We start from the raw sequence: 72,089 nt of genomic DNA, 5'->3' as shown, positions 1-72,089 counted from the left end.
TGCAGGTGAGGGCGTGGTGCCACACGGTGTCATAGGCAGCCGTCAGGTCTATATAGACGGCCCCAGCCTTCTTTTTGGCCAAAAAGCTGTCCTCGATGTCTTGAGTCATCAAAGTGACTTGATCTATGGTCGATCTCCCACGTGTGGGAGCAGCTGATAGATGATTGGTTCGACGCAGGCGTAGATGAGATGCTTGAGGATACATAATGAACAGATGGGGCAGTAACTCTTGGGGTCCCTGTCATGCTTGTTCAGCTTAGGGATCGCGACAACTAGGGCTCTTCTCCAGATTTTGGGGATCTTGAGTTGGCGCAAGCAGGAAGAGAGGAACACTCTTAACCAGGACTTCAAGGCATGCGCTTCATGGAGTATAAGCTCTGGGCAGATAGAATCAGGCCTCGGAGCTTTCCCTGGCTTTACATCCTGGAGGCAGCAGTGAACTCCTCCGGTGTGAATTCACAGATGTTACCGCCGCTAGGAGTTACAGCCTTCCAGAGGTCAGACATTTCTTTTGCCACGAGACGTGACGATTCGCGGCCTTTGCCCTCGTAAGTCCAACTTTTCACAAATTGTGATGCAATTTTGTTTGCATTAAGACTGAGGAAATTTAGATCCATCCAAGTCTTAATGTCGTTTAGACCAGCTAGCAGAGGCCTAAGGGAATCTTGACATTTTACTTTCAAAGCAAGGTAGATTTGGGCATCATCCGGATAGCAATGATAAGAGACATTGTGCTTACGAAAAATCGAACCCAGGGGCAGCATATATAAGGAGAATCATAAAGGGCCTAGGATAGAGCCTTGCGGGACACCACAGGTAAGGGGGGCTACATTTAAGGAGAACTCACCTAAATGGACAGAGAAACTCGTCAGTAATGTACGACTGAAATAACATGAGGGCAGCACCTTTAATGCTACAGTAACACACTGTTCTAGGTGGGATAGAAGGGTCTGTATCACTGCTGTATCAGCAAATTAGACGCTGGCATTGGAGTCGAAGGTAGCTGTACGGTATCGTGTGAGTGTCAAAGGAATAGGCTGCTCTGTGTACAGTACAGCAGATTTCTGTACAGTGTCGACTGTGGTGACTGCTCTGTAAACCAGAATATGGACTGACATCCTTAACGGACAGCTCTGTAGACCAGGATGTGGATGTGAATGTGTGTGCTTGCTGTTTAGTATTCCATCACAGCGCATAAGCCCGTGTACCACAGAGACTTCAGCCCACGGACCGGCGTGGGAGGAATAACTTGTTACCAGCCTAATGTCTTTGGTAACTTTTTCAAACCTCTCCAGCCATTGCGCTGTGGGGTTCCAAAGACCACAAAATGATTTTTTTTTCCTTTGGGGAGGGGGTGCAGAGATTGTGCATCTGTAATTCCCAGTATCTTGTGGGCATGTGTGTGTGTGTGTGTGTGTGTGTGGGGGGTGGGGGGGGGATGCTGTTGCTATAGCAACCCCAATTGTAGCATCTTTTTTATGATTGAGTTATTAGAGGTCAAACTAACTTTTGAACCCTATTTAGAAGTGGAGGGGAACCTGGTTCCTGTGTCATCAAAGCACAGCTGTGTTGAATGGCTTGGTGACAGAGATGGCGTCACACATTAAGCCTCACCCACCTGTTTACTGTATGTGTGCATATTCTGTATTCATATTCATATTCAAACCTTTATTTATTCTCGAAAAGACAATTGAGGTTTCCCTCATTTACAATGTCGCCGAGATTACAAACACAATGAAACAAATGAACACATTAAAGTATATGTTTTTCACTGTGTGTGTGTGCTTTTGTGTTCGTGTGTGTGTGCATGTTCTTCCATGTTTGTGTGTGTGTGCTTTTTGTGTGTGTGTGTGTGTGTGTTTGTGTGTGCTTTCATGTGTGTTTGTGTGTGTGTATGTGTGTGTGCGTGTGTGTGTATGTGTGTGTGTGTGTGTGTGTATGTGTGTGTGTGTGTGCCGGTAACAGATGATGGACTACACGGCGCCTCCGCTGCCCGCTGCATTTCCCCCTTCCCCATTTGTCGTAAAGCGTGCGCACTCAATCATGCCTACCCATGACCAACACACACACACACACACACACACACACACACACACACACACACACACACACACACACACACTCAGGACTCGCTGGCCCTCCGTCGTCTCCATGTGCTGATGCTGTCAGCACACACTACCGATTCCTTATCATGGGTCTAGACCATGGGTTCCCAAACTCCATCAATGTGGGCCTCCGCTCTGAAAACAGTGACACACCCGCGCCCCCCCAACCCCCCAAATTTGTCCATTTTGCAAGGCAGCGTTAGCTAGCCCATGATGTTACACAGCTAACTCGGTGGCACCTTCTGCTAGTTAATGTTATGACGTTTTCGCACAATACATTCATGCCTGCGGGGGGAGGCTCTCTCTGCACTATCCACACATTTAGTATACATCTCTCCCATTATTTATTTCGATCTTCTGACCTTTAAAATCACGTTTCATTCATAAAAACCATAGACATTTAAAAAATAAAAAAACATGTTTTTCCTTATTTTTTTTCTAACCATCCCTCCGCGCCTCCCCTGAATTTCTTTGGGGCACTGAAATTAATTTTCAGGCACTCTGGTGAATTTTTATGCGAGCCAGGGAGCTACTGATCATGGTCTAGAACATGCTGAAAACACCTGCATAGCCCCTGAATACACACCTAATCTAGGGCTATGTCCGTTAGATTGACCAATCATTAATATTTGGATGGTAGAAGTCTGTTTAAAGTGCTTATAAAGGTTTTTAATAGACCATGAATAAGAGACACTCTTTTTGGCTGTGCTGGTGGAGACGCAGTGAGATAAATCCACATCTCTTTTTCCCTGCGTTTCTGCACAAAAGGGCAGGGGGAGATTTTAGCGAGCCAGCCGTGTTGACCTGCATACTGTATGAAATGTGCTGCTGCCGCAGCTGTGGTGTTAACCATGGAGAGAGTGCAGGGAGGGAGGGAGAGAGGAGGGAGGGAGTGGGGGGTTGGGGGGGAGAAGAGGGAGAGGAGGGGAGGGAGGGTGGAGGCACAGCTGTAATTTACTGCGAGGGTGGGGGGGGGAGTGGGGGAGAGCTGGAGCCGGGTGGAACCCTTCAGTTAAATTATAATAATAAGCATTGAATCGATGCCGGACACCTTTCTATAAATAGCATCGTGAGCTGGACGGGGGCCCTGGCGAAACACACAGGGTTGGCGGTGCAAGTGTGTGTGTGCGCGTTTACGATTGTGTGTGTGTGTGCCCTGGGGGAGGGGGAACGGCGAGGTAAACAAGCAGCTGGACCTGTTCATCATACGATTTCCATCAATGACTTTTTGCCTCCAAGGCCCAAGTCAGCCCTATATTACAGTCTAATGTCAGTGTGCTGCACATACAAGTATGTTTGTTTGTGTGTGTGTGTGTGTGTGTGTGTGTGTGTGTGTGTGTGTGTGTGTGTGTGTGTGTGTGTGTGTGTGTGTGTGTCTGGCGTGTGTGAAAGAGTGAGAGAGAGAGAAATAGAGAGAACTGCCCATTTATGTTGCTGGAAATGGAAGACAGTCATAATGGTGGGTGACATTCCCTATCCCTCTCTCTCTCCCTCTCTCTGTCTCCCCCGCCCCCTCTCTGGGTAATATTGATGGGGGAACCAGGATGATGTATTTGGGGGAACCAGGATGATGTATTTGGGGGAACCAGGATGATGTATTTAGGGGAACCAGGATGATGTATTTGCAATAGTGTAATTCATGAACCTGAAATTCAAGGCTACGGGACTGCAGCTGTGTAGCCATCAACTATGGACTGTGTGTGTGTCACTGTTGTGTGTGTGTGTGTGTGTGTATTTGTCACTATGTGTGTGCGTGTATGTCACTACTGAATGTGTGTGTGTTTGTGTGTGTGTGACGGGTGTGTATCCTCACTTGGGGGGGGTGGCATATTGTCAATAATAGGGAGTAAACAAGCCCTGTTTGTTGTGCAGGGCTATTTTTAGCTGTGGGTTGTGTCAGGGCTCCCCAAAGCTATCCTGACAACAAGCTAGCCAGCTTCCTTCAGTGACTATGATGACACAAAGCCTCATGTCACCCCTTCACACATCTCCAACACACACACACACACACACACACACACATACACAAACACACAACCACATACACACACACACACACAAACAAACACACACATAAACACACACATGCACACACACACATCTGTTTCTATTAGGTCATGCGTACAACTCACAAATGTAAACAATGGGTGTCAGAGCTTGTGTTTATGTGTGTGTACAGGATGCATTTGTGTGTCTGTGAGTGTGTTGTGTGTGTGTTTGTGTGTGTGTGTGTATGTATGTATGAGATGTGTATGTATGTATGAGAGAGTGTGTGTGTGTGTTTGTGTATGTGTGCGTGGATGTGCGTGCGTGGGCATGCGTGCGAGTGGCCAGTGTTATTGCCCTAGGGCTTGGTCTGGAGCTTCTATTAGCTGGGGACAAATAAACTTGATGGATCGGTGACCTCACCCTGCTGGTTGCATTCAACTAACAAATTCAGGAGCATGGACCACTAATTGGATGTGTGCTTTTCAACAAACAAACCACACAAAAATTTACCCAAGGGCACATTTTTATAGTTATATTAACGTTTTTAGAATTCACAACTGTGTGACAGTATTTGTTACTGTGTCATAATCATAAATACCAGTATTTTCTGTGGCTGAATTTCACCTCCACCTCCAATTTGTGGGGAATATTCTCTCAATTCATCATCATGTAAATGACAGGGAATAATGCCGCCCTCAGCACTCAGTGGAAGACTGCACAGCTCACCTTTGGCGTTTGTGGCAGCAGGATTATATGAAAATGATGCACTTCCTTCTAATTGCTGTGAAAAAACTCCGGAAAGAGATCTGACCCCCCCCCCCCCCCCCCCCGACACCCGGTCACCACTTAGGTCATCTGTGCAGGTTTTGACGCGACAGCTCGATCGCACTCTGGCGTTCGCTGCCTGTTGTCCAATACTGTCAGGGACGAGAGTGTGTGAATATTGATGTTTGCACACTAGTGACTGGTCTGTTGTAGCTGGGACATAAAGAGGGTGGTGAGCTTTCTTGTGGCACACGCTTTACAGAACCTCAACTATTTTGTATATGTAAGCGAGATCATCTTCATGTTTTAGCTTTGCTTGGGTGATTAGTTGTTTTAGACACTACAAACTTTATGTACATCTAACAAACTTATAATTGTATTCAGATCCCCTCTGAATATCTTCCTGGCTGATATCAGACATGTTTTTTATTCAATAAGTCACAGTTCTCATTGATATTGCTGTCAACTTTGTAATTGGGCTCAAATTAGAAGTTGTGCTTTTCCCTCTGTAAAATAATGTGAAAGATTAATCATTTGGACAGCGAAGCAAAATGACTTCAGCCAGCCCAGTCAAACTGGGGAATTCTGTTTCTCGGTAGCAGGTATTCATACGGTGCTGTAGTGTGTGCCGTGTTCTGACCAGACTCTCATGTCAGCCTATGCCTTGTCGTTACACAGGCCAGGGGCGTAAAATGCATCATAACGACAGCACATTCCATTCTCAACGTCAAGAAGCACAAAATCAATTAAAACATTTCAAAAAATAGTCTGAGATTGTATGACAATCGACGATGGGATGAATATAGTCATTATCAAACTTTCACCAAGGTGCTCGCATGGCCTCCGTTGTCAGTGATGCTTATTTACAGTTGAGGTAGACGGAAAAGGCCAGATTGGGATTGACAGAATCAAAGACTCACTCTGTGTAATGGCGTTTCTGGCAGGAGACTATGGCTAAGAGACTCAGAGGGTCCTTTTTAGACTGAGTTTAATGACACCTCTCTCTCACATTCATTTATCTGTCCCCTCCTGTCATTCTCTCTCTCTCTCTCTCTCTCTCTCTCTCTCTCTCTCTCTCTCTCTCTCTCTCTAGTTAAAGACAGCTCCACGGTCCTGGTGTGGTTTCCCTGCCTCTTGTCTCCGGAGCTGGGGTGCATTCCCGCTCCTCCTCTTCCCCAGAGACTGACCAAGAGACGCCTAGTAGACCGGCCACGGGTGAAGGCGGCGGCGGCACCTCCTCTCTGCCCCCTTTCACCCCTCTAGGCCCTTCACCGTGGAGGTGGACGACTCTGGCCCCGGGGTCAGCGGAGGCCTCTCACAGCAGTCAGCAGCCGACCATTAGATGCACCCCTGCACCTTCTTCTCCCATCACTTCACGCCCGCTGAGGAGAACTACGACGAATCCGCATTGGTCCTCTTCAATCTGAGGTTCGACTATCGGCCGGACTCTCCTTTCCAGCACCTTACACTGTGTCCTAACTGCTTGCGACGCGAGCAACAACACGCGACATCGCACGCTTGCTGTCCTAACTGAAACCGTTAAATTTGTCTATTTTCCCAACTGACTAGTGTCTAGCTACTCTACTTTCGAACGCCTGTCAACGCGAGCGACAGGAGGAAAATAGGAACAGGGCGAGCATCAAATGGGCAGTTAAAAAGTTGCACGCTTCGCGCTGCGTCGCTCACGACCAGTTAGGACATAACAATAGAAAACAAACCAATGGAACACATTTTGTCGCTGACGCTCACTCGTGTCACGTATAGTTAGGTGTTAGAGTACACTTTCCATGGGAGGCTGAGTAATGTGATGCCTCTGTAATTGGCACACACCCTCAGTCTGCCACTCCTTTGGCACTGACCCGGACTTCCATGCAAAGTTAAAGAGGCGTGTCACCCAAGACAGCCCCTACTGTCATTGTGCATGGGAAAAATGAAATGAAATGAAACGTCAAATAAGAGCTTCTGCACAAGTCATTCACAACCAGCGAAGTCAGCACAGCTTTGCGAGTGAGCCTGCCTTCATTTCCTGCATCAGGTTGTGTAACTAGGCTGCTGGCTAATATGACAGATTCTTTAGAACCCAAAAGCACATTTGGGGTCGGTAAATCATTCCTAATGAAATTATTTTGATCTCAAATGTTTTTGGTGTTGCTTAAATTTTTGAAGATTTTTTTTTTATATATTCAAAATACTTCTGAGGGCCGGATGGGTAGCTTTGGGGGGCCGGATTTGGCCCACGGGCCGCCAGTTGATGATCCCTGTTCTAGGGGGAAGCTGTAGTACGTACTGGCAGTAAAAAGTAGGAGTATGTGAGTTACAACGCAGCCCTGGTCTTCTCAACCATCATCACCAGATCTTCCCATAGTATCCCTGTGGCAAGTATCGCTAGTTTAGGCCCTACCTCAACACACCGCCAGATCACCTAAACTTGGCAAGTATCGCTAGTTTAGGCCCTACCTCAACACACCGCCAGATCACCTAAACTGCTGTCTTGGTGTGCAGCGCCTGGCTTGGATTACGAGTTTGGATTTGTGGACTTAAATGTTTTATTAAATGTCTTCTTACATGTTTTATTAAATCACCCTTTTGGGCTTTGCATTTTGTTTTTCGCCTCCTGTGTAGTGCATTTGGGTCCAGTTTACAACCCAGCCATAACCGTCTTTACATTGGCACAGTTGAAATTAACTTGATTGGCACCATCTCTCCGGAGGTCTCGTTTCCATGAATTTCCGTCTGAATTCATTTCTCATGTTTTGATTGATGTACGCATGAGCGGTTTTAATTCAATTGAGTCAGATAGTCATGCCTGCAGTCTCCTTCTCTGGGTATAATTCGGGCATTGTTAGTGCAAAATTAACTTTTGAACAAAAACTCTAACTTACTTTTGTCTGCACAGCAGTTTAGGTGGTCTTTCTTTTGTCTGGACAGCAGTTCAGTTTATGAATGGATTTGTACTGTGATTGACACAAATGTATTCTATGTCTTTCCTCATTGACTGCCAATGGGCATCCAACACAAGTTCTTCTTCCTTTGTGCTCACTTTCTTCCACTGCTTTATTCTCTCTCTCTCTTTAGGGAAGCCTCCTGATGACGGTCTAGCTCCTCTCTTGCCCATCCACAGTCTCCCTCTCTCTCTCTCTCTCTCTCTCTCTCTCTCTCTCTCTCTCTCGGTACCTCAGTAATTGATTGATTGATTGATTGATTTTTATTTATTTTTAAGACAAGGACAAGGTACAGTAGATATTTACCCTATAGAATAGGGAGAGATGCACTGTACAAGGTTATAGCTAAACAGCTCATTTCCACCCGCAGTCCCTGGGCAAATAAATATACAGTCTTAAAATAGTGGGGCAAATAGTACACAGTAGGATAGTTACATACATAGAAGGAATACAAAAAAGTTATGTAGCAAAGATTTCAAGATTGCTCAGAAAGAGACACAGAACACATGCATGCATGTGGAGCACCATTACCTGGTTGGGTCACAAGTGTTCCTCATGACTTATTGAAGTCTTAAGTGCTGTAAACCCCAGGAGGAGCAGAGGGAGAGAGAGAGAGAGAGAGAGAGAGAGAGAGAGGGAGAGAGAGAGACAGAGAGAGAGAGAGAAAGAGAGAGAATAAGAGCAGTGGCAGTCAACAGGTTAGCGTGATACGTCACTGTTTCGAAGGCTTCATCTTGAAAATTGTCAATGAAAAAGTGTGATGACATCAAGATCTATGCTACTTGCAACGGAGAAGTGTCAGGTTCCTCTGCTGATCCCTGGGTTCCTCTGCTGATCCCTGGGTTCCTCTGCTGATCCCTGGGTTCCTCTGCTGATCCCTGGGTTCCTCTGCTGATCCCTGGGTTCCTCTGCTGATCCCTGGGTTTGCTGCGTGTGCCCTCATTTACGTCCTTGTGGGTATTGTGTCAGTTCGTTAGGGTATTTTTGACCCCAACAGTCAGGGTCATTCAGAAGGTGACCCCAACAGTCTCCTGAGGCGACGGCGATGAAGAAATATTCCATTCTCATGTGAAGGAGGCCATTTATTTCTCCGCCGTCAGACAGGGTTCCTGAACTTGTAAATCCCGGGTGACAAGCCAGCTTGAATAGGCCCTGTCAGGCCGGAGTCTCGGTCCCCCTCATCCATCACAAGTTCTCATCGCTCAAAACCCCTCCCCCCAAACCGCATCACTCCCAACCCCCCCCCCCCCCCCCTCTCTCTAAACATACACCCCCCCCCAACACACGCTGAAACCTGGGTCTGGTGGGGTTCTCAGACCCACAGCGTGACCCAGACTCTCTCTAGACGCAGTAACGCTATCCCTCGGTGTAACTCGCACCTGTGCGGAGGGTGAGCCAGTGCACGTCTCAACCCAATCCCCTTCATTACTGTGATAGAGGAAGAGGTGATTACATTAAGACAGTTTAATCATGCTGAGTACGACACACTCAATGTTTCATCGTATCCCCATAGTGAGTAAGTCTCAGTGAGGTACCTTAAATAGGTATCACTGGAGGGCTGTTTAATAGATGAGCCGTAACGGACACCTGCTACAGACCAGACAGACGCTTAACAGCTTTAAAACCAATCATGACACCGGACTGGCGGAGTGGAGCCGTTTGTTTACCTCTCGCAAAAGGCCTGCATCACTACCAACGCTATGCTCTATAACTATAATACTACCAACACTTGACTCTATAACGATGGTCACGTATATTGTAACCCTAGTTCTACGAGTGGAGCGGAGCCCCACGGGGCTAGCTCCTATTGGCTTGTGAAGCTAAGCCAGCTACAACTGACTGAAGAAAAAAAAATCAATGCATGCACCTGTGTTCAACCAGGTCCAGTGCACCGCTGTATAAGCAGGCTTCGCCTGCACATCTGCTATTAGCTGAGACTTTTACTTTCAGCGAGCAGACTGCGGCTCATAGAACTAGGCTTACAATACAAAACCATCGTTCTATTTCGTGGAGCTCCGCCCCACAAGGCTAGCTCCTACTGGTATAAGCATATGCAAGAAAATGAATCTCCGCCTAATGTTGTGAGTATTTGTACTAGCCCTGCCCAAAACAACATCATGGCCGCCCTGGTCATATTCCAATCTCTCTCTCTCTCTCACACACACACACACACACACACACACACACACACACACACACACACACACACACACACACACACACACACACACACACACACACACACACTGCCACTCTTTTTAGACACACTCAAGTATACACATGCACACATAGAAACATGCTAGTGTTGAATGTGTCCATGACACACACACACACACACACACACACACACAGTGGTGGCAGTGGAGTTGAGGGGTGATGAGATTACGAATGCAGGCCAGCTGATAGTCCATTGTACTAACTGTGCACCAAACAGCTGTGACTGTGAGTGATGTAAACATTAATGAAAATATTTGTATCCTTCTTTCTACTAGGGCCATTCATATGCATTGCCTGCATCTCCCGCTGATGGAAAGTCTAAACTCAGCCTTGGCTAGGGTGCAGAGTCTGGAGCGAGAGATGAGGAACCGAGAACGGAGGGCAAAGAACACAGTGCATCGTCTTCTGGAGGATCTGAGGGGGAAGAATCTCATAAATGAAGAGCTGAAAGAGAGGCTCAATTTCTATTCAGGTAAAATTAATGATTTTATGTATATTTTATTCTTTCTTTAAACTGTCCCATCTTTGTTAGACTTCCTAGTTATTATTTCATGGACACTTACTAATTAGTGTATGCTAACTGAATTTCAGATCTTCCAATACACCTCCTGTCAAAAGAGGGCCATGAATACACAAAAGACCAGAGGGAGTTTTCCATCACTCTCCACCTACCACATACCACTGTGACCAGTGTGGGAAGAACTTCACTAGAGTGGACAGTCTCAGGACACACCAGCGTGTTCATACAGGAGAGAAGCCGTACCACTGTGACCAGTGTGGGAAGAACTTCACTATGTCAAAAGATTTAAAGACACACCAGCTTGTTCATATAGGAGAGAAGCCATACCACTGTGACCAGTGTGGGAAGAATTTCACTAAAGTGGACAGTCTCAGGACACACCAGCGTGTTCATACAGGAGAGAAGCCGTACCACTGTGACCAGTGTGGACCATTGTAAGACTCATCTGGCTATAACGGCAGGCCGTTCACATCACTGTAAATAGACACTTTATTCAGAACACCTCGCTGAATATCGCACACTCAAGTGGACACGATCACTCATGCAAACACACACACACAAGCATGCACGCACCCCAGTGGCGTGCACAGACATTTTGGGGGGCAGGTGCTCAGTGAAAAATTAGGGCGCGACGAGATGTTGACAAGTCATGTTGACTCTAGTGAAGGGGGGGGGTGCTGACAGAGTTTTTTTTGGATTGTCGAGCGAGCTTAAGTATACTGATGGCTTCACATGCTGTACCAACAACAAATTCGACCAACATTGGTCGTGTGGTGGTCATCATTACGTTAAATCCATTTAAATCCTAGCGTCTAGCTTGTTAAGCAGGTGGGCAGTCGGCTAATTTATGCTCAGCTGTTTGGCACTGTATGAGACTTACTTCACAACAGAGACAAATAAATGCAAGTTATAGTTTTGCAACTGAGGCTTAGGGGGCAAACAATACACTGGTTTCGTTTATGTGTTACCTGGCTGGTTAGCTGTCATCACTCGGGCACTCTGGATGGGGAAAGGGCAGTGGAGGAGTAGCGCGCCTCCGTTTGTGTCCGCTTTTCGCGTTTACCGTTGACAACGGAAGAGAGGGAGGGGAAGGGGCATTTTGGGGCATTATTATTACACGCTTTTAATCGAGAATCGATCAATGTCACCATGGGCCACATACAGTAAAGTAACTTTCAAAAGGGCACTTGCCTTGTCCAGAGGTCAAAGGGCAGGTGCTCTAGCACCACCTCGTGTCTATCTGTGCACGTCCCTGACACACCCACATACACGCACACACATACATGCAAGCATATACACAAGCACATGCACGCACACACATGCACACCCACGCACACACACCTCTACTTGCCACGTTGTTCTGATGTGTAATCTATTATAAATCACAATACTGGCCCGTTCCATTTCAAGGTCATTGCTGGTTGTGATGAGTGTTTATTGTGAAAGGTTGGTGCCCCCTATGTAACAATGATTCAAGACTCCAGCCATTGAATCCCCCCATGTCCATTCCCCCTCCGATGCTAGGTATTTAATTGCCTGTTTCTTAAGCACCACTCCTGGATGTTTATAGAACTAATTTATACAGAATGAAAAACCCAGCGGGTATTCGGCAATTTGGTCAACATTGCCAGGTTGATTCTGTCCGATAACAGACGTTTTTACAGCCGGGCTAAGCCCTAGGGTTTACAAACACACAATGGAGAGTTGAGGGCAACGGACAAGGTTTTACAGGGAGCAGGGTGAAGAGGAGGACAGAGCTTAATTGAATCTTGACAGAGAGGGAGAAACGCGTTGAAAACAAACCGATTAGATCACAAATTATGATCCCAATCTTGATGTTCTTTAGCAAAGACATGGGAGGTAGAGGAATCGATAGGTCGTCCGAGGGCAGGGAGACTGGCCTATTAAAACAAAAGGAGAGAGGGGGAGAGGAAAGGAGAGAGGTGGGGGGGGGGCAGGAGAGACAAAGAGAAAGAGAGAGAGGGAGAGAAAGAGGAGGGAGAGTGAAAGAGAGAGAACGACGAGAGATCTCAACCAGAAAACAGAGAGGAACTTTGTGTGATAAGCGATGAATAAATTATTGCTTTTTTTTCCTGCAAGGTCAGCTGTGCGGCTTGGCTTCTGCTTTGAAACCTCCACCCACACACCGAGGCCCGGACCCACACACCGGTCAACTACACACACACACGCACACGTTCACATGCACACGCCCACACACACAGTACACCATACACATGCTCACACTCCCATGCATGCCCACAAAAACTGTGAACTCTCTCTCCCTCCAAGCCTGCGTAGGGGCGCAGCGCTAAGCGAGGCAGCGTTCTAACAAGCTCTCCGTCGGAGAGGGCACCTTCACACTGCACCTCTGGACCTGTGTGTGGGAAGCTGCTTTCTGTGGGGGAGCTGTGAGGACCAGGGGTGAACACAACCCTCGAATAACACACTGAAACCACAGCAGCGCTCCAACCAAACACAGACACATCCTCCACCAGCAAACACACTGGGCCAATGCCAACATTTACATTTAAATCATGAACGTGTCTCAGGTACTGACGAACAACCCGAAAAGAGGAGATGGCCTAAGGTTCCGCCTCTGGGATGATATATTCTAAGTTATGAGCTACATTGATATCCCAAAAATAAATAGGAGGAGAGGATTGATTAAACTTTTAAAAGGTTATTTACAGTGTGCTGAGCAAGGCACGTTGGAGGTTATTTATGCGCAGGCCATCACAAACATTTATGAGTCTGTTTCAGCAACCTGCCCCGACCAAGGACCCATAAATCTATTGATGCATCTTCAGGCCATGCCCCCGCCCCCGCCCCCTCTCTCTCTCTCTCGCCAGCTCTCTCTCCCTCAATCCCTTATCTCTCTCGTTTCATCAACTCAAGTAAATGCTTGTGCTCATAAAGATATTCCATCAATTTCAAATCTATCAGTTCTGATTAGATTTTGGGGGGAGATGGTGGTGTGTGTGTGTGTGTGTGTGTGTGAGGGGGAGGATTTAATTCAGTGTTGTCTCTCAAAGGGCAGCAGATGTTTAAAAAAACATAAAAGTAATAATAAAAGATAACATATGCGTAGAAACATTTAATATGATGAGTTGGTGTGCTCGGAAGGTGTTCTGATGAATTGGGCGGTGTCCTGTGCATCGTGTCTCATATGCATATTCAGACTGGGGATTAGCATTTCTGCTACATAAGCATGTCCTCATCACCAGCTGACACGGGATAGTTGAAAACATAGAATACGCTGAAATTTACATCAATACTTTGTACAAAAAAGTGTCCCTGAGGGAAATGCATAGCATGAGGAACGAACCACAGTGAAATCAACACTGTGTTGAATCTAAAGGTCTGTTGTCTCCACAAGGTGGAGTTGTGCTCACTAGCTTGGTGCCGTGGTTTCTTTAGATAGAGCTGCTCTCTGTCAAACAGACAAACTTGCACTCGAGAGAAGCTTAACCTGGCTGATCCATGTGTAAACAGTATCAGCTCTATACAGTATATGCACTATGACTGGATTATGAAAGAATAACTTTCTCATCCTACGGTGCATTATGATGAATATCTAGAGATCTGTGTGTTGCTGTGAGTTTCTGAACTGATCCCAGTGAGGTGAGACCACGTAGGCTAGCTGTTCACTCTGCTGGTCTGGGAGACCACGTGGGCTAGCTGTTCACTCTGCTGGTCTGGGAGACCACGTAGGCTGGCTGTTCACTCTGCTGGTCTGGGAGACCATGTAGGCTAGCTGTTCACTCTGCTGGTCTGGGAGACCACGTAGGCTAGCTGTTCACTCTGCTGGTCTGGTAGACATCAGTGAGACCAGCAGTGGGCTCGCAACCTTTGTGTTGATCTTCAAAGCAGTGTGATGGAGAGGAAACGGCTCATTACCCAGAATGCCTGTCAGCGAGTTACTCTGCGCCTTTTCACCTGCCAAAAAGGCCAAGGAGACACGGCACCTTTTTCTCTTTCCGTATCTCTCTCCTTTCTTTTCCTCTCTCTCATTCTTTCCACCCCAGCCCCCCCTTCTCTCTCATCATTGGTCTCCCCATCTCTCCCTCCCGCGATTCGATCTTATTTTGTTTGCTCTTTCCACACAATAACTACAAAAACAATTGAAGAAATACTGTACAATAAAATCCTGAGTACAAAATTTCAGGAGAGCAGGCTATAAATTCCCTTACACTCCGAATCCAGTCAAATGAAATGCACCTCCAGTGGATTGAACATAACTCACCATGTGTATCCGGAGGTGGTTGGCAAAATAATGGCTCACCAGAAATCCCATTATGGTTAAACTGTTGGATATTTCTGTGAGTTGATCTAGCGGTCAGTAGCAGTTCAGGTAAGGGAGCCTACACTCCCTGAGATACTTACACTTCCTGGTTTGGCCACTAGCGATGGCGGAGGGTTACCTGACAGATGGAGGCATGATTGGAAATGGGATTAATTTAATTTTTTCCCCACGGGAACAGGTAGACAGGAAATCCATTGGCCTCCTATAACGTGAGTGAATGCTGCAACATTGCACAGAGATTACACATCTGTCATGGCTTTGTGTGATTGCATACTCTTATTCTTCTCTTATTGCTGACTGTGCAGTCTGTGTCTACTGTGACTCCACAACACTACACGCATACAGTGTTCACTGTGCATACACTGTACGAGTAAGCTAAACTCAGTTTCCAAAAAAACATGAACACGAAAGTATATTAAACTATTTATGACACTTTATAAAGGGAGAAAAAATACAAAAAAAAGGTGGTGTTCAGGCGGTGGTCCAGTTCCCCTCAGACCCTCCTGACCTGAGCAGAAGCAGAAACACCCCAGGGATCATGATTGTCTTTCCAATTATTTCCTCCCGTGTGAATACGCTCAGATTCACAGATAATACAAGGAAGGGACTGGGATCAGGGATTTAAACCTGTCATGCGGCCTTACATAACACTAGAGAGAGAGAGAGGGAGAGAGAGAGAGAGAGAGGGAGAGAGAGAGCTGGAGAGAGGGAGAGACATGAGTACAGGAAGTACACGCCCAGTCTATCAGTGGGATACTACTAATAATACTAATCTCTGTAGTCAAAAAGGTACTGTATGGTTTTATAGATCATTCATATTTAACAATTCTTCATAAAGTTGCCCCCAAAACTGTATTTCCGGGCTGGAAATGGTGGCCATCTTTATTTTTGCATGACTAATTTGTTTTATGAAAAGAATAATCCCCAAGAAGTATTTGTGCCAATTGTGGTACTTCTTCTGGTACTTTTTGCTAATCTGTAGACAGGCAAGCCACCATTGTCAAGAATCCAGCAAAAACAAGGGTTGAAGGTTTCAGGTTCTGTTCTCCATAACTGTCGTTCTTCTATCTATTCAGGTGACATCCAAATCCTGTAAACCTCACAGACAGGAACACCCAACCCAAGCTACTGTACTCCTGTTCTCCTTTGAGCACTCCATGTACTGTATGATACAGCATGCAGACTCTCTGATCACAGGAAGATCTCAACACGGTGTCAAGATGACCTGCCACTCTTCTGTTCTTTACCGTCCCAGACCATCACTTCTGAGAGATGACCATTAATAAGTGATGAACCACCACTGCAGTGCAACACACACACACACCTACCTACACACACACACCTACACACACACACACACACACACACACACACACCTACACGCATGCGCGCACACACACACACATGCATGCACACACTTCGCAGAAGGTTCAAACACTTAGCACTTAGGTACAGCTCCATCTGATTGGTGGTTGGGAGTGGTTCATGTGCTCTGCATACATCACTCTCCTCTCCCACTCTTTCTGATTTAACGCTGTCTGTTTCTCACATTGCTAGAGAGGGTAGCCCGCAGTCATCAAAATACTCAATATGCAAATCAGAGAAAGAAAATTAAGTTTTAATACGTATAAGCTAGTATATTAGCTTCATGGGTAAGTGAGCATTTGGAAAGCGTGGAAAAGTGCATTTTTTTTATGGCCTGGTGATTTCTACATTGCGTAGTGTGCATAATCACCGTGGATGTATAATTCAGAGCCAAGTCCCCACACTGACTGAGGCCCCTAGCCTGCCATCTCAGAGTAATACGCTGCTCACCACACCATCATTCAGATCAGGTACTGCTCACCACACCATCATTCAGATCAGGTACTGCATTACCCCTCGTACTGTATCACTGTGTTAGTTATACTGCAGGGCACATGTCCCCTCTCTGAACCACAATAACACACACACACATGTGCACACTCTGAACCACAATAACACACACACACATGCGCACAATCTGTCCTTCTCCATCTCGCTCTGCCGCACACTCTCACACATGCACAGACACACAAGCACACACTAACAAACGCAAAGCACGCACAAACACACACACACACACACAGCTGATGAAACCAGATCTTGGGACTATGATCAGAACAAACACGGGAGGCACCGCAAGCAGCAATAATGATGGTTATTCATCTAACTCTTACAGGCAAACCACAATGGAAATAAATCGGCAGATTATTGTTATGCATTGTCGCCCGATTGGGAAATTAAAATGATAATCTTTTATGCATAATAATAATCAATGCAATCTATCGAGCACATTCTGAACTGAGGACACCAATAACTGTATGGGGTGGCTTTTCATCTGTCCCAAACTGGTGTACAAGTGAAAGTGGCCACAGTTACCAGACAAATATTAGCATTAGACTTGTAGGGTGCAGGTGCTACTATAAGCCTGCACTGAGGGTGGTGGGAATACTCCAACTGATTAAAGTGTTGGTGTCCTACTACTTTTAGCAAATCACTATGGAGTGTTCCATACGGAAAAGAAATAGAAAAAAACATATACGATTTTCCCTTTGCCTCCAATATTAAAAAAAGTATAATAATTTGCTATTGCCTCTAGTGGTAAATGTTTGTCTTTTATGTGTTGTAAGTCTTATGAGACTTAAATGTCTGTTAATGAATGTCAGTATCACCAAAGTGTTACCCCCTTTCTGAATCTTCCTATTTGATTGAATCTTGAGCTTAAGGTGATGTGTCGTCATCCACTCCGAGATGTCAGCCAAGCACCCAGCTATGTGTGTCTCCACTTGTGTATCAGAAGGGGGAACAGGACAGAACCAGTTGGATGTCATCGGCATATCAGTTTACTTCCTGTTTACCTCCAACATGTTCTACTTCCTGCATCATCCATCTGTTCCCTCTGCCAAGGACAAGAGGCACCAAGACAGGGGGAAGACATAACACAACATGGCAGAAACCTTGAAGAAGAGTTGCCTCGGCCCCGCGTCAACAAAGTTTGGATTATAGGAGACACCCGAGCCAGGAGGAAGAGTCTTCACACACCCCCTCACTGCCCTCATTGCAATTGCCTATGAGGATGAGGACCCATTGGATCCCGCAGTGTGAATGTAGCATAAGACCAAGAAAGTGGATCACACTTAGACTCTGTAGAACACATTGAGCAGATCCACTATGGCTGCAGTAACATTATACAGACAGCAGAGGGAGGCATAGACCATGTTTCAAGAACGTACTCCTGAAAGGAAACAGACTGTGGCCGTGTCCGAATGTCCATACTACATGCTATATAGTACATACTGCAACTCGCCTGCTACATGCTATTTAGTATATACTACTCCACATGTTTAGTATGCGAGATAAATGTAGCATGCTACTCGAGTCATCCAGTGAAAGTGATGGGCTCCGGCTCGCATACAGTTCATGTTAAACTTAAGACAATATTGAGCTAGCCAGGCATTGGAGTTGGTCATCCAGCAGGCTCGATCCTCACCTTTCTGTATAGTAGGTTAGCTAGCTCGATCGTAAATTACTCAAACTGAATAAATATGACACCGATAAGCACACCGATGCCAATAGTGAGCTTAATCTTGATATAACTAAGACATCTGCTAAAAAAAATTTTTTTTCCACCGACAGATTTAGCTACAATGTCCACGAACATTTAAGCTAGGTTGGCAAATTACTGTACTGTCGCCTCAACTTCCACCAATTTTATCAAACCGGAAACTTTACGGTGACGTGCTGCGACGTTTCACTCAAATCGCCATCTTGTTTCCGAAATAGCATCCTCTCGATGCCTGCTATATTTTTTTGAGTAATTTCAAGAATATGCAGTACATACTGTACTATATAGCAGGCCAGATGTAGCAGGCGAGATTTTTATGTAGCATGCTGCATCTGGCCTGCTATATAGTATGTACTGCATACATAGTATGGACATTCGGACACGAACACGTTAAAGCAATACATCGCGATATTTGGACCTTTATAAACATGTCTGGTGCTAATTCTCCAATTAGATTTACTAAAAGTAAGCTGAATCGTCCAAACAGTCTTCTCAGAAAGATAATACATTGACATTGATTACCTTTTAAAACTCGCGCCCCCGGGACGCAGCATTCAGTCAAAGTGCGCATGCGCAACGTTGTGCTTAAACAACACAGTAGTAGCTAACTATTCCGGCGTCTATGGATATCATGTGTTTTTTAGCTCAATGATATCATGGCGGAGGTGAGAAAACCGAAGCGAAACATCACGGAGGAAGACAGAAATAGAAAAAGACAATATGATAACTTTACGACAGTACAACAGTGCACTTACTCGCAGAGCCTGTGGGGGCGCAGTTCTGAGAAAACCGGAGAAAACGCTATGGATTGCTTTAAGTGAACAGTAGATTACTGTACCATCTTATTGCCTGGCTTTTTTTTCTTTTCTTTTTTTCCCCACATTATTGTTATCACATAATTTTAGTCCTAGATAAAGTTAAAATTGAGGTTATTTTCATATTAACAATTTTAATAATTTATATTTTAATTCATTACTTACTTTCAAATAAATGGTTACATTTTGGGGGTTTGCTTTATACAGTAGATGTATGTAAACTAGAGAAGCCCACTCTACTTATACATTCAACAACTGTACATACCTGGCAACATGTACAGGTATCATGGGTTCACTGTGCACTTGTTGGTTTGTGGTGTTCCTGTGTGATCACTGGGGGCATGGTCTTGTTCTGTAAACCCCATCTAGGAGCTATCGTAACAGGATCTCTCTAGCCAGTCCTCAGTGGTACAAGGAGAGGAGTGCAGCCCGACTGCTCAGCTCAACATCCACACGGCAACACAGAGGTAGGAGTTACCCTATCTTTCTCTGGTTCTGACCATCAGCTGCTTCTAGTGTGTATATTTCTACTGAAACTACTCTAACTTACTAAGGACTTGTAAAAACCAAATGTCTTTGAAGCGAAAACCTCTCGTACTGTGTTAATGTTGAGTTATTGTTTCAATAATGTGTACTTATAATACATATTATGCTTGGTATTTCAAACTGTTTGATTCATTTTTAATAATTATACAATTGTATTTCTATATTCATTGCAATTAAATTAACCTTCACATGTTTAAAATGTTAACAACTCCTTTTGTATTTACCCCACTATCAAGTCTTATCTGTAAAATAATACTACTACTACTACTACTACTACTACTACTACTACTAATAATAATAATAATAATAATAATAACATTAATAATAACAACAACATAAATAATAATAATAATGATAATGATAATAATAATAATTATTATTATTAAGACGTTATACCATTGCTTATTTGATGATTACTTTGTAATAAAATACTTTTGTAATAATATATTTTTGATGAATTATGCATTCTCACCTGTGAATTACAGTAGTATAATAGGCCTTTAATGATAAAGCTGTGAATGAAAGTATGATAAGCCTTTAATGGCTCAACAGGATGGGTGGTGACTCGATGATGACCTTTGTAGTGCTCACGCTGTATTGCTGCTCGTCCATGGCTTGGCAACGGTGTTGACCCTATAGCTTATGAGGACATTTCCTTTATTCTTGGTTCCAGCAAACAGCAGAATGACAGGAACAATTAGTGAGACTGATTTGTCCTCCTGTCCACCACGGCCCGTAATCACAGGAAGCACAGCTCATAATCACAAGCACATCATTGGTGGAAAATGATGCTCCATTTTCCTGATAGCATCTCATATCTGGTTCAGTCTACACTGGGAATGTAGACATGGAGCAAAGCGGAGAATAGTATGGCTCTTTGCTTTACAAGGTGCAAATAGTTATTATCATTATTATTATTATTATTTTATTTTTTATTTTTTATTGTCTTCTATAATTATTTTCCTACTTCTGTTGTGTGCTGTTTCATGACAGTTGAGCCTGTGTTGATTCTGCAATTTGTAGAGCTGTTATGATTTATTCATTCATGTATTTATTTGGTTGGCTGGACCTGTAGGGTCGAGGGGAGGGTTGTCTTGGGTGTATTTGAATGTTGTAGTTTGTGTGTGTGTGTGTGTGTGTGTGTGTGTGTATGTGTGTGTGTGTGTGTGGTTTTCTGCTATTGTTGTTTGTGTATATTGTTGGTCATGTCTTCTTGTTTCGTGTTCACAAAAAAAGATCACAAAAAAAAGATGCAAATAGTGTCCCTGAACATGTACTGCATGTTCTGTTTGTTCAGATGCTCACAGAAGCAGCCGTGCTGACATTCCCTTATTTTCTTTACCAGGGCTGATGCAAAAATGGGATGATGATGCGCATTACAAATAAAAAATGATGTACTGTAACATAACATAACATCAAGGACAGGTCGGTCATGGTATTTTAATAGCCCAGATGTTTGAGGAAGGCTGATTGGCAGGTAGTCTGATGGGAGAGGTTCTCCACCAGTTGGTTTCACGGCATAATCGTAAACTTAAATACAGTACCGTCCAATCAATGTTGTATTCGAAAATCCTGCGGGAGCCCCATGGTCGATGTTCTCTGTAAGCTCTAGGGGAATGCTATCGGCTGGTTCTTAATTCACACAGCAGGCCAATTAATGGTTAATCTGCAGACAGCGGCAATGGAGGGCAAGAGAAAAGTGAATGGGATTGATCACGCGGAGCACGGACACTACTGCTAGACTGGTTATTGATCCACCATCTAAATACGAGTTATTCAGCTCAATGAGGCAGCCACTCAGAGAGCCACTCTGCTGGGTGGAACTTAAATCCAAGAGCATTGATGCATGTATTGCGGCGTTCCTGGTACAGTAACTGGTGAGTTTCCCTCTGGCGATCCAAACAGTATTGTATAGTAAATCGAGAGTGTGTATAATAGATCCAAATATCATTCCCCCCGAGCATTCATTTGAGGTTATGTAACATTCATCTGTTGGGTTAAATATTTGAATCACCTTCTTTTGAAGGTAAAAGCCAGAGAGATCTGGAATGGAGGGTCCAAGCTGGGTTGAATATTTAAGGTAGAACCGGACTAGTCTCGTGTTAGCCAGACCTATCACCACACTTTGTTTACGCTGTGCCAGCGCTGGAGAAAGGTCTGGCTGGACTCATTAGCATTCGGAGATACATAGGTGGCAGGAAACACTGTGTTTATCGGAGCGGTTGCTAGGTTATTGTTTCACATGGTAGGGCGGTAATAAACTAATGACAAGGCTTATCTCCAAAACCAACATCCGGTGAGTCAAACAACTGGGCTAACTGGATCAATATGTGTCACATCCACTACTGTAAATAACAGACAACACCAAACAACATGAAGTTCTAGTTAAACCCTGTAAAGCTGAGGTCGGGCCTGACTTGAAGCTCCAATGGATAACGCTCGCTGTTAAAAGGGAAATCCTCCCTGTCCCCCTCACTATTAAAGGGGATGTCCACCCTGTCCCCCTCACTATTAAAGGGGATGTCCACCCTGTCCCCCTCAATGTTAAAGGGGATGTCCACCCTGTCCCCCTCACTGTTAAAGGGGAGGTCCACCCTGTCCCCCTCACTGTTAAAGGGGATGTCCACCCTGTCCCCCTCACTGTTAAAGGGGAGGTCCACCCTGCCCCCCTCACTGTTAAAGGGGATGTCCACCCTGTCCCCCTCACTGTTAAAGGGGAGGTCCACCCTGTCCCCCTCACTGTTAAAGGGGATGTCCACCCTGTCCCCCTCACTGTTAAAGGGGAGGTCCACCCTGTCCCCCTCACTGTTAAAGGGGATGTCCACCCTGTCCCCCTCACTGTTAAAGGGGAGGTCCACCCTGTCCCCCTCACTGTTAAAGGGGATGTCCACCCTGTCCCCCTCATTGTTAAAGGGGAGGTCCACCCTGTCCCCCTCACTGTTAAAGGGGAGGTCCACCCTGTCCCCCTCACTGTTAAAGGGGATGTCCACCCTGTCCCCCTCACTGTTAAAGGGGAGGTCCACCCTGTCCCCCTCACTGTTAAAGGGAAGGTCCACCCTGTCCCCCTCACTGTTAAAGGGGATGTCCACCCTGTCCCCCTCACTGTTAAAGGGAAGGTCCACCCTGTCCCCCTCACTATTAAAGGGGATGTCCACCCTGTCCCCCTCAATGTTAAAGGGGATGTCCACCCTGTCCCCCCTCACTGTTAAAGGGGAGGTCCACCCTGTCCCCCTCACTGTTAAAGGGGAGGTCCACCCTGTCCCCCTCATTGTTAAAGGGGAGGTCCACCCTGTCCCCCTCATTGTTAAAGGGGATGTCCACCCTGTCCCCCTCACTGTTAAAGGGAAGGTCCACCCTGTCCCCCTCACTGTTAAAGGGGATGTCCACCCTGTCCCCCTCACTGTTAAAGGGGAGGTCCACCCTGTCCCCCTCACTGTTAAAGGGGATGTCCACCCTGTCCCCCTCACTGTTAAAGGGGATGTCCTCTGTCTCACCTCCTGGTGTGATTAGGGGGAAAACCCTTTGTCACAAAGAGAAAAAAAAAGGTTCCATTTCAGGGTTGAATTTTGGAACAAAGGAGGATTTCATTGTTTTATTTTGAGACGATGTAGGTTTTTGAGAAACGGTTTGTATGTTTTTATGTGTGTCCTTCAGTGATTGCGCCTGTAGAGGTCTGATGGACAACAGCAGGAATGCGTCGTGTAAGGGTAAGAGAAGCCCCTACACTTTTCTGACCGACCGGGATGATGCTGCCATGGCGTCCCCAAACATATTCCAGGTGAGTCCAGGTCCACAATCAATGTTTGGCCTAAGTCACGAACAGCGCACAGTTCATGCAATAGATTCAGGAGATGCAGAGTTAAAGTCCAGCAGTTTAACACTGTGACTGGCTTGCTTTAGCCTCGAGAGACCATCCTGATCTCGCAACCTCACATTCTGTTTCTCTCACAAATCAATCTGGACACTCTCCATAGAGGTCCGTTTGTGCTAGATCAGAAAAAGATCTCGCCAATCAGCGTTGAGGAAATACAAACAGCTACGCTGGGCGGGTTTAGGTGTGATGACAGTGAGCAGAGGTTAGCACGTGATAGACGATGATAGACAGATGGTTCATCCAATCACCTGCCAAGTAGTTTTGAAATTGCCCGCCCCTTTCCAAACAGTTTCCAACTGAGAGTTCCTAGCTGGTTACAGTAAGCAAACCATCTGGTGTGTCAGGTTAGGCTTGCTTGGCAAGATGTTGTGTTTAGGAGATACAGAGGTGGGAGGAGGGGACATTTACAGAACAGAAAATGTTTACGTAAACTGTCATCAATAATGGCCCCCTGCTTACCTTGAGAGGAAGTCAGCAGACATCCACAGGACACCAGAGGTCAGAGGTCAACCCAGCTCTCTGTACTGCTCCCAGGGAAGTTCAAGTTCACTTTATTTGTTGTCCCCATAGGGCGATTTTGACACACACACGTAAATCATACATCATCACAATTACAAACAACACAACAGGATCAGATTGACAGTAAGAGTGAATAATATTCACTCTTACTGTCAATCTGATCCTGTTGTGTTGTTTGTAATTGTGATGATTTATACGGTAAATGATATTATCATTTACCGTGACAGGTAACAAACTCAACCATTAACTCATAAATGAAAGGAAATAGAGGCTGGCCAGCAAGATAAATAAGTGCTCGATGTAGATAGATAGACAGATAGAGTGCTAGGGATGCAGCGTAACAAAACGATTTGCAAGATAAAGAACGATTGTAGATATTGCACTCGACACCCTAAAATCCAGTCTATTCTATTCTGTTCTATTCTACCATAATTCTATTCTCCAGCTGGCAGTGGTGGGAGACCTGGGGGTGCTTGAGAGCCTGGTGGGGGACGACCCGAAGGTGTTGACTGAGAGAGATGACTCTGGGGCCAGCCTACTCCACCACGCCTCCGCAGGGGGCCACATCGACATGCTCCACTTCATCGTGTCCGTTTCCGGCCCCCAAGGTTAGCCTGGCCCATTGTTCAGTCCAATCACAGCAAGGCCAGCCTGAGAATGATACAGCAAGCATGATACTGTTAATCCCTGTGGGTGTAAATGTGTGTGTCCACTCTCCAGGACTGGACATTTATGACGACCAGGGCAGTGTGCCTCTCCACTGGGCTGTGGAGAGGAACCAGGCGGGGAGCTGCACGGCCCTGCTGGGGCTAGGAGCCGACCCCAACATCCTCAACATGGCCCTCATGTGCCCGCTGCACCTGGCCATCAGCCATGGACACAACGACCTGGTGGAGGTGAGCCCTACCCCGGAGTCTCTATCCCGGGGTGCCTGTCCTCATCTGCCCCCTGCCAGGCAAAGTGCCCCCTCTACACTTGGCTGGTAGCCACAGGAACACACAGCAGTGGGAGAGGCTGGGAGGACAGGAGCTATTGTATCACGCTCTGTACATTTGATATGAATCATCTGCTTCCCCCCTGTGACAACACAGCTGCTGCTGTCTGACAGTCGCACGGACGTTAACCTAGAGGGCGACCTGGGAAACACTCCGGTGATGCTGGCCTGCTCCCACAACAACTGTGAGGCCCTCTCCATACTGGTAAGTATGACTCTTTAATGGTGTGTGTGTGTGTGTGTGCTTGTGTGTATTTATTGTCTTCTAATATCTTCATCGGGGTGTCTTTTACTGTCCTATATAAGAAAATGAATGCAAGAGATTGCCTTCCTGACTAACGAACACTTAATGAATTGACTAATAAGCAGCTGTGGAACTACTGAGCCCCCTGCCTGTGTTCACCCCCCCCCCCCCGCTCTCTGAACCTCAGCTGAGTCACGGGGCAGTGCTGTGTCATCAGAACAAGCTGGGACTCTACGCCATCCACGCTTGCGCCTTCGCCGGCGCCAGGGAAGCCATGGAGGTCATCCTCCAGGCTGGTACGACCAGGAAACAGGCGGAAGCTTTTCACGGGTCTCAAATGACATTACAGTGCATTGTGGGAGGGGGGGGGGGGGTATACCGCAAAAGACCACAACAATATAGTCAATAACCTACTACTCCATCACTATTAGTCGATAACTCCATGACCTAGCCCCCTTGGGGACCAGAGCCTGCGATAGTGACACACTGTTTATCCTGGGTGGGAGGTCTGCTGATGAGGCAGGACAGATGTTTAGTCAAAGAACCTGAATATTTGTGGTTTCTGGCATTTCCGGATCCAGACAGAGTTGACAATCTGTCTGATATCAGGCTAACATTTTTGGACTGAAATCACATTCTTAAACCTGGGCTGTGTAAACAGTTGCTAATTCTAAGGGAGAATGCTTATTTTTCTTGTCTTCTTTCAGGAGTGAAGCTAGGCTATTCCGTGGAGACCCACATCAACTTCCTGGACAAGTACTACAGCAGTCCCCTTCACTTAGCTGTGCACGGGGGCAACATAGAGACCATCCGCTTCTGTATCTCCCAAGGGGCCAAGATAGACCAGGAACAGGTCATGACAGCGCACGCTTCAGTTATAGAACCACGTGAACAATGATGGTTTGGCGACCAGTGCTGCAGGGTCTATCTCAGGATTGATAGTTGTATCTCTGGGTGTTTGGGTGGAGTTGAATATTCCAGCTAGGCTAGGCGGCTGTATAGCAGATAGCTTGCACTCTTCTCGCTTCTCACCAAACCCCAATAATAGATATACATGGTATTGTTTACACCCAAATTTTAGTTTGCATTGAATGCCCAGAACTCTGAAACTGAGGTTCCACCAACCAACAACAGACATGATTTACAAGAGTTTCCAGCGAAGGCTCATTTCACCACACCTGTACAACATTTCCCAGAATCTCTCATTTCATGGCGGTGTGTCAATCATCCCCAGATCCGCACCTGGTAGTGATCCCCTACCTCTCTGTCCTGGGCCAGCAGTAATAGCTGCAGATGGGCAAATTGCTACAAATTACACCCCACTTATGTTGTGAATCTGAGTGGGGCCATCGCAGGCTAACCCTGCCACTCCTGCTTATCTCATTATGGGCTATTGTTACTGTGACACTCTTCCATTAGCCATCATGGCTCGGAGATCGTGTTTCACCGAGGACGCCTCCTCCATCTACATCCCTACTTACCCCCCTCCCTCCCAGTGTTCACTCTGAGAATCTAAACAGAAAGATAAACACGCACATCCCCTTGCCAAATAGGGCAGGTGCTGAGCCCAAAGTAAACCAGACTGTGACTAGGAACAAATATATACGCTCGCACACTGCTGGGCTCCAGTATCAAAATGTGAGATGGGAGATGCCATCTTAAGTAAGCAAGAGGCCTGATCACATGACCCACACAAAGACACAATTAACTAAATCAATACACTTGTGACTCAAAGTGAATGACAACAGCATCCATTCACGAATAGAGCAGTATAATGTCTAATGTATGTCCTCTGAGAAACTGCCTTCTGGTAAGTGCTAATCAGGTTAATGTACTGTATACAGTAGATGTATTGTGTGTGTGGTTTATCATGTGTATGTCTGTGTGCACTCTATACCGATTGTCTCATTGAGTGTGTGTGTGTGTGTGTGTGTGTGTGTGTGTGTGTGTGTGTGTGTGTGAGTGATTAGGTTGACAGGTCCACAGCGCTGCACTTTGCCTGTACGCAGGGCGCTACGGAGACAGTCAAACTCATGATATCTTCCCACACAAAAGTGGATGACATCATCAACCTCCCGGATGGCGCAAGGCAGACTCCCCTCCATAGGTGGACCCCCCTTTAACCAATAACATTAACACATATAACATTTGTTGTAATTCCTACACCGTTCACTTGATTTGGATGTAAATACCTTAAAATTCAGGTGAAAGTCTGCACTTAAAGCATACACATGTATTGAAAGTTCAAATCCATTGTGGTGGTGTACAGTGCCAAAATGATGAAAATTGTGTTAATGTCAAAATATTTATGGACCTAACTGTACATACACACTGTACATACATACAAACATACATACATACTACTCATTCATTGCATGTGTAACTGTCATTTGAAAGTCAAAGTCAATTTTATTTATATAGCACATGTTCATACAAGCAAATGTAGCACACAGTGCTTTACAGAATAAATAAAAACAGTTATTTAGTTGGTATTAAGAAAAGTTAAATAATAAAGTAGAGCATGATGTAACATATGTTAGAATGAGAAAATGAGATGAGGTAAAATGAGAATAAAAGAATATTAAAATTGAGTAAAACTACATGATAAAAGCAAAATTAAAGGTATGTCTTAAGATTTCAATTCCCAGATGTTTTCAAAAATCATAATGGAACATAATAAAGTAGCTATCCTATTTTAGCGAGGGCTGTGCAAAGAGGAAAAGGATTCAGCAGATGAGACTTTATGGGACAAAAGAGCCACTGCCCCAGTGGATTTGTAAAGATCCTGAAGATGCATCTCACATCCCCTGTATCTAAAAGCTATGTGCGTTGGCAAAGACAGCGGCTGAGATAAGTGCTGAAAATGGAATACCACCCTGGAATTCATTTAGTGCTGTCTCATGTTTTGTGTCTCAACCAGTACATCGTCCTCACCTCCGACAAGCCAGTTAGAACCATCCATCTACTAATACTGCTCACTCCCAGGACGAAAGGTCAATCACTGATCTGGGCGAAGGGGGGGGGGGGGGTGATTTGACCCATGCTGGTTTCACCTTTGACCTCTGACAAATAAAGCCTCGCTCCCTCCCCTCCCCTGGCCTTGTAATCTCTTGTGCTTCTGTCCATGCTATTAATCCCCCCCACCCCATATGGCCTTCTGGACCACCAGTCACTACAACACTAAGAAACGGAGTCATTCAACTGTTTGTCGTGGAGATAACAGTGAAAATCCCATGTTTGTGTCCGGTGATTAACCAGATGTCATGAGTGTAATTCAGATTCAGAGAGGGGTAAGCTGTAATTTACAGTACTGTGGGGTGCTAAAGGACAACGCAACCACAGACAAGCTTGTTTATGCAGATTGTACTCTGTTCATTTTCCAGGGCGACGCTATTCGATAATACAGAGTTGGTGGAGTACCTCATATCCCAGGTAAATACCACCTGACTTGTATGCCCCACCCCCACGCACAAACACACACATACTTTTTTCATAAAGCAGGTGGAGTTTAATATCATCATCAACACAACCAAACCAATCACTTTATTTTACTGTGTGCATTGACTGTGAATTAGATGGATACGTCTAGCGATGGTCTTCCTCAGCAGACCATATCCAGATCTCATCTATTAGTAGTGATGGAGCAGAATAATAGATATTGAGTGTGTATTTGAGGGCATGGGACATTGAACACAGTGCCTACATTATGTTTGCTAGGTGTGTGTATGTGTTTGTGTGTGTGTGTGTGTGTGTGTGTGTGTGTGTATGTTTAAGGAAAGTGCCATAACCATTGACGAACATAATGATTCTTATATAATCCAACTGAAGGGTGCAGATATCAACATCTTAGACTGCAAGGGTCACTCCCCCCTGCTGCTGGCTACTTCCTGTGGAGCGTGGAAAACCGTGTCTCTACTGCTGTCCAGAGGTGCGTTATCTACACTAACAACTTCCTGTCATCTATCCATCAACTCCCAGACAGTGACGGTGCACGATTTTTAATTCATTTACGTTTTGGCTAATTTCAACAAAAAAAATACTGCTCCAGAGCCACTCCCCCTTTTACACAGCGCTGTTCCTGCGTACATATCTACCGCACCCAAGTCAAGCCAGCCAATAGAAATACTGCTCCGAACAGAACCCTGCCCTGATACAAATGCCTCTCTCTGACTGTTCCCAATGCCTTTACTATTATCACGCGCCAGCCCAGATACTCTAGAATTATTGTGCCTTTGTTCAGCTTTGCCCAAAAGTAGTGCGTTCTATTAGCCTGGGTCCAGACCTTTGAATCCACCCAGAATCAGTTAATTAGGGCCCGAGCACTGGCTGTGCGAGGCCCTATTGAAACTCGAAGGATTATTATTATTCTTCTCCTTCTCCTTCTCCTTCTCCTTCTCCTTCTCCTTCTTTACTCCAAACAAATGCCTTTTAGGCGGCCTGAACATCGATGAAAACGGATGAAACTTTGCAGATACGTCAGTCCCGGTGAAAAATTTGATAATTCATGGGTGACGGAAATGGGTGTGGCAAAACGGCTCAAGAGCGCCCCCTGGAAAGTTTAAAATGGCGAGCCCCACCTTTCAGTTTGATGTAGGCGAACGAAATTCGGTGGGCATATGTATTTCATCGAGCCACACTTAATTCTCTCTTGGAGCTATACCCAACATGCAACAGGAAGTCCGCCATTTTGCTCTTAATGTGCCATTTTGTCCTTGTTTTGACCATTTCCATGCCTTGTACTTCGACAAACTCCTCCTACAGATTTCATCCGATCAACTTCATATCGGGTCAGCTTCATCTTAAGACCTTTGTGATCAAAAGTTATCAAAAAAAATGAGTTTTCACCAAACACCCTTGCCGTGGCGCCCCGCCAAAGTTTGACATTTCGCCATAAAACACGAAGTCCTCATAACTCCTACATACATTATCCAATTTGTCCGATATATCTCACGCTTCATGACGGTTCTGTCCTGTACACATCTATGTTTCAGTATTGCATCATACTTATAGCGCCACCTATTGGTGAAACAGGAAGTCCTCATAACTCCTACATACATTATCCAATTCGTCCGATATATCTCACGCTTCATGAAGGTTCTGTCCTGAACACATCTATGTGTCAGTATTGCGTCATACTTATAGCGCCACCTATTGGTGAAACAGGAAGTCCTCATAACTCCTACATACATTATCGGATTTGTCCGATATATCTCACGCTTCATGACGGTTCTGTCCTGAACACATCTATGTGTCAGTATTGCGTCATACTTATAGCGCCACCTATTGGTGAAACAGGAAGTCCTCATAACTCCTACATACATTATCCGATTTGTCCGATATATCTCACGCTTCATGACGGTTCTGTCCTGAACACATCTATGTGTCAGTATTGCGTCATACTTATAGCGCCACCTATTGGTGAAACAGGAAGTCCTCATAACTCCTACATACATTATCCGATTTGTCCGATATATCTCACGCTTCATGACGGTTCTGTCCTGAACACATCTATGTGTCAGTATTGCGTCATACTTATAGCGCCACCTATTGGTGAAACAGGAAGTCCTCATAACTCCTACATACATTATCCAATTCGTCCGATATATCTCACGCTTCATGACGGTTCTGTCCTGAACACATCTGTGTCAGTATTGCGTCATACTTATAGCGCCACCTATTGGTGAAACAGTACGTCCTCATAACTCCTCCATACATTATCCAATTTGTCCGATATATCTCACGCTTCATGACGGTTCTGTCCTGAACACATCTATGTGTCAGTATTGCGTCATACTTATAGCGCCACCTATTGGTGAAACAGGAAGTCCTCATAACTCCTACATACATTATCCGATTTGCACCAAATTGCTGATGCTTCATGAAGGTCGCATTCTGAACACATCTATGCTTCGGTATTGAGTCACACTTACAGCGCCACCTACTGGTGAAACAGGAAGTACTCATAACTCCTACATACGTCATCCGATTTACTCCAAATTGCTCACGCTTGATGAAGGTCGCATCCTGAACACATCTGTAGGTCAGTATTGAGTCATACTTATAGCACCACCTACAGGTCAAGCAGGAAGTCATCATAACTCCTACATACATTGTCCGATTTACTCAACATTTCTCACGCTTCATCAAGGTACCGTCCTGAACACATCTATACTTCGGTATTGAGTCACGCTTAGAGCGCCACCTACTGGTGAATGGAAGTTTCTCTCAGTACTGCACACCGAAATAGCACACCCTTTAACGGCGCCACACCCCGACACGCATGGGGTGCGAGGGCCCGCTCAATGCTGCTCGCAGCCCTAGTTAATTCTTGATTTGGCATTGTTACATGGAACAACAGTTTCCCTGATTAAACTGGACGAGGTCCAGCCTGGTTATGGGCTGGGGCCGGATTGTTTCTCTTCAGGACTGGTTAGTAGGATGGAACCAGCTCGCCATGCCATTGAAATATCTGTGAACTGAAATTATATGATATATATTATACTCATATTACAGAGTAAGTAACGGTAGGACTCACAATACGACAAGGACTGATACTGTATAAGGTGGCCGTTACCGGTCCCCGCCCAAAAATGATTGGTCCAACGAGGGCCGCTTGCCAAACAGAAAGCTGTGATGCTAATTTTTGCTATTTTCTCCTCCATTCACTTATGGTAACAATGTTAGCGATCAGTATTATATGAACATTTCTTCTGGTCGATCTAGCGTTCAGTAAAACCAACTAAACATCAAGAGGTGGACATCATTGGATTCCGCTCGGCCTACAGAATCTAGCAATGTGCTTTTAAGCAGTTTGCAGTCGATTAGTGTTGTTCTAAGCACAGAGAATAACTGCCCATTGACCACCATTCAGTTGGGACGTTGGCTCAGGAGCAAAATACATTTCCCCATGGCGCCTGGTTCTGATACCCATAATCTCGGGTTCTGGGAGGGCAATGGGCATATACTGGACTAGATGGCCAATTACTGATTGTGTGCTCCAACGGTTATCAGAACTAGTTCACAATAAATACAAAAATAACGAATGTGTGTGTTTGTGTGTGTGTGCTTGCTCATGTACGTGTGTGCATGCATGCACGCGCATGTGTGTACTTTCAGGTGCAAATGTGAATATAAAAGACAGATCAGGACGTAACTTCCTACACTTGACCATTCTGCAGCCTAAGGCTCTGAAGAACCTCACAGAAGACATTCTACAGGTAGTCTGAATCGTAATCGTAATCGTACACCTTTTGTATATTTAGTTGTGTTGTTCTCTGTATTGTATATGTCCTTGTGTCTTTCAATGTGAAACTTTGCTGCCTTCTTGGCCAGGTCAGTATTGTAAAAGAGATTTTATCTCAATGCTTTTTATCTGGTTAAATAAAGGTTAAATAAAATAAATAAAATCAGTTAAAGAGAATTTCATCTCCTCACTTCTCTCCTAAGCACAATTTGCCACAGTCATGTTACTGTTACATGAGTCTGAGGCTTGCTGATGAAGTTCATTAGCTGCTCTCTGAGCCAAACGGGCCATTCAAGCTGAACCTGTCCTTATGCTATATTTTCCATTAGGCACAAGCCAAAATGAGATAAAGGTGATGAACCTACCAAGCTGAGAATGTGGCGTCTGATTATCTCTTGCCATTGTAAATCTTCTTTGTGTGTACAGTGTGTGTTTACGTTTATGTGTGTGTGTGATTTGTCTCCCTACAGCAGGGCAGTGTGAAGGATCTGCTGAGTGCAGAGGATAAGGATGGATGCACCCCCCTCCACTACGCCTGCAGACTGGGGGTTCATGACTCGGTCCAGCACATGCTGGGCCTCTCAGGACAGATCGGCCTCGAACTTAAGTCCAAGGACAAGAGAACCGCCATGCACTTTGCTGCCCAGTGAGTTGGACTGCTTATACAGTGGGCCCACTGTACATGATACTCTACTCTATTGTACTCTACTCCCAGCCCGATCTTGCCCATCTGTGTAGACATTACTTGATTTAACAATGTGCCATGCATATGCCCATGTCGAGTTCTGCGTGCAGACCGGGTTGAAGCCGTTGGCAGTTCCCCTGCAGAAAGCTACTGCTCGCCTGGTGTTCAACCACCCCAAATTCTCCCAAACAACTTCCCTCCTCCGTTCCCTACACTGGCTCGCATCCAGTTTAAAACTCTGGCGCTAACCTACAGGGCAATGAAAGGAACAGCCCCCTCCCACCTCCAGGCCATGGTCAAACCCTACACCCCCTCCCGACCGCTACGCTCTGCTACCTGGTTGCCCCGTCACTCCGAGGCTCCTGCGGTCGATCGACACGGTCACGGCTCTTCTCTGTCCTGGCCCCGCAGTGGTGGATTGAACTGCCCACTGATGTCAGGACAGCAGAGTCGCTGCCCATCTTTCGTCGCAGGCTCAAAACTCATCTCTTCAAGAAGTACTACAACAATCCTCCCGCCTAAGCACTTATTGTATTATATTGCACCTTACTTTAGATTGCTATTCTTGCACTTTGCCTTCAGCGCTAGATTATACTCTTAGTCACTTGTTTTAGAGAGAAGATGCACTTGTGAGTTCTGGCAAGTAGTAGTACATTGGCTCTTCCTACGTTAAATGCAATTATTGTTAGTCGCTTTGGATAAAAGCGTCTGCTAAATGACTGTAATGTAATACTACAGTACCACGACCCTCCCTCTTAAGCACTTATTGTATATTTAGTTTGCTTGCACTTTCTTTCTTACCTTATTTCTTACACTTTGCCTTCAGCGCTAGATTATGCTCTTAGTCACTTGTTTTAGAAAGGAGATGCACTTGTGAGTTCTGGCAAGTAGCAGTACATTGGCTTTTCCTACGTTAAATGCAATTATTGTAAGTCAGTTTGGATAAAAGCGTCAGCTAAATGACTGCAATGTAATGAGAGAGACAGAAACAGAAAAATGGAGAGTCTTCATACACAAAACATGACCACTCTCCCTGGCACTACCACCGGGGACTGGGCCCCTCCCGCGGGTTCCTCCCACGCCCGCTGCAGCACGCCCCACACACAGATGCAGACAAGACATCCACAAATCTTACAGGCCACAGATAGCACATCTCTCAGTGTGTGAGTCTTACTCCTCGCTATCTCCTCCACTTGCTGCATCCACTGTCCAAAGAGGCCCGGTGAACACCACCCCGTCATCACGCACTGAGGTGGTGGCACAAACAATACCATCATGACACCAGTTCTCCTAAAGGCGTTGACTCCATGTCCCATAGGGCAGAGCAGGGCACCCCCTTCACTGACACAGCGATGCAGCCAGAGTCCCCAACACAGGTGTCTGAAATCACGGGAAGAGAGCCTGCAAGCGATGCAGCAGCGGACATCCTTGTGCCCACTTCTCAGCTTCTCATAAATAATCCCTGACTGTAGCATTCACTGACAACGAAGAGACATCAGCTAGCTAGAATAACGGTCTAACGTTAGCTAGTCAACGGTAGCTAAGAAAGTATCAACGTTGTGTGATAAATGATGACGTTAAGTTCATTTAACAGTTATTAGTCATATTAGCTATTCAACAGTCCTGTTATATTTTTTTACAACTTTTTTTGCTCATCTCTCCCGTGGTGTCTCTTGCCTCTTCATGCGAGAAAGGAAGATGGCGGAAAAATGGAACTTGAACTTGGCTATGTCACTAATCACGTGACATGCAACGTTTGCGCCTGAGTGGAAATTTGCTGTTTGATTCAAAGTCAGTTAAGCACTTTAAACCAATGAGGCCATGATTTAAATTGAATGACAGTGATTACAATAGGCTACTTAAACTAAAGAAAAGACAGAAACATAGTTATATCGGGTCAGTTCAAATAGAAATCACTCCTTACATGAATGACAACCCATGTTCACTTTTTACAGTGCAGCAGCTGGTATTTAATGTAATTTGCACTTATTTAATGTAATTTGCTGATGAGGTTAGTCATTCACTAGCAACTTGTGGCTAGCTACTCCGTTCATATTTTTCCTCATAAGTAGGCTACACCAACTTCCTGGACTGTGTTACCCATAGTATCTTGCACATTTCACACAAACCCATATCCCACAACATAATGCTAGCAAGCTAGCTAGAATCGTAATTAGCTAGTAAGAACACTAGTAAGCTAATAAAGTTGCTAGCTAGAAGGACTGCTCGCCATGAGTGATAGCACTATGCACTACCCACAGCAGCCAGCAGGTGGCAAGCAATGTGTGCACATACACGCATGGGCACACACGCACACAACACACACACACGTGCACGCTATACAGTAAATTGTACACCTGCATACTGTCTTCACTTGCTCAACAAATCCAATTTAATGAATCTTCAGGTATATGAAACTTAACTTGCTTCAGTGGCATTACAATGCCTGACAAAAGTTCCTTGCGACTTTGTTTAGGGCTGACTAAATGGCCAATTACTGAGTGCGTGCTCCAACAGAACTAGTGGCATATGAACGTAAGCTTACCCCCCTAGCTAGCCTTCACTTTGTCACCTTAAGCTATTATGTTCTCTTAATAGAGTATCTGACTGTAAACTAGCCTACTGACATGTACTTAAAAATCTGATTAATTATAATGATGTGGGTCTTTACAATCACACTGTGTTCTTAACCGAGCAATGAATCACTCACAAAGTGCTCACTACTGTACAATGGAATTCAGTTAGCAAGGCAAATGTAATGTATGTCCTTGTGGCAAAAGGATCCATTAACTGTGGGGGATATTGTTGTGTGATATATTTTTGCACTATAAATCATCCGCTGCAGTACATTAGTGGAGGGAAAATCAAGGTCTGGTTAGCAGACATCAGTTCCTCTTCTGCACCTCTTGCCCCTCCTCCTCTCCCTTTTTCTGATCTTTCCTCGCTGATCTCTCCACCCCTGTCAGGTATGGGCGTATCAACACATGCCACAGGCTGCTGGAGACCATCACCAGCTCCCGACCTCTGAACGAGGGGGATGAGCGAGGCCTGACCCCCCTTCACCTGGCCTCAGGTGGGGGCCACACCAAAGTGGTGGAGCTACTGTTGCGCAAAGGAGCCCTGTTCCACTGGTAAACACATACTAGCGTAACACCCGTCATAGAAATTATAGTTTCATCATCTCCTTTTGTATTTCACCACCTCCCTCAACCTTTCACATAGCTGTGCTAACCTAATTCATGACAGGATGACCTCCAGGAGGTCAACACACCTAGACCCAGAATAACCATCCTTTGTCCCTTTGTCTCTTCAAGAAATTACCGCCTTTTCTCATGTCACATGTCTGTATTCTCGACCACTGTTGATGACGCCTGCCATTTAATATGACGTACAATGGGTTAGCCAATCACATCCCGGAGCGCCATACCTGTGTTTTGCTTGAATATAAGGCAGCGCAAGACCAGGGGGCGGGACTTCTTTGGATCAACCACTCATGTGCGTTGTCCGGAAGTCCTTGCGCTCGTATGTTTTCTCAATAAACCAGACTTAACCTGTCACATCACTAGTGCCACAGACTGACATTAGTGATGCGTCATTTCATACTAATTGTGGTGATGCAACCAACCAGTGTAATGTTTTCTTCGAAGCTCTGATGGAGTGCTGTTGCGTCTTAACCATGCTGGATGCTTGTCTGTTTCTCCAGTGATTACAAAGGGTGGACCTGTTTACACTACGCTGTGGCTGAGGGATACACACAGACCATGAAAATCCTTCTGGCCGCAAACATCAAACTGCTGGACAAGACCGACGAGGATGGGGTGTGGAATTGTTTTAATATTATAGTATAATAATACGAGAAATGGTGCTCGGAGAGCACAGACCTCCGCCCATGAATGCATGTCATGGCTCTGTGCATGCGAGCAGGACATGTTTGGTATTACTGCATTTGTTAGGTGGAGAGCTTTTTGCCAGTCCAAACCACGTGTCTCTGTGACCTTCCCATGTTGAGATAGGGCCGTTTCAGTCCCCCTCATTGACAATGAATGGGAGGGATTTTTGCACCCGAACCCAAGTCCAAAAAATGAATGGAGGTGAATGGGCGGGGGCCGTGTTTGGACGGTAGCACTCCCTTTGGGTTACAGTTGATGGGGGGCGGTTCGGTGTACTCCGGGCTCTCCCCCCCGCACACCCCAGTCCAAACCCCGTGTCTCTAGCACCCCCGTACGGGGAACTGGCTTTGTTCCAAGTTTTGTTTTTATTTGTGGATCTGTTCCAAAATTTCATGGGTTTTAAGTTGGACCATGCTACACTCCTCTGCCGAGTTTCATGAAAATAGGTCTGGTAGTTTTTGCGTAAGCCTGCTAAAGAAACACCCAACCAACGAACACACGCCACTGAAAACATTACCTCTCGCCCTGCGCTGTCGCTGGGGGGAAGGTAATGACAGTTTTCGTCTCACAGAGTAACGTGCAGCACAATACTACATAAGCAAATGTCAGGATTCTTTGTTGAATGGCGGTGATTGTTGTTTTAAATCAGAGTCAGATTATATGCATAAATCAGAGTCAGATTATGTATATTACTCTATATGTACGAGTGTGAAGTCTTAATATGGATCCAGGCTTTTGTTGCCACTGAACAGTTTCACACCTGATTGAACCACCATACCAGTACGTCTTGTTCAGAGGACGATGCTCAGTTGGTGTGCTGAAGTAAAATTAGGTGTGTAATTGTTAGCCTGGCCTTGCTACGTCCCTTTCACAGTTAAAATGTCCATCAATGTCCTACATGAGTAGATGAGTGAGCTGTCTTTGTCTGCTGCCTGCCTCTCTGACACATTAGAACACAGCGCTGCATGTGGCTGCCAGGGAGGGGCATGCTGCCGCGGTGAAACTCATGCTAATGAGGGGGGCGGAGTTCATCCTCAACAAGGGCCACGCCTCCTTTCTCCATGATGCACTGCACAATGGGAGGCAGGATGTGGTCAACGCCGTCATTGACAGTGACAGGTTAGTCAGTTACAACAATGTCATTATTACTGTAGATGGGACATAAACATCCCCTCAACACTTGGCACTTGTTTATACAGTAGATACAGTACCATACTGTAGCTTACTTATTTCTATGTCAGGAGGCTCCACCCCTTAGGGGCTATGGCCTTATTGGTATTCTCCCACGACAGTGGTAATAACTGAAATGTATACATACACTCGCTTCAGCCAGAAGTGTCCTTCTCTTACCACCTCGCTGTAGGCGTTGCCAGTGGTCTCATCAGATTAGCGCGACGTCTCCTGTGATTCGCTCATCAACATAACAATATGCTAATGAGGATGACCTGCATGTTTTTTTTCCCTCCGAATAATAACGAAGAAATTTGGATAGAAAAAATATCTGTTTCCAAGGCTTTATCTGTGCCTTTCCGAAGAACGTATCTGCATTCAGGCACACTCTTAGAAGGAGGTGGAGCACCTTAGAGCTGCCTCCCAATAGACCCCATCAGTCTTGCTGAATTGTTCACAGGATAAGATATTAGATGCCAGGGGCTTATATACAATGAGGCTGCTACATTGTGATTGGCTGAAGCGAGTGTATGCATAAATCTCAGTTGATACCGCCTTCACGATGGGAATATTACTTACTTACTTATTTACTTACTTAATATACCAGTCTGAACGTAGCCCCTTCATAGAACTGTATTTACAAACCTACAGTAGCTATAATTTGGCTTATTGGTTTGTAACAGATGCACTGAGGCCATTTCAACATTCAAATGTGGGACCGGACAGAGATTCCCCATACAGGACATGATCGAGTTTCTGCCAGATACTTACAAGGTAAGCCCATTAGTCTCCAGCCCAACCTATTTCATATCTAGGAGCTTCGATGTATATAGCGAGGTCGGTGGAGAAGTCCAAGATGTTTAATGGCTGTGGCGTAGGTTGGAATGTTGTTGAAACTCAGGAGTTTGTTTGCTTACAAACAAACTTGTTTGTTTGCCCATCAAACAAATGCCTGCCCATGGCTTACAGCTAGCTAGCACCTGGCTAACTCCTTCGGCGCCTGGCAGAATGTTGACATACTCCATCCCGGAACTTTTATGAGACCTTCCAGTCTGGGTTCAGACCATCACACAGCGCCGAGACAGCATTGGTGAGAGTCACAAATGACATCCTGATGGCGGCAGACTCCGGATCCCCTAGCCTACTGATCCTGTTGGACTTGAGTGCTGCGTTTGAGACAGTGGATCATGGTTTGACACAGTGGATTATGGTTTGACACAGTGGATCATGGTTTGACACAGTGGATTATGGTTTGACACAGTGGATCATGGTTTGACACAGTGGATCATGGTACCCTGTGTCAGCGTCTCCAGGAGGTAGGAGTCACAGGCACCACCCTTGACTTCTTCCAGTCCTACATCTTGGGAAGACAAGAGTATGTTGCTCTGGGCAGACTCACCTCCAGTATCAGGAGTGTTACCTCTGGTGTCCCACAGGGGTCAGTCTTGGGGCCTCTGCTCTTCCTGGTTTACATGCTCCCCCTTGGAAAGATACTCAGAAGCCATAACATCAACTTCCACTCCTACACTGACAACACTCAAGTCTACCTCCAAACCTCCCCTGACAAACATCTGGCTATCACCCAGGCTACCAACTGTCTTGCTGACATCCGCCATAGGATGAACAACAATTCTCTCCAACTCAATGGAAGCAAGACAGAAGCCATCGTCATCGGCACTCCCCATCAAAGCAAACAGGCTGGCATCTCCCATATCACCATCGACGGTCACACCATCCCCCTCGACTCACTGGTCACCAGCCTGGGTGTCAAACACGACCAAATGCTGTCATTTGACTCACATGTCAAAGCTGTCTGCCAAACGTCATTCTACCACCTGAGAAACATTTCAAAGTTAAGACCCATACTCTCCCCGCTTGACGCTGAAAAACTGGTCCATGCTTTCGACCCCTCCCGTATTGACTATTGCAACTCCCTGCTTGCAGGACTCCCCAGTCCCCACCAAAACCATCCAGCGATTGCAATATGTTCAAAACAGTGCTGCCCGGGTTCTCACCAAAACCCGAAAATCAGAACACATCACCCCCGTCCTTCACTCCCTCCACTGGCTTCCCATCAACCAACGCATCACCTTCAAGCTCCTCCTCCTGGAATTCAAAGCAATCAACCACACTGGTCCCACCTACCTCCAAGAACTCATTTCCTCCAAGCCCCCATCTAGGTCCCTCCGGTCAGACAGCGAACTGAACATGCTAGCTGTCCTCTGGCTACAATGAGTGACCGAGCCTTCTTCACCCTGGGGCCACGCCTGTGGAACCAGCTCCCAGGAAACATCCGGGCCTCAGAATCCATCACTGCTTTTAAATCTAGTCTAAAAATTCACATGTTCCATTCCTTCCACTAGGATCCTCCTGTAGAAATGCTTTTATGTTTTTAAATCATTGATCCTAGACAGGATACTATAGTTTGCTCTAGTCATTAAATACTAATTTTTATTTTATTTTCATATGTAATATTTTAATCCTAGTTTGAATTATGTTAAATTATTTTAGCCAGTTATTGCCATTTATGTTTTATGTTGTTTTTTACTGCACTCTGTGAAGCACCTTGAGATTTGTCCTGCATTTTAAAGTGTGTTATATAAATAAAATTCATTCTTCTTCTTCTTCTTCTTATATCTATCAAACTACACAGTTATGATGAATCATTGCTATCTTATATCATCTTTACATAACTCTGCAGTAGATTCTCCGACATTTGAGCATTACTTGTAGGAGAAGTGCATTGTGTTACCTGTGTGGGCCTTCAGATAGGATTGTAATTCTCCTCTCTTTTGACTGGGCAGCACCTGCTGGACACTTGTGTGAAAGAGTCAGAGCATGATGCCAGCAGTCCTGACTACAATGTAGGTCTCTTTTACAACACACGCCAGCATAATTAAGAAAATACACCATAGAAATAGACTGCATTATCTTCTATTGAATCATCAGTGTTATTAATATGGTGCATACATGTCTTGAATTAACACAGAGACTGTAAGGTGCTGATGTCAAAGTCAACTTTATTTATATAGCACTGTTCATACAAGCAAATGTAGCGCACAGTGCTTTACAGAATAAATAAATGATGTGTAAATCTCTTTCATGTACATGTAGATTGAATATAATTTCCAATGGCTTCAACCTCCGCTAGCAATACAGAAGCACAAGAAGACCAACAAAATCATGAATATCCAGCCACTAGCCGCGCTGAATGTAAGCAGTATAACCTTTCTCTATCCAATTCCCTTTCATCAACTCCTTTTGTACTAAAGATTGTACTAGGCCAGATATAACAAACTGTTCCAGGCATTCACAGAGAGCCTACCCTAAAGCCTATCAACTGTACAACCCAATGCTGTAAGCTAGAGTGATGTAAAGTTATGTGGAAGGGGCATTTTCTTACTTTATAGACAAAGGGGAGTAATCATACCCCGAAATACCCCCCAAATATTCAATTCCCACCACCACTGTAATGGGTGAATGTGTTTTACTGATAGCAAACCTAGTTGCCCAGTCTGGAACAGCAATAATATATATTCATTAAATCGTTCAGCTTTTGTTGACAGTGTCACATCTTCTTGACAGAGAAGTTGTTATATTTAGTAATTTTTCTGCTTGTGTTTACACAGGCAATGGTGCAATACAACCGCATCGAGCTGCTCTCCCACCCCGTCTGTGAGAAATACCTGGAGATGAAGTGGTTTGTATTCACAATGACTAGGACTGAGACCGTAACCAATGTGGTACTGTATGACACTCCTGAACATGTTTAAATGAACCATGTTTAAACATGTTTTCAACCACCATACAGACTAATCTTCTTTGCTGTTTGCTGTGAATTTTTCAGTACTCCGTTCCCCTGCTATTCCCTTCTTGCAGGGTGGCGTATGGGAGCATGGCACACCTCCTCAATCTGTTTGTGTACCTGCTGGGCCTGCTGCCCCTCACCCACCTCATAGTGACCCTCAGGCCCACAGTGAACACCACCAGCCCCGGCAACGTCACCTCAGTCACCATGGTGCCCATATCCTTCACGGAGGTACGTGTAGTCTTGTGATACCAGACAGTCTGAGATCTCCTCCTTCCCAATGTCTGCGGTTTTCTATGTTGAAATACTCGGCCGGCGAGAAGGGCCGGTAACAAGACTACGCCTGCTTCTTTAAATTGGTTCAAGCCTGAACAAAGCTACGCCCTAAAGACTTTGGATTGGTTCAAGCCTGAACAAAGCTACGCCCTAAAGACTTTGGATTGGTTCAAGCCTGAACAAAGCTACGCCCTAAAGACTTTGGATTGGTTCTGCAATGCAGCAGTTGTTGTTTTTACTCTCAGATTGTTTCCACCCACTTTAAACTCCTCACTCTCTAGTTGAGCGAAGCATTTAGAGACTGACTTGTGAGTCTCTGATGGTCAAGAGATGCTAATCATAGTTGGCACTCTGTACCAGGTGCTGACGACAAGGCTGGAATAATTGGTGTGAGGGCTCCAATGAAATGGGAGCAGATTCTTTTAGACAGGAATAATTACATCATTGTGTTAGAATAAAATAGGCAGAATGCTCGGGGGGAAACCTTGCCAGAATGGTTTGAATTAGGAGTAACTCATGGGTATACAACTGTATTGTTTAGTACTTTAGTACATAATGATTCACAGGGTGGCTTAATCTTAAAGACAAACTATACAAAGAGGTGTATACGGATATATACGAAGTAGACCCACTTCTTTATCCATGGACACACAGTATACTCACTTCTTTATCCATGGACCCACAGTAGACCCACTTCTTTATCCATGGACACACAGTATACCCACTTCTTTATCCATGGACCCACAGTATACCCACTTCTTTATCCATGGAACCACAGTATACCCACTTCGTTATCCATGGACACACAGTATACCCACTTCTTTATCCATGGACCCACAGTATACCCACTTCTTTATCCATGGACCCACAGTATACCCACTTCTTTATCCATGGACACACAGTATACCCACTTCTTTATCCATGGACACACAGTATACTCACTTCTTTATCCATGGACCCAGAGTAGACCCACTTCTTTATCCATGGACACACAGTATACTCACTTCTTTATCCATGGACACACAGCATACCCACTTCTTTATCCATGGACACACAGCATACCCACTTCTTTATCCATGGACACACAGTATACTCACTTCTTTATCCATGGACCTAGAGTAGACCCACTTCTTTATCCATGGACACACAGTATACTCACTTCTTTAACGACCATTAATGTATGTAAAAACTAACATTTATGCAATTTAGCTTTCAGAGTATACCCACTTATGTAGTCACTACATCTCTAAAGGAGTAGAGGCGATACTGGCAGGTGGAACATGCTGAAGAAGGGGGTCACCCATCATAGGTTCACATCCCTCTCCATCTGTCCTGTCATAGGTTCACATCCCTCTCCATCTGTCCCATCATAGGTTCACATCCCTCTCCATCTGTCCCGTCATAGGTTCACATCCCTCTCCATCTGTCCTGTCCTGATGAAGATGCATACAGACAGGGATTCATGTGGCCTTGTTGGCCAGATCGGTTTGCCTTTAACATGGTCATTTTATGTCCGATTACTTTTAGTATCGTTCATCATCATGCATAGCCTAGGTAATGACCATGTCCGATTACTTAAAGGAGAAGTCAACCTGTTGGGTCAAAGTTTTCTTGGTTTGGCTCAATCTTCAAAGTCTCAAAATTAAGAGTCTGATGAAAACGTTTTATTGCTTGGCTCAGAGTTGATACAGCAATAAACAGAGTATGGATTCTGGAGTTCTTTAAGTTCACGCCCTTCAAGCCTGACAAACACCCCTCTCTCTAATGGTGTCACTGGATTCCCCTTACTGCCCCCACACCAAGTGCAGAGTCAATTAGATTAGACACCATTAGGTTTCTGAAACCTCCAGTGGACATTTTTTTAAACAGTTTATAACCATAGCTCTCAATTATAAATAGTATTATTTAATGACATGTGCTTTAATTATCCTTACTTAATGACAACCATAGCTCTCAATTCTCCCCATTTAATGACCTCATGTGCTTTAACTTTCCTTACTTAATGACAGTAAGTTCATATCCAAACTTCTCAACTTGCCTCACTTCATGATAGTCTGTTTATCCCTATCCTATCCTTTTTCCTAACCTTAACTGTTTTTTCCTGATCTTTTCATGCTTCTTAAATCCCGTACACTGCACTTTTCTCTGGACGAACTCAATCTGACCTCGGCAGGTGTTCATTGTTACAGCTCAGGCCAACCAGAGTTCAGCTTCTGTTTCTCATACAGTACTATTCAAACAGGATCTGAGATTATCACTCTCATCAACATAGTCAGTAGCCTAACTAATGAGATGATTAGTATGTCAATAACCTTTATTTAAACTCGAAGGACACTGAGGTTGCCCTCATTTACAGTGACGACGAGTAAAATAGATAAAATAGTACAGAGATAAAACATGAATAAAACAGAGGTAAGGCAATAATAACACTAAAAGCACAACCTGAAAATAGAGTAAAATAAGTTAAAATAAATAAGAACAGAACAAGAAATACAGCTAAAGACAATTACAGTAAGATGTGCAAAATTCAGAAACCATAGTTCTAAAATGACCAAACGAAGGGAGGGTAGCCATTTTAAAAGTGCTTTGGAGGGCATTCCAGGAGTTTGGAGCACTGACAGTAAAAGCAGTCATTCCTAGGTTGGAACGAGCTCTGGGTGATTAATTCAAATAATCACAACACACCCTAGAACAACATTAGACTCAACAACTAGACATCCACAAAACAATAAAGAAAAATTTGGTTTTCTTGACTATAGTTGCTACATGTAAACAAAGCATGTTCCCGAAGTCTGCACTCCCGCGATTTGTCACGTCGAAACGTGTTGACAAATCCGCTGAAGCAAAATAATGAGATCAACAACAACAAAAACATATATTAGGACGGGGACTGGAGGCAGGTGCAGCATGCTAACCCTCTTGCTCTAGCCTACCCTATGAAGTTAGTTCAACAAAATGAAAAATATGCGAATATTGCAGTAGCGTACCGTGGGGTCTTGCACAGGGTCTTCTCCGACATTGTTATTACTCCCAATGCCCCCCAAACCCGCCCCGCCCGCACACCCCGTACACACACGCAGAAAGGGAGAGAAACTACGCACTTAGGGGTCAGTGGAGTCTGGTGGGTCCTAGAACCGGGTAAGCCAGGACCAACGAAGCACGCGCAGTGCGCACAATTTTTTTGGGGGGTGCGCTGTCATTGGAATTGGAATCCCCTGGGTGTAGACATTCCTGCTTACTCCTGTAAGCGCCTTTTATATACTGTGGTACTTCTAGTGCTACTTATAGAGAATAAGATTCACAGTGTTTCAGACTCCCTCTTTGACCTTTAACCTACACACTCTCATTACTCTACTTCTCTTAGCAGTCCAATGGCTAGTCCAATGGCTAAAGTTTTGCTGTATCCTTTACCTGTCTGGTTCAGAAATCAGAAGAAATCCAAAAGAAACAGTAAAATACAAAGAATCAATGCCAAAGCTCTCTATATACTGTAAAGCTGGTGTAAGTTTGCCCCCACTTTACCCACCCAGCCACTCAGGGGTGGCTGAAGTGTCCAAATGTGACCATGTGACCAAACTCCTGCATCAGCTCGCTCAGAAATGGTTCTGCTGACCGATAGGCATGGTCAAACCTTCACCCCACAGTTTGACACTACCTAGTCCATTTGCTGCATGACTCTGAAGCTCGGTCTCATTACCTCTCCACAGCAGAGTGTCTTCCTGTCTATCAGCATGGTGATGGTACTCATCATGAACATCTACGCCGTCGTGAAGGAAGTGGTGCAGATCTCACAGCAGGTACCCTGCAGTCTTGCCTGTGTCATCATACTGTACCATAAATCTCCCCACACCCACCCCCGTCGGAGGCGGGCCTCGTATTTCATCAGCCATGATAGACCTGCACCTCTGTGATTTATACACACATGACTGAACGTCATCATGGAGACTCTCCCTGCCTTGCATTGCAGCTAGAGTGCCTTATGGGTCTCTACACAGGAAGCTGTTGGATAATTGATTGTCTTATAATAATAATAATAATAATAATAATAATAATAATAATACATCAGATTTATTAAGCACATTTCAAGAACCCAAAGTACTTCCTCTTGGGCTTAGATGGTACAAAAGCAATAGCCAGTGTACTAGTCTTGACCAGTGTAATAGTCTTGACCAAAGGTCTAAGTTGTGGGTTGTGATAATACATCGTAGCGCAGCTTGTCTCAAGTCTGGATTCGCCTCTCTTACACTCATCTCGTATTATTTCCCCCCTCAAAGAGGTTGAAATACTTAAAGGATGTTTCAAACATGTCAGACTGGACCACGGCCATCCTCTCTCTGCTCTTCGTCATTCCACTGTTCTTCAATGCAGAGGGATCCTTACACTGGGAGGCCGGGGCATACGCCATTTTAGTGTCCTGGGTCAACTTCCTACTCTACCTCCAAAGGTTACATAGTATGGACATTTATAAGCATGCTAAGACTTTTTGTCAACTTTCTCAGGCCTATTTTCACGTCATTGGCATGAGTGATACAAATTATTTTTGTCTCCCCTGCCCTCAGGTTTCAGCGTTTCGGGATTTACGTGGTGATGTTTACAGAGATCGCCAAGACGTTCATGAGCATAATAATGCTGTTCTTCTTCATGATCTTGGCCTTTGGACTGGCCTTCTACGCCGTCATGCTCAACCAGGTGAAAAGAGCCAGCTCATGAGTATGTGTGTGATGAAGAATTACACTAGGTCTTAAACTGAACGCTTCAATCATTTCCAAGGCCTTCAGCCTGTAGTTAGTCAGTTGTTAGTTAGTTAGTTAGTTAGTTAGTTAGTTAGTTAGTTAGTTAGTTAGTTAGTTAGTTAGTTCGTTAGTTAGTTAGCTAGATAGATAATTAGTTAGTTAGTTAGTTAGTTAGTTAGCTAGTTGTTAGTTAACAAGTTTATGTGCCCCTTTTGTTCTGGTCTCTCTCTGTTGTCTGTTGACTTCTCTCTCATGTAAAGCGTACTTGGGTGTCTAGAAAGGTGCTATATAAATGTAATGCATACTATAGTAGTAGTAATAATAATAATAATAATAGTCAAATTATTGTATTAATAATATTACTATTATTATTATTACTATTGTTATTATTATTATTATTATTGTTGTTGTTGTTGTTATTATTATTTATTTGCATTAATAAGAGGTGTTAATGTTAATGACATCATAGTATGTCTGTTTCCTTTGTTCCTGGTAGAGTGAGTTCAGCCGTCTAGACCTCTCAGTGATGCAGACGTTTGTGATGATGGTTGGAGAGCTCAACTACCAGAGCAACTTCTTGGAGGCCTACCTAAATAATGAACTGGCCTTCTCTGGAATCACATACGTTTTCATTGTGAACTTTGTTCTTATCATGCCCATACTGCTCATGAACCTCTTGGTAAGCATCTCAACAGGAGTTGGGGTTCCTTTCTTTTTATCCTTTCCTTTATGAAAAAAGGAGGGACACGCTCAACTCACTTATAGTATTATAGTCTTGCATGCAATGGGTGGTCCTATAATGGAAATGTCCATACTCAGAAACAGGAGAAGAAATAGGCAGCACTCCAAATTGTGTATAATGTATATTTTATTGCCACACAAGGGGCGTTTGGGGCGATGCCCTTCCTCAGTGTTCTGGTAATGAGGGGTGAGCGTGCACGGGTGTGTAATTATAGGCGGTCACCTCGTTACTATGCATGTCAAACAGGTGTTAACAATGTCATTAGTGAGCTTATGTCTAAGATCTCATCAATTGTAGATTACATTGGTATTCAACCTGTGAATAAAATAAGATACAATAAACTAAAGACAAATTAAGACACTAGAACAAATTAAAACAAATTGAATAAAGAAAGTTTTTCTTCCGTTTCACAAAAAAACATGAAAAAGAGATTTCCTCATTCAGTCCATTAGGCATGAGGGTGTCTAAGTAGTGTATCCAGTATGTCTCTCTCTGCAGAAGAACCTTGTCTCTATCGCCACCTCTCTGTGGTCTGTTTACTGTCTGTATACCCAGTCACTCAGTTCACTGACGCTGTGTTGAAGACTGGTGAAGTGTCGTGCCACCGCGGATCTCTCATCATGATTTCAATCTGTGAACATAAATCATCAATCCGAAATCATGATGAGAAATCCTCGGTTGACTTCACCAGTCAACACAGCACAGAGGAAGGGCATGGCCTGAAAAGTCCCTTGTGTGAGTGGGCAATAAAATATACATTATACGCATTTTGGAGTGCTGCCTATTTCTTTTCCTATCTTTTCCTTTAGACATTTGACAATATTACATTAGGGGGCATTGTAGTATATTTGAGGAAGCTGCCACCTATTGACTACTAACACGGACCTCCCTTTTTCACAGGAACGGTCAATGCTAGTTGTTGACGCTAATCACTAAACAGCGTATGTCATTAGCTCTCATTTGTCTCACTTTGGCTGTGTTAGATCGGTTTGGCAGTAGGAGACATCGCTGAGATCCAGAGAAATGCTGCTCTGAAGAGAATAGCCATGCAAGTGAGTAGAAACTGACTGCATTCAATCCACTGACAATCAATCAATCAATTATATTGAATTTATATACAGACTAGAAATGGTGCTCGGAGAGCATTGACTTCCACCCATGATATGCATTTCATGTATTGCGCGTGCACATGCATGTGAGCAGGATTTGTTTGGTAAGGCCAAGAGCTTTATTCCAGTCCAAACCCTGTGTCTCTGTGACCTTCCCATGTCGATATATGGCAGTTTCAATCCCCCCCGTGTTTGGGTGGCTGGTGGATCCGTCCCGTGATTCGGATCCACTCCCAGATGTAATGGGTTCTAAGTCGGCCCATGCTCCACCCTTCCACTGAGTTTTGTGAAAATCAGTCTGGTAGTTTTTGTGTAATCCTGCTAACAGACGGACAGACACACGTCTCTGAAAACATTACCTTTCGCCCTGCGCTTTCACTGGGGCAGAGGTAACTAGTCTACAGGTTTTCACTGGGGCAGAGGTAACTAGTCTACAGGTTTGACTGGGGCAGAGATAACTAGTCTACAGGTTTGACTGGGGCAGAGATAACTAGTCTACAGGTTTGACTGGGGCAGAGGTAATTAGTCTACAGGTTTGACTGGGGCAGAGGTAACTAGTCTACAGGTTTGACTGGGGCAGAGGTAATTAGTCTACAGGTTTCACTGGGGCAGAGATAACTAGTCTACAGGTTTGACTGGGGCAGAGGTAATTAGTCTACAGGTTTGACTGGGGCAGAGGTAACTAGTCTACAGGTTTGACTGGGGCAGAGGTAATTAGTCTACAGGTTTCACTGGGGCAGAGGTAACTAGTCTACAGGTTTGACTGGGGCAGAGGTAATTAGTCTACAGGTTTGACTGGGGCAGAGGTAACTAGTCTACAGGTTTTCACTGGGGCAGAGGTAACTAGTCTACAGGTTTTCACTGGGGCAGAGGTAACTAGTCTACAGGTTTCACTGGGGCAGAGGTTACTAGTCTACAGGTTTGACTGGGGCAGAGGTAACTAGTCTACAGGTTTGACTGGGGCAGAGGTAACTAGTCTACAGGTTTCACTGGGGCAGAGGTAATTAGTCTACAGGTTTTCCCTGGGGCAGAGGTAACTAGTCTACAGGTTTTCACTGGGGCAGAGGTAACTAGTCTACAGGTTTTCACTGGGGCAGAGGTAATTAGTCTACAGGTTTTCACTGGGGCAGAGGTAACTAGTCTACAGGTTTGACTGGGGCAGAGGTAACTAGTCTACAGGTTTGACTGGGGCAGAGGTAACTAGTCTACAGGTTTGACTGGGGCAGAGATAACTAGTCTACAGGTTTTCACTGGGGCAGAGGTAACTAGTCTACAGGTTTTCACTGGGGCAGAGGTAATTAGTCTACAGGTTTGACTGGGGCAGAGATAACTAGTCTACAGGTTTTCACTGGGGCAGAGGTAACTAGTCTACAGGTTTTACTGGGGCAGAGGTAACTAGTCTACAGGTTTTCACTGGGGCAGAGGTAACTAGTCTACAGGTTTGACTGGGGCAGAGGTAACTAGTCTACAGGTTTTCACTGGGGCAGAGGTAACTAGTCTACAGGTTTTCACTGGGGCAGAGGTAACTAGTCTACAGGTTTCACTGGGGCAGAGGTAACTAGTCTACAGGTTTTCAATGGGGCAGAGGTAACTAGTCTACAGGTTTTCACTGGGGCAGAGGTAACTAGTCTACAGGTTTGACTGGGGCAGTGGTAACTAGTCTACAGGTTTGACTGGGGCAGAGGTAACTAGTCTACAGGTTTCACTGGGGCAGAGGTAACTAGTCTACAGGTTTTCACTGGGGCAGAGGTAACTAGTCTACAGGTTTGACTGGGGCAGAGGTAACTAGTCTACAGGTTTTCACTGGGGCAGAGGTAACTAGTCTACAGGTTTGACTGGGGCAGAGGTAACTAGTCTACAGGTTTTCACTGGGGCAGAGGTAATTATTCTACAGGTTTTCACTGGGGCAGAGGTAACTAGTCTACAGGTTTTCCCTGGGGCAGAGGTAACTAGTCTACAGGTTTGACTGGGACAGAGGTAATTAGTCTACAGGTTTGACTGGGGCAGAGGTAACTAGTCTACAGGTTTTCACTGGGGCAGAGGTAACTAGTCTACAGGTTTGACTGGGGCAGAGGTAACTAGTCTACAGGTTTTCACTGGGGCAGAGGTAACTAGTCTACAGGTTTGACTGGGGCAGAGGTAGCTAGTCTACAGGTTTTCACTGGGGCAGAGGTAACTAGTCTACAGGTTTCACTGGGGCAGAGGTAACTAGTCTACAGGTTTCACTGGGGCAGAGGTAACTAGTCTACAGGTTTCACTGGGGCAGAGGTAACTAGTCTACAGGTTTTCACTGGGGCAGAGGTAACTAGTCTACAGGTTTTCACTGGGGCAGAGGTAACTAGTCTACAGGTTTGACTGGGGCAGAGGTAACTAGTCTACAGGTTTCACTGGGGCAGAGGTTATTAGTCTACAGGTTTCACTGGGGCAGAGGTAACTAGTCTACAGGTTTGACTGGGGCAGAGGTAACTAGTCTACAGGTTTGACTGGGGCAGAGGTAACTAGTCTACAGGGTTTCACTGGGGCAGAGGTAACTAGTCTACAGGTTTGACTGGGGCAGAGCAGAGGTAACTAGTCTACAGGTTTGACTGGGGCAGAGGTAACTAGTCTACAGGTTTGACTGGGGCAGAGGTAACTAGTCTACAGGGTTTGACTGGGGCAGAGGTAACTAGTCTACAGGTTTGACTGGGGCAGAGGTAACTAGTCTACAGGTTTGACTGGGGCAGAGGTAACTAGTCTACAGGTTTGACTGGGGCAGAGGTAACTAGTCTACAGGTTTGACTGGGGCAGAGGTAACTAGTCTACAGGTTTTCACTGGGGCAGAGGTAACTAGTCTACAGGTTTGACTGGGGCAGAGGTAACTAGTCTACAGGTTTGACTGGGGCAGAGGTAACTAGTCTACAGGTTTTCACTGGGGCAGAGGTAACTAGTCTACAGGTTTTCACTGGGGCAGAGGTAACTAGTCTACAGGTTTTCACTGGGGAAGAGGTAACTAGTCTACAGGTTTTTGGAAAACCCATGCTACAGTTATGTCCTTCTTGTAGTTCCAGTATCATATCAATAAGAAATTGTTAAGATACGCACTTCAATCAATTTCAAACTTCCCCAACACCCCACAATGTAAAGGATTGGAAAATTGCTGATCAGTTTACTAAATACATTTCCCATTTCAGATCGACCTCCACACCAATCTTGAGGAAAAGCTGCCTTTCTGGTTCATGAAACGAGTGGACAAACCCTCCATTACTGTCCACCCCAACCGCAAGTGCACCAAGGTGAGCTGGGGCACCTGTCCATCCTGTGGGACTGTTGATTCATCGAATACCATGGTGTCAACAGTATACGATAATAACTGTAGAGATTGTTACCAAATAGGAGCTTTCAGACTCTTGGTCCTCATTTGATGCTTTTCCAAGTGTTCTATTAATGTGTAGTTCCCTTTAGAAAAAAGGAAAAATCCAAACTCTTTCTTTCCAACAGGACTACCTGTCACGGATGTTCAGTCAAGAGGACACCAGCAATGTTCAGACTCACCTGCACACCCAGTCCCAGAACCTTACCCCCCTGGAGTACGAACTGCAGAAGCAGAAGTACAGGTAACAGGCCCACTGGTGAAGACTGAGCTGTTAGCGCCATGCCCGTGCCAGAATGATGGTCAGAGTCACATCCTGACCTCACTAGAGGCTAAACGAAGGGAAACTCATTGACAGTGACAACAAACATGTGCAGCAGATGGACTGTTATGGCCCTGTCCATACTATGTTACTATGGCCCGGTCCATACTATGTTATTTGGTTAGGGAACAGCTCAGTAGAGTTTTGGCTGGGGTGTGAGCAGCCTCTAGTGCTCAATTTGAGTAGGCCCATCTAATTCAGAGAGCTTTACTGTCATGGTGCATTTGCAAGTAATCTTGCTGAAGTAAAGCCTGCATGATAGGTGTCTACAGCGGGTGGATGTGAGAACACTGAGCAGCGTTTGTGTTCCCATGCAGGATGAAGGAGATGTCCGGTGTACTGGACAAACAGCACCACCTCCTGAAGCTCATCATCCAGAAGATGGAGATCAACACCGAGGCAGATGAAGACGATGGACCCACAGAGATCAAAAGCTACAACCAGAGGTCAAAGTGGGGTCAAAGTGCAATCAGGGGGTCCAAATGGGTCCCACTGATGAAGGCCATCGAAGCTAAGAAGAGTTGAAGGTGCAAAAATCAATACAGAATTGCTAATGGAGCTCGGAATACACAGTTTCATTTAAGACATAACCCGGATTTGCTTACGCAGCGTCAAGGTGCCCTAGCTAGCTGCTGAAGCTTTGAGATTACTCTGTTTACTGATACAACACTAGCATAGACTGGCCAGTAACACCAACTTCAGATTAGGGTTTATAAACACAGATATATGAGCATATGAATGAGTATATTTTGCATGACATACCTGTGCATTATGATGTGGGAAATGGAGCATAATACTGTGACAATGTGTTAATTGTCTTATTAATCAACAATGACTGTAGTTGGATATTATTAGGATGGTCTGTACATCTGTTACTGATCAAGCTCTCGTCCAAAAGTCCAAACGGACATGTGGTTATTTGTCTGTGCGTTTCAATTGTATTGTGAATATGAAACTACCATATTTAGAGCCTAGTAGTTCATTTACATTTACATTAAGCAAATAAAAGTTGGAAAGAGATTGTCAGTGTGTGTGTGTTATATGGAGAGGCATACTTTATAAAGAATTACATCATGGCATTATGCTCCACTGTGAGTGGTTCACTGACGAGTTCTCTCTTGGCAGATTCTAATCAAACCTTATTTATATACTGTAGAACATTTCATACACAGAGACAGGGGGGGTACATATATATAGCTACTGATCCTGACACAAAATTCCCTGAGTGAAGCACAAAAAAATCTTTTGGGCCGATATAGGAGCACTGTAAGGAACTGAACTGTTCCTTACTAAAATTCACGGACACACATTTACTACTCCTATAACGCCTAAGAGGGGTCTCTGTGTGTGTGCAGGAATTAGCATGTAAATTTCTACTGGCCCCAGCAGGCCTGGGCTTAATAACCTTGTAAGGCTTTGTCATGGTCAGTGGTGGATGTATGCCTTTCCCACGAGAGAGACCGGGATAGGGATAATATAATTCATGACATTCAGTATGATGACTCAGCTTTGGGACACAGACATCAAGGAGTGAAGCACTAAAGTGACAATAATCAGTGCACTGACATGTCTCACACCGCGCTCTGCTGGATTCCCTCTCAGCATCTATATCTTATAATCTTTAAACTCCACTATTTTTTCAACTGTATAATTTCCACAGTATGTGATTCATCCTTTGAATGAGACACGCTAAGCTGACAGTTTTTAACACTGGCTTTTGAAGCAGGGGTTGGGAAAAAAAAGTGAAAAAGCCAACATCTGTCAGAGATCTGTACGGGTGTATCAAGGCATTACATGGCCGCCTCCTCCTCCTCCCTTTCTCTGGGGTAAACAACAAGCTATAGCCATTGGCTGCAGTGGCCTACACCCCCCATAGACCCAGTCTGGAAGGTGTGAGAGAATGGTTTACACCCAACAACTGTGCCCAGGGTCTGTAATCCCACTAGTCTCCCACGCACCAGACTAACCCAGGGACTCTAGTCACCCTGGTTGTTCCCATGTAGAGTTTGAGTTTGTAGCTGGCACATAATGCGGAAGTTACATATGGCAGCTTTAACTTTTTTTAATATGCTACTACTACTACTACTACTACTACTAGTAGTAGTAGTACTACTACTACTACTACTACTACTACACTACTACTACTACTACTACTACTACTACTACTACTACTACTACTAGTACTACTACTAATACTACTACTACTACTACTACTACTACTAGAACTACTACTACTACTACCACTACTACCACTACTACTACTACTACTACTACTACTACTACTACTAGTACTGCTGCTACTACTACTACTACTACTACTACTAGTACTACTACTACTACTACTACTACTAGTACTGCTACTACTACTACTACTACTACTACTACTACTACTACTACTACTACTAGTACTACTACTACTACTACCAGTACTACTACTAATACTACTACTACTACTACTACCAGTACTACTACTACTACTACTACTACTACTACTACTACTTCTACCACTACTACTACTACTACTACTACTACTACTACTTGGTCATGGAGGCAGATGTGGCAGTACAGTATGGATAATATAATACAGTATATAATAATATATTGTTAATCTAATAAATATATATTGTTCATCTTGGAGGCCACTAGAATTCAAAAGGCGTTATGTAGGATGCTGTAGGATGACCAGGATATAAAGTTGGGGAACCAGGACTCTAACATGTAAATAGACTAGTGTATGAGTAATAGTGAAATGTTGTGGTGAGACAGGTGATTTTTTATTTACTTGACAGGCACTGTAGTAAACCATCTGCTGTCATGCGGACGTTTGGTTATGATGGATTAACACTAACATCCCATAATAGTATAATACATCAAAAACACATACAGTAGTTTGAAGCTTTCAATGCAGAATACAAAACAGCAGCGTTGTGCTTCTGTCTTACTGTATATCATTCAAAGTACTGTATGTTGTTCAAAGTCCTCTGATATGGATGACTGTTGGGATGGGTCACAGACAGATCTTCCCACTGATTTGCCTAATAGCCGTGGTGCTGCTGTCACAAACCATGTGTTCCCCACTGCAGCTGTGAAGCCGTGGTGACCATGGGAACGGAGGCAGGGAGGCAAAACAAAAAAAAGCCCTCCTGTGTCATCAGCCTGCACCTGTCGCTCTGCCTCTGATACACACTAGAGAGGGCGAGGCCACCGATGAGGGTCACAACGTCTAAGAGTTGACGCTGATAGACAAATGCTAAAGAATCCCTTTAAGTCAAAGCTCAAGTGATATTTATCACTGTACGCCCGACTGTAATTATTCCCATGGCAAATACAATCAGCATGTGACCATCCGTTATCCTGATGTGTTGGAAAATGAGTTTTTTCTTGACCAAACTACACAGAGAAGTGAGTAATGGATGTCTCCCTTTCCCAAAGCCCGGCATATAAGCCTGTTGTGCCAGCGGCTAAAATATGTCACCGGACTGCTGCTTGTTCATGTCCTTTGATAAATATGACAGCGAATAAAAGAAAACATCAATCTCATGATAAAATCCCTCAGCTTGCGACGCGTGCTGTGTCAGTGTGTGCGTCCGCGGCCCTGATGGATGCGCTGGCGGGGACGAGATGGCGCCCCCGCCTGACAGGCCGGCAAGGACACGGGGAACTCAATACCTCAGCCTGATGACAAGTTGGAGTGGGCGTCGCCGGGATCCCCAAGGTCCTCCTGATGCCCCGTCCTCCTCCTGCTGGGAACGGAGGGCTACAGGTGAGCGGGATCACAGGAAGCATGGTATGTGTGCTTGGGTCAGAGATCAGGCCCCGTGAGAGAAGGACATGTGAGGAATATTAACCCGGTCGGGACAGTGGGACACCAATTTGGGGTGCCTACTGACTGAAATAAGATAGAGATCAGGAAAACAGCTCTAAAGAGACACAAAACTAAACTTCAATCCTGAAAACTCACTGCAGGGCAGTGAATAAGAGAATCAATACAGTAGATCTTCCTCCCTCCATCCCTCTCTCCCTCTCTTTCTCCCTCCCTCTGTCTCTCTAGTGAACTTGGCATAGCCTGACACCAAAATCCAGCATGCTTCTCAGCTTCGCAGTTAGCTAATCGCTGGCGAGTGAGACTGTTGTAGTAAAAAATCTGAATTTCACACCAATTACAGAGATATGACTACTCACAGCTATCATATTTACTGGGAATATTCTGGGGGAAATTAGAATGATAATGCCATTAGAGGGCTATGCTATCACTCATTTAAATTGATAGTTGAACTACTTCATTTTGAATTCATTTGAATCTTTATTACTGCCATTTGCAGCTAATGTTCCTTATCACTGTACCTGTTATGGTCCTGGACTGAAGTGTATTTGGTGCTTTAGATTTCTATAGTCTAACTCTAGCCCCACACTGAGACACATACTACCTGAATATGAGGAGTTAAGTAGTACGCATCTGTGTGGAGCTAGTACTCATACAAGTCAAGTAGCCTAGTATGCATCCAAGTACAGTATGGGGCGAGTCTGACTCTCTTTCCTTACCTAAGCTGCAGTGATATAACAAGGATGTGTATTTTATAGAAACTTTATTGATCCCCCTAGGAGGAAATTAGGTAATCTAAGGGTCCTCTAAGGGATGTGTGGATGAAGGAGAGGTAACAAGGTGAGGAAACGAGGAGAGGTAGCGTGCTCAGAGTGTTGTGCAACTCACCCTGGGAATAGAGGGCTTCCTCTCCGCCATGCCACGCCCTAGCCATGCCAGGGCTCCAGATGTCATGGGAACGGCCAACAGCTGTGCCCGATGCACGCGGGCCGCGTGTGAATAGGGTTTACATCTGCAGTAACCCTATCCCTCTGTGAAACGGGCCGGGGATTAGACACTTTTGATAAGGTCTTCAGACATTTCTATTACCAAAAAACATCTGTGGGAGACATAGACACACTTAGTGCCATCTCTGGGCTGGACAGTGTACCGTTAAAGTATGGTGAAGACAATAATGTGACAGAACTCTGATGAAGGTTGAAAAGCTAGTGGTTCAGTCTGGATGGAGCTATGGCCCTTAGGGAGGTGAATATGAGCAACGGTAGCTTTGTCCTTCTCCTTCTAGATCATTCTGTACCATGCCTGACTCCCCACTGAGCAAAGACACGTCTAAAAGACGTCTTTTAGATGTCTTTTTTGTCTTTTTCGGACGTCCAAAGACATCCAATTAGGAGCCAGAATGAATGTTTTTTTTTTACGTTCAGATATTGAACCCGTTCTGCACGTCCACAGACGTCTTAGAGGGGTCCAAGCCAGACGTTTGAATATTGAGGGGTCCAGCAGACGAACACACGGGGTTCAGGACCGACGGACGTTATTAAGACATGATCTGAACGTCTCCCTGACGTCGCGTGTTTGCTGGGTCTGGTCCATATTCTCCAGTCAGTCAGGAGATATTGAAGAGTCTGATAGCAGCTGGTGAGAAGGACATCCGGAAGCGCTCATTGCTGCTCCGAGGCAGGGTCAGTCGGTCAGTGTGACTGACGGTGCTCCTCTGACTGACCAGAGTGGGAGACATCCATAATGGCCCAGGGTTTGGTCAGCATTCGTCTCTCCACCACCACTTACACTGATTCCAGACCAGTTTAACACCTCACTTACGTTCTGAGAATTATAGGCAGACTGCTGAAATATCTGTACTGCTAACTTACACATACTACCAGTCCTGCTGGCTTCATACCATCTGGTGAATTCCATGTATAATTCCTCCGGTAACTAATTCAGAGATGTGTATGAAGAACTGGTGTCAGTTGCAGTTGTAGCACCGGGGTGACTGCCAATGACCATTTCTGTGGCGGTCACGGTGGTCTAGGGAAAAGGGGAGGAGAAACGTCCTGAAAACACTGCAGCTACTCAATGCCAAGTTCAGGACAGTTAAATTAGCCGGGTGAGAGAGAGGGCATGTTTCACTTGTAGTGGGATCTGCAACCATAGGCTACATCCACAGATAGAGAAACCCTGTATTTGACTCGGCCTTAGACTTGGGCGGCTGGTTAATTGATGGTGCAGTATAAAAGCTTGTTGTTTGCCGGAAATGACAGAGCCTGCTGAAACTGGAACATGAACTAAAACAAGACGTTTTTTTTTATTTACTTAAAAGCAAAGAAACAACAAAAAAATCTTAGAGCACAGGCCCGTCAAAGTAGCCTAGTTTATTTTTGGCACCTGTTCACTAAGGGATACCTACTCCTAGGGGTGACACTTTTGTGCAGGAAACCTCACGTAGGCGTACAGGTGTAGGCGACAGCGATGTCAACGGGCTCGGTGAGCGATGCTGAGGACACTGAGACCTTCCATAGAGGGACAGACCCCCCGTCGGGACGGATCAAGCGGAACAAGCGGAACAGTGCGCATTACGCGTCAACCGACTTCTCCGAAGAGGAGTTCGGTACAGACTTTAGTTTCGACCGGAAGGCTAAACGGGTGAGCACCGGTGCAGGCGGCAAACAGCTTTTGAAGTCCCATCACAAGGACGGACGTCAGTGTCAGAGGAACGCTGCTAATGCCCGGGAGAGGGCGAGGATGAGGGTGCTCAGCAAAGCCTTTTCCAGACTGAAGACCAGCCTGCCGTGGGTACCAGCAGACACCAAACTCTCCAAACTGGACACGTTGCGTCTCGCTTCCAGTTACATCTCTCACCTCAGACAGCTTCTGCAGGACGACCGTTTTGAGAACAGCTTCGTTCATCCTGTAAACTTGGTACGGAAGATGTGAGGCTATTTCGATGTACATTTTTTGACAGGATAAAATTCATGATTGTAGCCTACTTTATTGTTGAACATGTCTTACATTACCGATGTGTCTTTAATTGAGTTATAATTGAATCCATATGAATAGCCAAGGTCATGATTTATTCTGCCTTCATTTGGGTGTCATATCTCATGATCTTGTGATCTCTGCCCACAGACCTGGCCATTCGTGGTGTCGGGCAGACCAGAGGACAGCCAAGACATCGCCCCAGCTGCCCGGCTGTGTGGAGCAACAGCGTAGTAGCCTAATCATCCCAGCATGGATGAGTCTGAGTCTGGACTATCTCACCTGAGTGGATTAGTTAACACTCAACCAAGAGACAAGACAGGACTAGTGGCTCAAACAAACTGAAACACTTTACTGGATCATTAACCAAGTTCCGTACTCTTCTTCCTCCTCCTCCTCCTCTCCTCTCTTCCTTTCCTCCCCTCCTCTCCTCCTCTTACCTCTTCCTGGTCCCATACTCTGTCTCTCTGACCTCTGGAACCATCTCTCCCTTCAGTCCATGTCCCTTTGAACCCTTTAATGCACCGAGGATCATACATGTTCACCATTTTATAATAAACGTACAGATAAACATCTAGAACGGTCTTCAAAGGGCTCTTAATCTGAGATCAACAGTGCATTTCCTTAATGAGAAACGTCTTTTTACAAGCGAGAGAAGGAAAGCGTTTTGAATTTTTACTGGTCGCTTTGTTGTTATGCAGTGGCTTTTAGTGGGATCATTATGTTTGATTGTGTTGTAAACAGTATTCCATCATGTTTTACACTGGATGTAGCTTGTTTTATGTAGATGCTTTGTGTTGCGTTCATTCGCGAGGAGACTGGGTTTCCTTGAACAGCTGGGGCGTGACATGAAACCTTTCAATGTCGGACCCTGGTACCGACAGTCCACCAAAGAGCGTTCTGCTACCCCAACGAGCAGGAGGTGACACCGTATCAGGAATAGACAGGGTGAATCCCTTCCTGTCTTTTGAAATCTGTATGTATGTCATACTATAATTTCACATAAAGTGTTTTTACACAGTCACAGAAAATCACTGCGTTCGGCTGGTCTGTTATTTCTTACTGCCCATCTAATCCCTCCAGTAGTGTAGAGTTTCACTGGACAGTGTTTGCTGACCCTCACATAAAATCCATTCTCCTTCATGGTCTGTTTGGTTATGTTCTTATACAGGATCATGAAACTCAACTGTCCAGAGAACACAGGAACTGGAGTGATGGTTCTATATAAAGTTGTGTAATATCTGTGTTCATGTTGCATAAGGTTAGCACAAATAATGTATTTACTAATGGTTGTCCCCTGGGCACTTAAACCCTTTTAACCCTGAAGGTACAGTGACAACATTTCGAATATTAATTGGATTTTCCCTATAATACTAGAAAGCCCAGTTTCTCAGCTTTCAGCAAGTGTTGGAGTGAGGAATTTTTTAGATTTGTTAGATATTTTTTTTATATTATTAAATATTTGTTAGATATTTTTAAAATGTTGCCGGTAACGTGGTTGTATCGAAAGGGTTAAACAGTATGGGTTATTATTAAGCATTACTCTTATCAAAGTATGTACATTATGTTCAGTATACTGTATGTATGCTTGCCATATTCAACACCTGTTGAAGACTTGTGAACGGGCATTAAGTTCCAAAATGAGCATGATATCTCTGTTTGATAAAACACTACCCAAAACATGCATCTGCATTTTCCATCAGACAAGCCTCTCTCTCTTTCTCTCTCTCTCTCTCTCTCTCTCTCTCTGAGCTCTCTCTCTCTCTCTCTCTCTCTCTCTCTCCCTCAGATCTGAGGTCCCCACTAAAGTATGTTCCGACGGAACATAATTTAGTCAAAACACAACACTTCTCACATACTTTGAACCATTGGTCAGTCTGACTGAAACGCATGCAGGGCTAGACAACTGCACCAAACACATGGCCAGAACCTCCTGATATACAATCATTCTCCTTGTTCTCCAAACCTTTGGAGTGTGGATGGAGCTCCCAGCCTCGGTGTGTCCAATGGGACAGACTGCTCGTTTATCATACTTATGTATCTCTATAGTATTCCTGCCAATACAAACACAGATTATGAGTATGAGGGCCGATAACAACCATACTAACTACAGTACTGCAGAGAGAGGAGAGGAAGGGACTTTTCGTCGGGATCCTGGAGGCTTGCAGCTGTCGGGGTTGCTGGTGAGTTTCCCAGGGCTGGGCGCGGGTCCCAGGGGAGGGAGGAGTCATTCTGACGGGGGTTTGGCCGGTTAATGAGCCAGCTTCTCAGATCCAGCCCCTGGTCCGGAGCGGCAGAAGAACACGCAGGTCTCAGATCTGCGGTGCGGATGTGCTGGTGGACGGTATCTGGGTTTGAAACATTAGTGGGAGGGGAGGGTTAGGCTGTGTGTAATCAGGAGCAGTGTAGTAGCGTTGTGTGATTGTGAGCAGCAGAAGGAGAGAGAGGATGGAACCCAAGGTTGTACTTTTGGAGGGAGGGAAAACCTCCAATTATATATTAGCATCATCTAGTGGTGAGAGAAGGAATTTGAGACAGGGACAGAGACAGGGACAAGGAGAAAGACAGACAAGGTCAGAGACAGGGACAAGTAGGACAGGGACATGTAGCAGATACAGGGATGGTTCAGCCTTCTCAGATAATCAGACCAACGTTATTGGTCTCTAGAAGGGCAATTCATTGGCAGATTATACCCATTCCATACACACACAACTTAACAACTCACAAGCAAGGCAGTTATATGTCAGAGATAGCAGATGTACAGGAAAAACAACGAGCAGCAGTAAATAATAAAATAAAACATTTTAGTTAATTTAAATAAATAACCGAGCTTAGCGCAACAGTCATTTAAAATGACTACTGTCGGCTTTCAAGAGACCGCAGTGGAAGGGATGAAGGTACTGTAGTGATGTGTGTGATGAATAATTGTGAGATCTAAGGCAAGGCAAGGCAAGGCAAGTTTATTTATATAGCACATTTCAGCCACAGGGCAATTCAAGGTGCTTTACATGAGACATTAAAAGCATTAAAACAAAAAGCAAGACATTATAGACATTTGAAACAAAAGGCAGGAGAAATTAAAAGCATTAAAACAAAAAGCAAGTCATTATAGACATTTAAAACAAAAAGCAGGACAAATAGAATACAGGAATAAAAGTTACAGTGCAGTATACTGATAAACATAGCTCCTCTTAGAAAGCAGTGGCAAAAAGAAAAGTCTTCAGGCTTGTTTTAAAAGAACCAAGAGTTGCAGCAGACCTGCAGTTTTCTGGAAGTTTTTCCAGATTTGTGGGGCATAAAAACTGAACGCTGCTTCTCTATGTTTTGTTTTAACTCTGGGGACAGAAAAGGATGTGTGTGATGAATAATTGTGAGATCTAGGGATGTGTCCTGTAGTTTTCAGAGCTCTCAGAAGCTTCATGCTTCATATTTGGCTTTTGTTTTAGCACATCTTTCTTGTGAGTGAGTTTAATAACACACACACACACACACACACACACACACACACACACACACACACACACACACACACACACGTTCTTTTAGTGTGTTTCATTCACACTATTGCAGCCACGTTCAGTCATTCGCAGTGTTGATTGTAGACCTCGGTGTGTTACTCCTGGGTGGGAGCAAACACGAGGGTAACTCTGTAAACCACAAGACCTGGGTTTGCCACAAAGACGTCTGTGACCGTCGACGAGGGAACATAGTCTGTGGACGTTTCACAATAAGAAATAAGAACTGTGACCAGCAGCAAGATTGTAGAGTCAAGAAGAACCAGCAGAGGGCAGTGCAGGCTCATGATAAAACACTAGAACAGTGGAGTGTTCTTAGACCAGTCTGCTGTGCTAGTTCTCAGTCAGGACCTGTGGGTCATTTGAATGGCTTTTTTATTATTATTATTTTGTTTTGTTTTGTTTTTTACATGTAAGACGTTTATTTGAAAATTGTGCATAGTAATTAGAATAAACCATAAACTGGCCTCACTTCATCTCTGTGTATTTAGTCAAAAAAGTTACAATGTATTACCCTATTTTTAATTAAATTCTTGAAATGCTCTAAATGTTTAGCTTTAACTTGCTTCAGGTGGAACACATTTGTGTTAATATAAAACTGTGATTTCAGCCATAAACCCTGAACGCAATCCAACCTTTTGAGGACCCAAACATATTTTGGTGCAAATTTCCATGAACAGGAAGGAACTGAGTCCAAAGCCAACAGTGGGGTTCACTGAGGCTGCCTTTGTAGTCCCCCCAAAAGCACTAACTTTAGGGCCTGAAGTCGGCAGGAATCCCGAGTGGAACCTTTGAGCTCTCCAAGCCCACTTTGAGCATGTTTGTTATTTAATATCCAGTCACTCAATAGCAATGATGAGAAAAAGGGATATGCAAATGCCAAACTATTTCAACCAGTGTTTTGGGCTAATATATACATTTCCTCCTTGTGAGGATCCCTCGCTGGGCTCTGAATTTGTTTATCCGATAAATTATTTCTAGGTATGAGAATTTGGACCTGTGACTTTATCATCCTACAGAAAATCATAGATTTAGAATCATTCAAAAGATACAGATAAGAGCATTTCCATGCTACCAGCACAGCCAGGGTCATTATGCAGTAATGTAGGAGGTCAGTGATAGGTCAGTCTGTAAAGGGCAGCCATGCAAAGACGCCAAAACTCTGGTGCCAAACCGGCTCCTATGATCCGCTGAACCACAACTAAAAGCCATGGCAGCAGAACCAGTCCCACACTGCCAGTCTGGATCAGGACCGAGGGACACACTGTGAGATAGTTGGAGAGCTTTGCAGAAGGTTATTTTTAAGGCGTGTGTGTGTGTGTTTGTGTGTGTGTGTGTGTGTATGTGTGTGTGTGTGTGTGTGTGTGTGTGTCTGTGTGTGTGCATGGTATGTGCATTCATACATGAGTAATTAAGTATGTGCCTGCAATGCATGCAAATGTGTGTGTGTGTGTGTGTGTGCGTGCATGCAAGTGTGTGAGTGTGTGTGCGTGTGTGAGTGTGTGTGTGTGCGTGCGTGCGTGCGTGCGTGTGTGTGTGTGTGTGTGCGTGCATGTGCGTGCGTGCGTGTGCGTGCGTGTGTGTGTGTGTGTGTGCGTGTGTGTGCGTGTGCGTGTGTGCGTGCGTACTCTCTGGCCTGTGAGAGACTTCCTGCTGCTCTGTGGAGATGACACACTTCTCTGTTAGGCAGGTGATAGGGTTACAGCACGGGAGTGGCTGCTCCTCTCTGGAGAGAATGGAGCCTCTTTGTGGCAGGATGAGCTGAAGGCTTGGAGGGGAAGGTCGAGAGGCAGGGGGGGGATGGAGGGGGTGAAGGAGGAGGAAGAGGAGGAGAGGGAGGGGGGGTGTGGAGGAGGGGGGGGCGATTGACAAGAAAACATCCAGCCAAGCCCCACAGCCCTGGTCTCACCCTGCATTGTCAGCTTGTCCAGGCGACCGTGGGGGGGGGTGGGGGGGGGGCAGTATCAGAGCAACGTGTTGGATGGTTCTGCGGGGCGGTGTCCCGGGCTCCTGCTCCCAACGCTGCCAGCCCGGCGGGGAGCAAGGAAACGGATCCCTGCGTTTGCTCTCGGGGCATGTGTTGGCTGTGCTCCTCGGTCTGTTTACAGGACATGGGCGGTGGCCTCTGGCCTATTATTATCCCTGCTTTCACTGGGGGGTTGGACACCAGGCAGCCCCTCAGCCGGCGTCTTGTTCCTCCACACGCAGCCAGCTTCCTCCTTTGTCTCCAGGTTTCTGCAGAGAGCTGCATTCATGGGTGTGTTGGCGTTCACACAGTCACCCACCTCTGCCTCGACGCTTCCTCAACTCGGATATACTGTACCGGTATAATATGCTACTCTGGCATGTTTGTTTATTTTAGTCACCTGATACTGTATTCAGGAGGGTTTTTTTCTTCATGAAAACGTGAAAAAGTACATCTGACTGAAGCTAACACCTAGTTTTTAGAAGTCAGTGTTTTTTTTTAGACTATAGGCTGGTTATCATATCAATAACACATCTTGATAAGACTGTGAGTGAATGTATGCGATTGAAAGACACACCTGCATTCCAAAGAGCATTGTTTTCCCAAGCATAATGACACGGGACACGTTTTCAAAAAATCATCTCGAAATCTCTTTTTTTTTTCTGGGTCAAAAGAATTTGTTTCGCTACCAGTTTTCACTCCAAATACCTCTCTGGACTGGTCTGAATAGCTTTCACACAGTCTGTGCTCGTTCCAATCCCCCTCCGGTCATTTCTGCCTCCTCATTCATCATCTGACATTACAAAGATGGCCACAGCTCGACAATGGAGACAATATTTTCCCTCACAATGGCTCCCAGTCCCTGCTCCGGGCGGTGCTTCAGCCGTGAGCAGGCTGGTTTTTCCCATCCCTGTCATCCTGGTGGCCCAGCCCAGTGGAGAAATGGGTCCCCGCCTTGCTTAAAGGCCCAACCTGTCAGCAGTCCAAAGGGATTAGCTATTCACAGCCTCCATATTGTTCTGCGGGCCACAATGGCTGCATGGGGCCCAGGTCTTTGTCATCGTCTCTGTTGTGAACTGCTGGTGGCGTGACAAAGGTGTAACACACCTGTGACTATGGATTAAAACTTTTTTCCCTCTTTTCTTTTCTTGTCTCTCACTCCCGTCGCCTCCCCCCTGACACATGGCCTGTGGCTGTGTCTGTCCAGCACATCAAAAGAAGTCTTCTCTGACCTCCTGACCAACACCTAGAGCAGGGACTCATCGCGCTGACTTTGTCTATGTCACACGATGGATGCACTGTTGTATAGCATGTGGACTGCTGCTAAAATACTTTCTTATACAACGGTTAGTTCTCGTTCTTGATTCTGATTGGCTGGAAGCCGTGATAAAATACTTTGTAACACACACCTGGGACCGCATATCATTCAATTTTCAGTATTAATGCGTCTCCCATTTGATCCAATGCATTATAGTTGTTGTTGTTGCTTGGCAACCCTTTTGTTAGGGGAACTGTTTTGCTCGGCGGAATTGAGGGAATGATGCTTCGTTTTGAATAAATGTTAATATTTTACATTGCTGTGTGTTTATTTTACACTAATAGCTGTAGTAACCGTTGTATAAAAGCAATAAACCACTCGAGGCCGTGTGTTATAGTGATTTTATAACTCCGCTTCGCGTCGTGCCTAACAACGCCCCCTAGCTGTTATAAAATCACTATAACACACGGCCTCTTGTTGTTTATTGCTTAAATTTAGCCTACCTCCAAGAAAAGGTGGGGAAAGCCAAGGAGTTAGCACTAATGAACAGTGTGACCTGTATCCATAACACAGGGGTCAGCATCCTTGAGAAGGAATTCACACTAAAACAGTTCACCTGCTATCCAACGTCCCAACCTTGCTCTGTATACGGCAACATGCCAGCCCTGCTGAGGTATTTGGGGAATAGTGACCTTTTGGAGATCTATAAGTTAGGACGAACCACCGCTGTACTTTGTCAGTGAACACCGTCACAGTGCAGTGTGTGCTGACCCAGACCTGTACTTCTGAATTAACCCTTTAACTCAACACTGTGCTCTTCTCCTCGGACCACGCCTCCTCAATATCAATGCTAATCAAATCTCCACTTGCTTCTTCTATTCAAGTGACAGTTTCCTTAAGATCAGACATTCTAGTCCGTTTAAATGTATGAATAAGGGACTTTTATGCCAAGGCATTGAAACGATTAATATTGTTATACAAGGTAAGTCATTTCAATCAATTCAGTTACCTGTAGGGAACGTCAAGGCTGAGCAAGAACCTAAATAAAAGTCAAAAAGGATTTCTTAGTGAACCATCAGTCTTATTTTGACAACCCAACATCACCTTTAACCTCTCAGAGAACATAGGCTGTCAGAGGTTGTGATGGACACGTCCAAGCAACTCCGACCAAACCCAACTACCCTGTTTACCTAAGAGAGCTGAACTCCTTGTGACCACTTCACAAAGCTGAGAGATTTCATGGTTATCATGCAGAACGTGCTGTCTTAAAAATGGTGGTCAAAAAAGGAGGAATTTACTAAGATGTGGTTTCATTCTGTATTTATTGCTTTTAGAAGCGGGCGACTGCTAGTAGAAAGCAGGCATAGTACAAAGGGTAGAGTTTTTTTTTTCTTTGACAACTTAAATGAATAAAAATATGTTGTTTCTCGCCAGATAGTACCAAACCACCATCTATGACCTTCCTTCAGAGTCCAGTCAATATTAGATTACCACAGCCCGAGTGAGCTCACATGACTCTTAAACTACTTTGCTGACTCAAGGTGTCTGTCTTTGTGAGTGTGTAAACTCTCATCTCTAATTTACACCTGAGAATGAATAACTAAACAGCGAGTTGCTCAGAGTCACGCAGGGACGAGAAACTAAGATCGCTGTTCAATCAAACCCTGTGTCCAGGTAGACGGACGTGGTGACTGCATGTCTCGGTGGGCACGCCCTGAGGTCATCGTCATACCGCCACCACACAGCCAGTTAGCATGATGGATCACTTTGGTATGTGCGTGTGCTGTGTGTGTGTGTGTGTGCGTGTGTGTGTGTGTGTGTGTGTGTGTGTGTATGTGTGTATGTATGTGTGTAGGTGTGTGTGTGTGTGTGTGTGTGTGTGTGTGTGTGTGTGTACGTGTGCGCTGTGTGATGTGTGTGTGTGGGTGTGTAGGTGTGTGTGTGTGTGTGTGTGTGTGCGTGTGTGTGCGTGCGCGCTGTGTGTGTGTGTGTGTGTGTGTGTGTAGGTGTGTGTGTGTGTGTGTGCTACCCCTCCTCAGAGAGCCTCTTGGCCTAACGGTGTATCAGATGGCACGTTAATTACTTGGCCTTGAAGAGATGGCTGTCCTGGGCGGGATGAGGCTGAGAGCTGAGGTGGCCAGGGAACTGCCTGTCTCCTGTGGGCAAGAGGCGTGCAGAGGGGACCCAAATGGAGGTCTAACACACACACACACACACACACACACACACACACACACACACACACACACACTCATACTGTACACACCATAAACATGCACACACACACCCAAATATGCACATAAAACAGATGCTTTGACAGGCCTTACCCTAATGAAGATGGAATAGTTTGATAGTCCTGACATCTCATTCAAGCATGCTGATGTGTTATTAATCTCAAACAAGATGTCCGGACCAAGTCACTTGTACACTTGATATGGAATACAGACCATCAGCTTTTATTTTATTTATATTAGTATTTATTCTGAAGTAGTACATTCTTTTCACTTCTGGTTTCTCTTTTTCCAAAATCACTATCAAACACCACTACAGGGCATCATGTAAAATGTAGACGATCGTAAAATGTACATCTCATTAAACATTAAACATACAAAGATACAAAGATCATATCCGTGGCCAGTTCTGGTAAGAATGTTCTATTTGTTTGCTATGTACGTTGTATTATTGCTAAAACAGCCATAATAATAACCACATACAACTCTCAGACACTTATAGACATTGGATTAAAGTCAACTCACCTCGCTTCAGAGGTTTCTTCCGGCTCCTTCTCGGCGGAGATTCTCAGAATAGCAGATGAACAACAAAGGAAGTTGCCCAGAGGCAAACGCAGTGGGGTAAAGCATGTGACCCCGAGGCAAACGCAGTGGGGTAAAGCATGTGACCCAGAGGCAAACGCAGTGGGGTAAAGCATGTGACCCCGAGGCAAACGCAGTGGGGTAAAGCATGTGACCCAGAGGCAAACGCAGTGGGGTAAAGCATGTGACCCCGAGGCAAACGCAGTGGGGTAAAGCATGTGACCCAGAGGCAAACGCAGTGGGGTAAAACATGCCCTCAGGACATGAGCACACAAGGCTCGCCTACCCAGCATCTTAGTTGCCAATGTCCAGTCCTTCAATGATGGGAAATCGGATGACCTTTGCCTGCGTTTCGCATGCGAACGAGATGTCAGGAACTGTAACGTCCTTCCAAAGTGGACCATGCTATTAAACTGGTGGAAAATCTATCTGTGCATCACTCCGACAGAACATTTGAGGAATCCAAGAAGGAGGTTGGAGGTGGTGTCTGCATGATAGTGAACGAGGGGTGGCGTAACAACAATAACATCATGGCTCTGCAACACTTCTGCCCGCCCAACTTGGAATTCCTTGCAGTAAATGTTGACCTCATTTTCTCCCACGTGAGGTCACTTGGGTTATAATCGTAGCAGTGTACATCCTGCCTCAGGCGTGGACAAAAACAGCTCTCGCAGTGCTCCATGAAGCATTGACCAACTACGGGGCGGCTGTAGCTCAGTTGGTAGAGCGGTCGTACAATGATTGAAGGGTCAGTGGTTCGAATCCCAGCTCCGACTGTCCACATATCGAAGTGTCCGAGCAAGACACCTAACCCCAAATTGCTCCCAATGAGCAGGTTAGCACCTTGCGTGGCAGCTACCGCCATTGGTGGGTGAATGAGAGGCCATTGTAAAGCGCTTTGAGTGTCGCTAAGGTGTAAAAGCGCTATATAAAGGCAGTCCATTTACCATTTACTACCAATAGTGACCCCCAGGCCTCACTGATTGTAGCTGCCGATTTCAACGAGGCAAACCTGAAGAAAGTGATGACCAATCTCTACCAACACATTGACTGCACCACGTGAGGATCAAGAACGCTTCTCTGTTATACCCTGTTCAGGAGAGGATTCAGAGCCCAGTTTCTTGCTCTGATAGGAAAAAGTGACCATTCCACCATTTTCCTGTGGCCGGTGTACGACGGAAGTGCGACGACAGACGGACCAATCAGAGGACAGCACGACTCACTCTGAGGTACATTCAATGATTCCACTCTTGAAATTAACACCGATGTTAACGCACTCACAAGGCATGAGATAGTTGGAAAAGCAACTGAAAAGAAGGTACTCAAAATGACTGTTAAAACTTTTCCAAACCAGAAACCAGGAGGGCAGTGAAAGAAGCCAAGAGGAGAGAAGGGGGAATTCAAACTCAAACGGTAGCCTCAGGAGCATGTGTCAGGGATTAAACAAAATGGCTGACTATAAGGGGACTCCCTCTTCCTCAGGAGGTGTTGACGCTGCTCTTGTGAACAACCTCAGCACTTTTTATGCACGCTTTGTTTGAAACCGTATTTTCCTCCGAGAAACTCTTGGGAGTGCATACTATTGTTCTTGTTAAATTGCTATTATTGAGTCGATTTCTGCAATAACTGCAGTAACGGCTGTTTATTTTACTACGTTAACGTTACTGCTCGTTGCTTCGGTAGACTGTTTTGCCACGGGAACCAATCAGGGGCTACGTTCGGGGGGCAGAACAGCAGTCAGGACACAGTCTCTGATAGACCCGGTCAAAATGTTATCAGAGAATAATCGCTCGAGATAGGGGGAACTGAAGTCCACACCGAGCTGCGTAGCGAGATCAGGATGGTCAGCGAGGCTACGCAGGAACAGCTCTGCGCTATGAGACATGTTGAGCGCTGTAGCCAAGCTCGGCATTGCAAGTCATGTGGTATACATATATGGGGAAAGAAATGAAAACAATAGCTGGGTATCACTTTAAGTCAAAAAATTAAAAACAATAATGTAATTATCAAATTTTCAATCATGGGATCCATTTTTATTTAGAAGCCACCAAGAGCCGGAGTTTACAGCTGTTTCTTTTCCTACAGTGTGTATAGCAGCGGCGCACTGGCCTATGGGAAGAAGGGATGGACAAGGCCCCCCCCAAAAAATCTCCTGTTCAAAATGTTCCTTGCGCTGGGTGAGGAACATTCATTGGAATGCATGGGCGGTCATCTTTCAATGAATCCAGTTCTTTTAATACACCCATGAGACGGACCTGTATACCATCAGCTCTGGCACAGTATTTATTCTGAAGGAGCATCCTGTACCTCCGCCAGAGCCCGACACCAACGCCATCTAGGACACTGGTAGATGGAAATCATATTGAATGAAACCAAATTAAAACCAAACTAGGGGGTGTCTATTTTTCTCTCTCTATTGGTTTTCCAACCTTCTACAGATGCGACAGACACAGAGAGATCCAGAAAGGGAAGCCATTTTGAAAGCTATAGCTTCTGCTGTGTCTTAACTTTGTGTGGCCTTTAGCCTGCCTGCTCCACTAAGGACATCCTGCTATTAGGGAAATGTCAGAGGTTGGTCTGACTTGGAGAACCTGTGTGTGTGTGTGTGTGTGTGTGTGTGTGTGTCTGTGTGTGTGTGTGTGTGTGTGTGTGTGTGTGTGTGTGTGTGTGAACAGTAGCCCCAGCTCATGATCAGTGAGCTGTGAGTAGACAGGACAGGAGGGATGGACGTGGGCCTTCGACCTTCTTGACCCTGACCCACCTCCACCCCCACCCCCCCCCCACCCATTTCTTCACCGCCCCATCCCTCAAATCCCTCACACACACACACACACACACACACACACACACACACACACACACACCTAGCCCAGAGTCCTCTCAGACCCCCCCTCTCCCAGCCGTCAGATCAAAGCGGCCTGGGGTTTGAGAGAGAGCTGACCCGTGGGAGAGCCAGAGGACCCTGCTGCTTGGCCGGCCCACGGTGTGGAAA

At 45.1% G+C, this 72,089-nt stretch overlaps 2 protein-coding genes across 2 annotated transcripts; both read left to right on the top strand.

Annotated features, from left to right (window-relative positions):
- Positions 1-23,464: 23,464 nt before the first annotated feature.
- Positions 23,465-53,271, top strand: trpa1b (transient receptor potential cation channel, subfamily A, member 1b; the record flags this gene model as incomplete). The annotated part of the gene is made up of 27 exons (XM_084443509.1): positions 23,465-23,566; positions 24,627-24,789; positions 24,902-25,077; positions 25,273-25,380; positions 25,607-25,715; positions 26,127-26,272; positions 27,390-27,526; positions 28,803-28,851; positions 29,248-29,347; positions 32,536-32,636; positions 33,133-33,308; positions 36,314-36,478; positions 37,051-37,165; positions 38,190-38,356; positions 39,091-39,181; positions 41,212-41,271; positions 41,522-41,620; positions 42,037-42,107; positions 42,287-42,446; positions 46,199-46,288; positions 46,766-46,935; positions 47,051-47,180; positions 47,721-47,903; positions 48,950-49,018; positions 52,246-52,347; positions 52,553-52,668; positions 53,064-53,271. 27 exons carry the CDS (start codon positions 23,465-23,467, stop codon positions 53,269-53,271), a joined length of 3,363 nt encoding a protein of 1,120 aa, XP_084299635.1.
- A 5,767-nt stretch (positions 53,272-59,038) lies between these two features.
- On the top strand, positions 59,039-59,779 carry msc (musculin (activated B-cell factor-1); the record flags this gene model as incomplete). Its single annotated transcript, XM_084443508.1, has 2 exons — positions 59,039-59,488; positions 59,696-59,779. 2 exons carry the CDS (start codon positions 59,039-59,041, stop codon positions 59,777-59,779), a joined length of 534 nt encoding a protein of 177 aa, XP_084299634.1.
- Between the last annotated feature and the right edge of the window lie 12,310 nt (positions 59,780-72,089).

Source organism: Borostomias antarcticus (genome assembly GCF_949987555.1).
Source record: "Borostomias antarcticus genome assembly, chromosome: 9".
Lineage (NCBI taxonomy): Eukaryota > Metazoa > Chordata > Actinopteri > Stomiiformes > Stomiidae > Borostomias > Borostomias antarcticus.
Note: the sequence above shows the minus strand (reverse complement) of the source record. Positions and strands in the feature narration are given on the sequence as shown.